Consider the following 71218-nt stretch of genomic DNA (forward strand, 5'->3'; position numbering starts at 1 on the left):
TTTACTTCTTGTTTCATTGATTTTAAATAAAAGGTCTTGTTTGACTAAACTTTGTCTCAGTGTAAATTCCTGTTAGACCCCAATCTCCTTGTATTAAATTCTGTGAAGCCTGATTCAAGACGAACTTTTATCTTCTGATCACACATATTGGCGAGCCATACCCATATTATTAATATCTATTAATTATTACTAACATTCTTAATTAATTAGAAAATTAATTAATAAATAAAACTAAATTAAGTGGATAAATTCCACTGTCCCTACTAACCCTCCCCAAATCAGGCAACACCTGTAACCACAGCTGGGAGGAACAGAGGGAAAACACCTGGAGAAGCCCTGAGAAAAGGAAGTTTGTCAGGGAGATCAGTAGCAATAAATGTGAACTGAAGGAGTGCTTTCTCCTCTGTGCCGACAGGTTTGAATTGTGTTACTGTACTATGAGATAAAGCTTTACAATATCCTGCTCTAATTTCAGGATGGGTCTATAACCATAATTAGTCTCTGTTGAACTGGGACTTTCAAAATTCCCAAGGAATTTAAGGGGTGGGGTTCATAGTTGGTCACCTGAGGGAGTGCAGTAGAGTTCAAACCAAAGTCCAGAGAGGCGAGAACAGGGATTGTGGGAAACCTCCCGGAGGCCAATCACAGCACTGTAATCGACCAGGGTGCCTACAATGGTACCATGGCACTGTAGCCCAGGGGCAGAAAGCTGTATGCCTCTCGTTGGGAATCCCTCTGATTTACCGCTTTTACAGAGGGTGAAATGACAATTTTTCCTATCCCTGCCCTGTTCCTGCTCTTTGTTATAGTTCAATATATTTTAAGTGAGAAAAATGGTAGTAAAAATATCTGCTCTCCAACACAACTTGAAGCAACATCAGAGCAACTGGGAATGAAACAATTTATTTCCAAAAGGGGAACTCGATGACTAACAATGGCTTTGAAATGGGGGAACAGTATAACCGTGATGCTCAGGGTTTGTTTAGACTAGGAAAAGTGATGGAGTTTAGGTCAGGTCAAGGAGAAAGCTAATGCCAACCCCTGCACCTGGGCATCTGTTCTACAACTATAATTGTCTTTTTACATCAAGATCATTAACTTGAGCAGCCGACGCCATGTACAGCCCTAGTGGATGGAAGGCACAGATACTTTTTGCCTCAGTGAACCTTGTTGAGATCAAACCTCCAGGAGCTGATGAACATTCCTGGCCCAAAAGGAAAGGAGTTGATAGAAAAGATCACAGGACTGACCCCAAAAAAGGGTGAGCTGCAAAAGGCAGAAGCAGGTAACTGATCTGGGGGAGCTGAGAGACCACGGTGAAGATGGTGCAAAAATCACTATGTGGGAATTAGGAAATGTGATTTTTTTTAAATGTTGCCCAGCCCTAGTCAAGGGATTTATTATAGTTCTCTCTCGTGTGAATTTTCTGATGTCTAATAAGGGTTGAGCTCCGCTTGAAGCTTTTCCCGCACTCAGAGCACGTGTAGGGCGTCTCCCCTGTGTGGATTCTCTGATGTGTGATAAGGTTTGAGCTCTGATTGAAGCTTCTCCCGCACTCAGAGCATGTGTAGGGCGTCTCCCCTGTGTGGATTCTCTGATGTGTGATAAGGTGTGAGCTCTGATTGAAGCTTTTCCCGCACTCAGAGCACGTGTAGGGCGTCTCCCCTGTGTGGATTCTCTGATGTCTGATAAGGGCAGAGTTCCACTTGAAGCTTTTCCCGCACTCATGGCACATGTAGCGTCTCTCTTCAAAGTTGATTCTGTCGCTTGTTATAAGGTCTGAGTGGCTACTAAAGTTTTCCTCTGGCCTCTGCTGGGTCTCACAGGCTTTTGTTTTTTCTGGGACTGCACAACTCCCAGAAACATTCCCTTTGGATCTTCCTGATAAAGTTCCATGTGGTTCTCCTTGCTCAGCATCTTCCTGATGGGGTTTCTCCTCCTCATTCTCACTCACCATCCCAACACCTGATGGGAGACAGAGAGAATCCAGACACTGGTCACTCCCTGTGCCAGAAAGAAAGAAAATCTCAGAGAGAGGAATGGTAAAAGGGATGAACAATCCAAAATAAGTGTGGGAGAGATCAAACCTATCAGGTGCTGATTTTCCCCAAACCCTTCCACAGAGGAGAGAGGAAGGGATCAGTTTTGGTCTGCATCTCACGAGAACACTTGGGGGAAAGCGAGATCGGGGAGGGATCTGCTGCTAGTTGTCAGTCAGGAGGGAAGCCATGAGTGACATCTGCCATAATGATTCCACATCTGCAGGGAACAATCCTGAACTTGGAGAGCTCACAGGGTCTTTGTAGGGCATCCCAAATGTTTCCTGCATTCCCACACAGTTGTTGAGTTGGTTTAACCAATTCCTCACCTGTGAAGGCAGCTCTTGGAAGCACTTCTTTCTCAGAGCCCTGGAGGTCTGGGACCCACGGCTCTTCCCCTCGTTCCAGCTGGGAGATCACATCAGGTTTGGAATTTGGAAACCCTACTGCAGGCAAAGAAAACGAGGGAGGTCAGTGGAATTTGTGGGATACTTGTCACAAAGAATAGTCCATGGTTTTAACCCCCCGCTCATTTTAAAGAAGTAACATCCCAAGGCCAGCTTCCTTGGCTCAAAGTGGCAGGAGAGTTATTATAATAAATCATATTCATTACCTTAGTGCCTAAGGACCAACTAACAGTGGGTCCCCATTGTGCTAGGCAAAGTATAAACAGAGAACAGTAGATGGCCCATGCCCTGAAGAATTTACAATCTGAATAGACAAGACAGACACAGAATGGGGGAAGGGGTAGACCCCACTGTTAGAATAGAGATATTCAGGCCTGCCTGTAAAGCCTATAGTTTAAGAACTTAGGTGTATTTTTATCTCTTAGCTACTTACAGGAGTATGAAAACAAAGAATCAAAATCACTGTCTGTATTTGTAAGGGCCTTCTCTTACTGTGACCGTCTGAGGCCTTGTTCTTAGGCTAAGGCCTTTGGCTAAGCAGCAGGGGCAGCCATAAGCTGGGAAGCGCAGGGTCACATCCTCACATCCCAAACCAGTCACACTGAAATAAGGTGCTATTGGGCTGTTAGGAAGATGATCCTGTTTGGACAGCACCCATCACCACCAGATAAAGAAACAGATCTTAAGATGGTTAAAGAAAACTTAGTTTGACAGCAGCCTGTCTGGCAAGAAATCACTTACTTATGCTTGTGGTTGTGAAACCCTCATTTCCGTATTATTCTATCTTTATGGCCACCACTTTTACATTGTTAATCAGTCTGATTCTCTAATTGTTTCTATCTGCTGTATAATTAATTTTGCTAGATGTAAGTTAATTAGGGTAGTGGGATACAATTGGTTAGAGAATTATGTTTCAGTGTGTTAGGATTGGTTAGTTACATTTCAGTACAATGATTGGTTAAGCAAAGGTGTAGCTGAGCGTATTACTATATAAACTGAGTCAAACAGGAGGGTGAACAGGAACAGGGAACAGGGACACAGGCAAGGCTCTGCGGTGTCAGAACTGGTAATGGGGACACGGGGAAAATGCTCTACGGTGTCAGAGCGGGTAAGGGGGACACGGGGTAAACGCTCTGCGGTGTCAGAACTGGTAATGGGGACACGGGGTAAACACTCTGTGGTGTCAGAGCGGGTAAGGGGGACACGGGGTAAACGCTTTGCACCATCAAAGCTGGGAACAGAGCACTGGGGAACAGACTAAGAGATAAGCCCGACTGTTGTGAAGGGCTTCGGAATATGATTGCTTGGAAATTAACCCCAATAAACATGGCATTGTCTGCGCTTCGGACTTCTGGTCTGTTGCTGCTTTCTGTCTGCGTGACAAGACCCAGGGAAGTGGGAGGGTGAAGGGAAAGCCCTGTAACAAAACTGACATGACCTGATAACCAAGAGGTGAGCCTTAGAGGACGGTTTTAATACACACTGGAACTGATCAGGGATTCCCCTGAGGACTGACAGGAAGCAATGGTAAATATGCATTTAGATCCTTTTCTTGTTTGATATCTTTTCCCAAAAGGCTGAACCTCTGGCACTGTCATGGATCCATAGGATCTCTGCAATGCCCTGGCTTTTAAACCGTCCTTGGGAGGTGCCCCTTGAGTGCACTAGACCCCCAAGGGGTCCCACTCTTCCACAAGGACAGGCCATGTAGCTTCAACACCTGAAACTGAGCCTCTGGCTTCAACAATCCTACTTCAACCTGTGAGCTCTGCCAGCAGGTCCAGCTGAACGACACTCCTGTTCAGTTTGAAAATTCTTGTGGATGCTGCTGCAATACTGACGGTCCAAAACCGCTATTAAAATGCTTCCGAGTCCTTAACTTGGCGGTGAGCTTGGTCACGTGGCATAGGAATGTGCTGTCAGCGAGGTGGCAAGTGCCGCAGTGGCAGATGAGGGCAGGGCCGTCCTTAGGATTTATGGTGCCCTAGGCGAGATTATGAAACTGGTGCCCCTGTGCCTGATCTGCTCTTAGCAACACAAATATAAGCATACAGTATTGGAAAACTTGCCACATTCACGTTATTAAAACCAGTTTAACTTAACGAAGCACACTGTAATGCTGATGCACTAGCACTAAAGAAGTGGCACTATAGAAAAAATTCTGATTTGATAGAATGATGCAAATAATATAATTTTTTTAATTTGTCTAATTTTTATTGGAAATTTCTATGAAGAGGTATTGAAACAAAGATTTGTTTTTAATTAAAAGCAATCTTTCTGGCTTTTTTGGCTGCAAAATCAGTTTAATAAGCTGGGTTTCCAAACAGTGGGACAATATAACCCTAGTTTTACTGCTAGGTAAAGCACAAAGTGACCAAAATGAAGTCAGCACAGCATCATCTCATCTAGATTAAGGTAGCACAGAAATGTTACAGAAGTCCTATTGTGCCTTATTTTGTTTGGAAAGACATTAGCAATAGCAGCACATTCACATGATAAAATACATGATAAATCACTGCCTCTAAAGTTCCATCAAAAACTGACATTTTCACAGCTCTAGCATGATCTGATGCACAGATTCTTCACAAGGAAGTGTCCCTGGCCTTTTTAACTTATATTAACTATGTATTTACTTTATGAAAGTTGGAGAAAACATTGTGAAAACGTAAAACATTGGCTGCCCAACTTCTGGGCTGGCAAAAGCTATACTGACTCACAGGAAAAAAAAAAGCAGGAGAATCTTAGTACAACATATGGTCAGTCTATACCAGGGGTCAGCAACCTTTCAGAAGTGGTGTGCCAAGTTCACTGTAATTTAAGGTTTCTCGTGCCAGTAATACACTTTAACGTTTGTAGACGGTCTCTCTCTATGTCTATATTATATAAATAAACTATTATTATCTGGGGTCCCGGACACCAGTCCTGCTCAGGCCACTGCCAGCTGAGTAAATGGAACCCCAGACCAGCAGCGGGCTGAGCGGGACTGGTGGCTGGAACCCTAGACAAGGATCCCAGGCCCTGCTCAGCCCGCTGCTGGTCTGGGGCTCTGACCACCAACTCCTGCCAGCCAGGATCCCGGCTGCCAACCCCCCTCAGCCCACTACCAGCCTGGGATTCTGCTCACCCAGGCTGGCAGAAGGCAGACAGGGGCCGGCGGCTGGGCTCCTGACTGGCAAGGGGCCGGCAGCCGGAACCCCGGAGTAGCAGCAGGCTGAGTGCTGCCGGCACCCCAGACTGGCAGCAGACTGAGCCACTCAACCCCCCCACCGGCCCTGCTCAGCCCGCCACCAGCCCACTCAGCCCGCTGCCGGCTGAATGAATGGAACCCCAGGCTGACAGTAGGTTGAGTGGTTCAGCCGGCCTGCTCAGCCCGCTGCCAGCCTGGGGTTCCTTGGGGGTCCCCAGGCCAGCAGCAGGTGCTGAGTGGGGCCGGCGGCCAGTATCCCAGCTGGCAATAGGGCAGCAGCTGGAACCCCAGAGCAGTGATGGGCTGAGCTGCTCAGACTGCCGCTGCGTACCATCAAAAATCAGCTCACCTGCCACCTTTGGCGCGTGTGCCAGGTTGCCGACCCCTGCTTTATACACTAGTAAGGAGATGAGCATATTACAGTTGTTGGAGGGCTCTTATCAGGAGTAACAGGCTATAGGAAAGTCAGTCAACATTTTTTGTTTCTCTGATGAAAACTGGTCCACTCCCTGCCTCAAACCAAACCTGTCACTAATAATTGTCAACAACTTAATTTTCTGTTTTTGGCTAAGATATTGATTTAAAAAAATATATTGAAATTGGATTCAAGATTGTTAGCAAGCATTTTTGGCAAACAAAGTTGTTAAATGACAATCTAAATGGCAACACAGCACTGCTTTCATGCTTGGCTCACCCCCCAGCCTGCTGGTCCAACAGCTTCAGTAGACCCCAAAATCCACCTCTTGGGGTGCAGAGTGGCAACAGCAGCAGCAAACCCTCAGGTCCGATCACATGCCAATGGGCACCACCGCCAGCCCAACGGACCATGGTGAAGTTAGCACAGCATCTGATCTCAGGGACGGGGCACCCATGGAGCCACAGCAGCTCATCCTGCCCTGTGCAGCTCCCCCCGGATGAGATGAATCGCTGCCAGCCCGGGGGAGACGCGCTCCCCAGCTAGGGTGACCAGATCCAGATGTCCTCATTTTAAACAGCCAGTCCTGATATTTGGGGCTTTGTCTTATATAGGCACCAATTGCCCCCACCTAGAGTGACCAGACAGCAAGTGTGAAAAATCAGGACAGGGGGTGGGGAGTAAAAGGACCCTATATAAGAAAAAGACCCCAAAATTGGGACTGTCCCTATAAAATAGGGATATATGCTCACCCTACCCCAACCCCCTGTCCTGATTTTTCACACATCTGGCTATATGGCTATCCCCAGCCCAGCCCTGTGTGACATTCTAATTCTGGCTCACTGCCGAGGAAGTGAGTTACTTTCACTTTCATTCCTCAGCAGGCACGCAGCCAGCCTCCTCCCCCCACCACCTCACCCAACCCAGCCCTGACGGAGGGGGGGAGGGAGGAGAGAGAAGGGGATGCTCCTGGGGAGGAGGGAGAAAGGAGGGGGTGCTCCATGGGGCAGGGGGGGAGAAGAATGGATGTTATGGGGGACAACAAAGGATACTGCCTGGTTCCAGAGCCTCTGAGCCTGCCTCACCTCACCTCAGCCAGAAGGAAAGAGTCACACTCACAGGTGAGCTCCTTCCCCAACCCCAACCCCTCCTTCCCAGAGACCCCAGCAGCCAATCCCCTCCCTCAGACTGTGCTGCATTCGGCTCTCTCTAGGACCCAGCAGCCTGTTTTTACATGCTCCACTGCTTCCCATCTGTCTGGCCTGGGCTCCCGGCAGAGCGGTGCCCCCAGACCTAGTGGTGCCCTAGGCGGCTGCCTATTCTGCCTATGCCTAAGGACGGCCCTGGGCGCTGGGGGGGCGGGCACGTGACTCTGCCCCGGGGAACCCGGGAGAAGCCTCGGAGCCGCCTCGGCCTCAGCGGAGCCGCAGCAGGATCCACCCCCCCCGCTGGGATGGGGGGCGGGGCCCGGCGGGGAGGACCTGGGAGTGAGGGGGGTGTCGGGCGGGGGGGACGGTCAGTGGGACGTGGGGGGGGGTTGAACTGTCTCTGGGCAGCCAGGAAATTCCCGGGAGTGGCGGGCGGGCGAAGTGGGGAGGGGTTAATTGGCTCCTGTCCCTGTTTGTGCCACTTGCCTCTCGCCCCCGATACAAATTCTCTCCAGTTCTGCCCCTTTTCTCGCTCAGTGTCTCACCCGGGCTGTAAAATCCGGGGAGATTCCCCCCCCCCACCACCAGTTTCCAGTCACCCGCCCATCCCCCACAAGTGCCCCCTTCCCTCATCCAGGGACCTGCCAGCTCCCCCCTCCCTTGAATGGTGGCAACGGGGGGGACTCATCACTTTCTGTATATGTATTGGATAGTCATATATAATCCAGTCCAACACTCCCCCTTTTCCCTCTAGCTGTTTAACAGCAATATCACCCCCCTCAGATCTTCGAGTTTTTCTCTCATGTTTATGATTATCTGCACTAACAATATTTATTATACACTATTTTTCCTCTTTTTGTACATGAGCATCTTTAGATACATTGTAATTATCTGACATTCTTTTTTCTATTGAAGCAAGCATGATCACTTACTGGTACCAATCCACAAAGAAGATATGGCTGACTAAACCCATTGTGCTTATTCGAGTACAGCATTTGTTCCAGTCCTTTTAAAATGACCCATTTCAAGGCTCAGGCTCACAAACAGACAAGAAAGAGTAAAAAATATGCATTATAGACACTATGTATTTACATTTTCTTGCTCAAATGAGCTATAAGCTACAGCCAACCCTCACTAATTCCCATTAATGACAGAAAGAGACCCAGTGTGAAAGCTCCCACATTTCAAACATTAGTACCTAAAGTTCCAAAACCCAAGGATACTGCGTCACAAAATTTTGAGTTGCTCATCCCCCCCAACACACAGATGTAGTGTCATTTTAATTATTTATTATGCTATTTCATATACTAGTATACTTATTTGTACTTTGTTGTAAAAATAATGAAGTCCTTGAGGTCTCATACTGTCATCACATCTTTGAGCAGTGGAGTAAGGCAAACATTTTTATGCATTATAAAAGCATGGAAATCACTGAAGTTCTGCTTTAATTAATACCTGGCCCATGTTCAAAAACCAAGAAAAATATTTTCTTTCCAACTGCACCTGAGGAAATCAGTAACTTTTTATTAATGCGAATGACACTCATCAATAAGAGAACTTTGCTTCTGAAGTATTTTGAGCATTACACACCAGTAACACTAAGAGAGAGGTCAGGAATCAAAGCACAGTAGCCCTGTAGGAAAAATAATTCTGGAACAGGCACCTTTTATAAGCAAGATATTTTACTTACAATTGGGCTTTAATTTGTGTGGAAAGAAATACTTTATGCAGCACAAAGGAGAATTACAAAAATGTATTACTCTTCATTGGCTCGACACACAATATCCTCCCCAAAATTCACCTCAGGAGTGTTGATTGGAACTCGTGTAGATGAATTAATTTTCTTGTTATCAATTGCTTACCTTGTGACATGTATTCTCTGCAAATCTCAAAGATTCATATAAAATACCCTAAAAATTTGCCCCACTTTCTCTCAACTTGTCTATTTCTAAGTGACTATGCCCTGAGTTTTTCCTTGTCTCTATTTATAAATTACTAAAAAAAATAAATCTCAGATTTACACCTTTTCTCAGATTCTTGACTATGGATACAAAATGTGTCCTTATGTTGTCCATTTCCTCTTTATTCATTTATCAAATATTGATGTGAAATACACTCAGATTTTACCTCATATCAACAACTGATATAAAATCCCTCTAATGTTCCACTTTCCTTTCGCTAATTTACAAAAATGGATCCAAAAATCCTCTGATTTCCACCCTTTCTTTTCATTTTCTGAACACTGATCTCAAATCTCAGGTTTTCCCTCTTTCTATGTCATCATCAAATGTCAATTAAAAATCCTCTCCGGTTTGGGGCTGTTCCCCATGTCTCTAAATCCCAGCAACTTCTTCATTGGAGGAACCTGTTGCCCTGAGTCATTCTCCATCCTGGTTGTTGCAGGGGTTAAATTGCCCAGAGATCATCTTTCCGTCTCCTTTGAGAATCATTTCTTCCTCCTTTATCTCTGTTAAAATGTTTGCCGAAGAAAGAGACCAGACACACGTTTAATACCCATCAAATTCAGAGGCCACCCCATGTTTGGGGATCAGTGTTTCCCAGCTGATAACAGGAGAGTTGGCTGAATCCTTTTCCCCAGCTGGCACGGGATGAGGAGGTCTCTCTGAGTGCAGTGTGGGTCCAGAAGTTTCCCAAATCCCATGACAAATGCTCTTCAGGAGGGGTTGCTTCCTGCAGTGCTAAGATGCAGCCACCTTGGGGTTGGATCCATGGTGGCCATTATTTGCTAGTGACAGGCCATGGAAGTTTCTTACCTTTCTTGCCCTCCAGGCCTTCCATTCGCCTGTTAAAGAAGCATCCCCCAGGGCTCCCTCTGTCTGTGTGACTGGCCAGCAGGGGGCGGTGATAACTTTCTATCCACTTATCAGACACTGTGAGGTAACCCTGTTGCTCTGGGGGCAAGGGGTGTCTGTATGAGGAGATTGCAGCTGGATATGAAGACGTATTGTGGTGGGGGAGGTGTTTGGGTGGCTGGGCAGGGGGTACCCTAGTCAGGTTGGTGGGTTCTGGAGGTTTGGGGTTTTGAGGGGTTGTTGTGATGTGCCCAGCTCTGAGGCTATGGGTCATGAAGGTGGGTATCGCTGGGGGCCTGTTGGCTGCAGAACAGGGGGAGGGGGGTGTCTCTGGGGAGGTGGGACAGGAAGTTAGAGGGAGCCTGGTGCTGTGCCAGGGGCTCTGTCTGGGCTTCCCCCGCAGACTCCTGGGATCGCTGCCGTGCCCAGTGCACAGAGTGTGTGTGGGACAATCCCCGGCGCTAGGCCAAGGGGTGCCCCTGTAAAGCATCAGGGGATCCCGCAGGGGGGGCGGAGGGGGTGCCAGGCAAAGAGCAGGGCAGATCCTGCTGGAGGGCGGGGGTGGGGGGATCCTAGGCAGGCAGTCCCTGGCTGCTGGGGGCTCTTGGTGGGGGGAACCCTTTGGGATTCCCAACCTGACAGTCATGGTCTGGTGGGGCTTCCCTGGCCGGTGGGGCTTTGAGGGGTAGCTGAGGTCCCTGGCTGGTGACTCTGGGGGCTGCGTCCCAGGGAATATCTGCTGGGCCCCTGGCTGTGGGAACTTCTACTAACCATGATCCTTCTCTCTGATCAACTTGGGCCAGAGTCCTGGCTCCAAGCACTGCCGGGCATTCCCCAGTCACAGGCCCTGTCACTGTGATAACTTTCTGTCCACTTATCAGTCACTGTTCGTGTGAAATCACAGATTTTGCTTTTCTCCTCTTTTGAAAACTGCAGGAACTTTTAGTTCCGTTTGGAAAATTTGTGCCCCCCAGTCCTTGTCCTCGATCTGGGGGATGAGGGAGGTGGGAAGGGGGCCAGCACTGCCGCACAATGGTCTCTTCCACAGCGTTCTGGACTCATTCTTTCTGAACTCTGGTTTCATTGAGACCAATGTTAATCCAGAGTCACTGTATGGAAAGACAAGGAGTGACTCCGAATCGACAGTGGGGCAAATGAGATTAGTAATTCTCCCTGTGAGGAGGGCTCTCATTAGCTGCTCTCCCCAGAGACCTAAAGGAGGGAAGCTGCTCAAACGCTCTGTCCCTCTCTGCTCAGGATACTGGGGTTCAGCTTCCTGGGTCAGACGCTGCAGCCTCCATTGTGATCGGGGAGACCAGGCTTAGCAGCTGCTGCTCCCCCAGCGGGGTTCTGTGCTGGGAAGTGACCTGGATTAAAGCTTCTTCTCTGCCTGGCCCAGGGGATGACTTTCTCCAGCTGGTCCTAGCCCCCTAGGGCAGCCCTGGGCCCTGTTAATACTAAATTCTGAACCAGACATTCCAAGTAACTGAAAGAAACAAAGGGAAAATGCTGGGGTCTGGCCTTAAAATGACTCTACACAAACAGACCCCCCCTCATTTCTTGTCCAATTAACAATTGCAGGAGCAAATCCAGCCATGGGGGAGCAAACTACCCAGGAATGGGACTTTCCTACCAGACGGGCAGGGAGAGGGGAAAAGGAGATAGAAGGAGAAAGAAAGACTGAAAGGGGCTGTGTGAGAGAAGAGTTTGGAGAGAGATTTCCAGATCTCTAATCTGCCCAGACAGATGTATTGCTGCACCCTGGGTAGAGTCACTTTCCTGTGGAAAAGATGAGAATCAGACAGAGGAAAATCCAGTTCCTGAGTCCATATCCCTCCTGCTGGGGTGTGGCTGCCGTGGGGTGAGTGTCTGAGGGGATCCCCCACAGTGACTCCTTTGGTTCTGCTTTTTTCTAGCCTTGTGTTCAGAGACTTTGTTATGGGGTGAGGGGAGGGAGAAGGGAGGTTAAAAATGTCTCTGTGGGCTTAGCCTGGCAGGAGAGGCCAGGTCTACACTGTACAAAGAGATCAAGGCTTTCTCAGCATGGCAGACTCTAGGGTGCCTGTCTGCAGGGAAAGGGCCTGGGGGAATCATGCTGTGAAATGAGTTAAAGCCTGTTCTGAAACCTTCACAACTGCCCTTCTCGCCCTGCCAGGCTGCGGAATAACGTCCATGTTTCGCTCCAGTTCATCCCGTCCTCTCATTGGACAGGGGAGAGAAATGGCTGCAGAGGAGCCAGTTCAGGTAGGTATTATCAGGGGGTTGCTGGTGGGTTCCTCCAGGGGGGGAGAGGGACAGCAAATACGTGGGAGATGGGAAGGTTTGCACAGGCTGGTTTGGAGGTTGCAGTCTGGTTTGCAGGAAATGCACAGGGTGGAGAAAGGGAGGAGGACAGGGGTGTGCTAAACCTGCTGGGAGTTATTTAATAAGTGGCCTAGATTCTAGGAACAGACCCAGGAGGTTCGGCGGTGGAAATGCTCTAGTTTGTGGAGCAGAAAATAACCCAGCTGCATGGGGCTGGGAAAACTGACCAGACTCCTAGTGCTGGAGCCCGACCTGACTAACCAGCGGCTGCTGTGAGATATGAAGGGGGCACCCACCAGTGAGGCTTAGGGGAGCTTCCCCTCCCTTCACATCCAGCTCTTCAGAATGGGGAGGTTGTTGGGCTTCCTACCAGGGAGGTGTCCCTGGACCCAGCTAGGGGCTCCATCTCCTGAATCAGTCTGTGGCTAGTAGGTGTGTGATGGATCTGCTGGGAGAGAGGAGGGGCTCTCGCTTCATCCCCTCCCCCTGGTGTTTCCTGGATGCTCTGAGCAGGGTGGGGGTGGGACTCTGACTGCAATCCACCCAGAGTTTCTGTTTGGCTCCTGTCCTCCATGTATAGGGGGGCTGTGAGTGGGGCAGCAGGTACTGAGTGTTGGACTCTCGCTCTTTCAGGGGCCAGTGACCTTCGAGGAGGTGGCTGTGTATTTCACCAGGGAACAGTGGGCTCTGCTGGACCCCGCTCAGAGAGCCCTCTACAGGGATGTCATGCAGGAGAACTATGAGAATGTGACCTCGCTGGGTAAGGGTTCCTGTCCCCTCTGTTCTTGGGAGGGGAAAATAAGAGATATGATTCACGCCAGCCCCACAATGCCACCTCTACTCTGCCCTGTTTTAGCATCACCCCAATATGCCAGTGACACACAAGCTACCAGAGACCCTCCCCTGCTGTAGAACACTTTGGGAACAGAGCACAGGAGCCGTATCGCACAGTGTCAAATACAAGTAAAATTGAGGGTTCGGTGCAGCAGAATCAGCAGAAGCTTCCTACCCCTGAACTCTCAAACCCTGAGCCTTCTCCACCCAGACCACAATAATGCTTAGGGTGTAACAAGCAGGCCCCTGGAGTCAGAGCTGCTGGTCCATGGTCACTTATCACACAGACACTCCGTGCGTCCTAGAATGCTGGCTGGGGGTACCCAGAGAAGGAAGCTCAATGGCGGATTTAGCGTTAGTGGGGCCCTGTGCTCAACTCCATTGTAGGGGTCCCTCCTTGGGACATGAGAGAATGTTCTTTTTGTTGCTTATTTCCCTCCCACCCCCATTTTTCATTCTTTTTTCCTTCCTCCTCCTCCTCCTATAAGTAATAGGAAATAAATGAAAATAAAGTGAGGTACCTTGATTGTTTTTGTCATCTAACCGATTTTTCCACAGACCACTTGAAAATCGCTGAGAGTCTTGGTGCACCACTTAATGATCTTTCCATATATTGTTTGTGCCGTTAGCTAACTATTTTAAAGCGCTTTGGATAAGAGCCCTTTATTAAAAATTAAAAATGTTGGAGTGCAGGGTCTGGCCAGGAGTTAGGGTGTGGGAGGGGGCTGAGGGTTGGGGTGTGGAGCAGCTCCTGTTTCATGCGCGCAAGGCAGGGGGGTATGGGGGGGGGCAGGAGTCTGGGTGGGCAGGAGGCTGTGTGGGAGGGGTGCAGGAGTCAGGGCTGGGGGTGCAGGGTCTGGGAGGGAGTTAGGGTGCAGGAGCAGCTGGAGATCGGGGTGCAGGTTCTGGCCAGATTTTAGGATGCAGGAGGGGGCTCAGGGTTGGGGCAGGAGGTTGGGGTGTGAAGTGCTTACCTGGGGCAGCTCACATTTGGTGTGAGGGTGCAGATAGCAATGTAGGGGTGTGTGCAGGAGCTCCCATTTGGTGCTCAGGGTGCGGTTGAGGATGTGGGGGGGGTGCAGGAGTCAGAGCATGGGGTGTGAGGGCTCGTTATGTGGGAGGGGATGCAGGAGTCAAGTCTCGGGGCTGGGAGGGTGGGCTGGCGTACTGGGGGTGCTCCCAGCCCCCTACCCTGAGTGGCTCAAGCAGGGGCTGGGGGGGTATGTGATAGGGGAGTGCTTTGTAAAGCAGTGAGCAAGTGACCAGGGAGCTTTTCAAACAGGGCTGCTAATGGGGAGTTTCGTGAGGGAGTTTGGAAGGGGAGTAGGAAGGGGCGAGGTACTCTTGCCATTCTTCAAACATTTAAGCTATAATACAAACTTCTTGATTGAAACAAAAACCCTGTTAACCTAGGTAGCTGTAAGAGAGAATGCAGGCAGAAGCCCAGCAGCAGAGTTGGGGCTATCCTGTTTATTGCTCTCAATGTACAGTCAACTTGTGGAACTCCTTACCTGAGGAGGTTGTGAAGGCTAGGACTATAACAATGTTTAAAAGGGGACTGGATAAATTCATGGTGGCTAAGTCCATAAATGGTTAGCCAGAATGGGTAAGAATGGTGTCCCTAGCCTCTGTTCGTCAGAGGATGGAGATGGATGGCAGGAGAGAGATCACTTGATCATTGCCTGTTAGATTCACTCCCTCTGGGGCACCTGGCATTGGCCACTGTCGGTAGACAGATACTGGGCTAGATGGACCTTTGGTCTGACCCGGTACGGCCGTTCTTATGTTCGTATTAATGTAGCATGTATGATTACCTGCCCTGTGGGCGGGTGGCTTACGTGTGCATTCGGTGCAAGGAGCTCCTGGCCCGCAGAGACTGCGTGGAGGCTTTGGAAGCCAGGGTGGTGGAACTGGAGACGCTAAGGGAGGCAGAGAAGTATGTTGATGAGGCTTTTCCGGGACACTTGTAGATTTCTCCCACCTCTGGTCAGACAGCCACTGTGCTGTTGAGGAGGATGAAAGGCCCAGGGAAGGAGAGCTGTCAATGGGAGCAGAGGGAAACCTTCCCATAGTTGGGACCCTCCTCCCAGATGGTGTTGGAGTAACCTCTTGCACTGCGGTTACCTCTCCGGGGAAGGAACCCCAGGCATTAAGAAAAGGCAGCTGTTAGTAATGGGAGATTTGATCATTAGAAACAAGGATAGCTGGGTTTGTGATGACTGGGAGAACCGTATGGTGACTTGCCTGCTTGGTACAAAGGTTGCTGATTTCTTGAGGCATCTAGATAGATTTATGTGTAGTGCTGGGGAGGAGCTGGAGTTGTGGTACGTGTAGGCACCAATGACATAAGGAACGGTAGGTGAGACGTCCTGGAGGCCAAATTTACTCTGCGAGGAAAGAGACTGAAATCTGGGACCTCTATGGTGGCATTCTCAGAAATGCTTCCAGTTCCATGCACAGGGCCAGGTAGGCAGGCAGAGCTTCAGAGTCTCAATGGGTGGATGAGATGATGGTGTAGAGAGGAGGCGTTTAGATTGATTAGGAACTGGGGAAACTTTGGGGATGGGGGAACCTATACAGGAAGGATGGGCTCCACCTAAACCAAAGTGGAACCAGACTGCTGGCACTTAACATTAAAAAGGTTACAGAGCAGTTTTTAAACTAAGAGATGGGGGAAAGCCAATGGCTGCAGAGGAGTTCGTGGATCGGACAGAGACTTGTTTTAGAGGAGAGTCTAGTGATAGAGATTTTCTAGTTCTAGTCAGGAAGAGAGGCTGAAAGAGGATAAAGTAGGGGCCAGATCATTCACGCACACAAGAATCTGACACATCAGAAAGGGGCAGACAAATAAACAGTGACAAGTTTTTCAAGTGCTTGTACACAAATGCTAGAAGTCTAAATAATAAGATGGGTGAATTAGAGTGCCTCGTGTTAAAGGAGGATATTGACATAATAGGCATCACAGAAACCTGGTGGAGTGAGGACAATCAATGGGACACAATCATTCCAGGGTACAAAATATATCAGAAGGACAGAGCAGGTCATAAGAACGTCCGTACCGGGTCAGACCAAAGGTCCATCTAGCCCAGTATCTGTCTGCCGATAATGGCCAATGCCAGGTGCCCCAGAGGGAGTGAACCTAACAGGCAATGATCAAGTGATCTTCCTCCTGCCATCCATCTCCATCCTCTGACGAACAGAGGCTAGGGACACCATTCTTACCCATACTAGCTAATAGCCATTTATGGACTTAGCCACCATGACTTTATCCAGTTCCCTTTTAAACATTCTTATAGTCCTAGCCTTCACAACCTCCTCAGGTAAGGAGTTCCACAAGTTGACTGTGCGCTGCGTGAAGAAGAACTTCCTTTTATTTGTTTTAAACCTGCTGCCTGTTAATGTCATATAGTGACCCCTAGTTCTTGTATTATGGGAACAAGTAAATAACTTTTCCTTATCCACTTTCTCAACATCACTCATGATTTTATAGACCTCTATCATATCCCTCCTTAGTCTCCTCTTTTCCAAGCTGAAGAGTCCTAGCTTCTTTAATCTTTCCTCGTATGGGACCCTCTCCATCCCCCTAATCATTTTAGTTGCCCTTTTCTGAACCTTTTCTAGTGCTAGAATATATTTATTGAGGTGAGTATACCAAATCTGTAAACAGTATTCGAGATGTGGGCGTACCATGGATTTATATAAGGGCAATAATATATTCTCAGTCTTATTCTCTATCTCCTTTTTAATGATTCCTAACATCCTGTTTGCTTTTTTGACCGCCTCTGCACGCTGCGTGGACATCTTCAGAGAACTATCCACGATGACTCCAAGATCTTTTTCCTGACTCGTTGTAGCTAAATTAGCCCCCATCATATTGTATGTATAGTTGGGGTTATTTTTTCCAATGTGCATTACTTTACATTTATCCACATTAAATTTCATTTGCCATTTTGTTGCCCAATTGCTTAGTTTTGTGAGATCTTTTTGAAGTTCTTCACAATCTGCTTTGGTCTTAACTATCCTGAGCAGTTTAGAGTCATCTGCAAACTTTGCCACCTCACTGTTTACCCCTTTCTCCAGATCATTTATGAATAAATTGAATAGGATTGGTCCTAAGACTGACCTTTGGGGAACACCCCTCTCCATTCTGGGAATTTACCATTAATTCCTACCCTTTGTTCCCTGTCTTTTAACCAGTTCTCAATCCATGAAAGGACCTTCCCTTTTATCCCATGACAGCTTAATTTACGTAAGAGCCTTGTCAAAGGCTTTCTGGAAATCTAAGTACACTATGTCCACTGGATTCCCCCCATACTCGGGGGGTGGGGAGGGGAGTGGCACTGTATGTTAAAGAAAATGTGAACTCAAATGAAGTAAAAATCTTAAATGAAACCACACGTTCCATAGAATCTCTATGGATAGTAATTCCATGCTCTAATAAGAATATAACAATAGGGCTCTGTTATCGACCACCTGTCAAAGACAGTGATAGTGAGGATGAAAGGCGAAGGGAGATTAGAGAGGGTATCAAAATAAAGAACTCCATAATAGTGGGAGATTTCAATTATTCCCATATTGACTGGGTACATATCACCTCAGGACAAAATGCAGAGACAAAATTTCTGGATACTTTAAATGACTGTTTCTTGGAGCAGCTGGTACAAGAACCCGTAATGGGAGAAGCAACACTCAGTTTAGTCCTGAGTGGAGCGCAGGATCTAGTCCAAGGGCTAACTATAACAGGACCGCTTGGAAATAGTGACCATAATATAACAACATTTAACATTCCTGTGGTGCGAAGAACAGCTCAACACTGGCATTTAATTTCAGGAAGGGGAATTATGCAAAAATGAGGGGGTTAGTTAAACAGAAATTAAAAGGTACAATGACTAGAGTGAAATCCCTGCAAGCTGCATGGACACTTTTCAAAAACACAATATTAGAGGCCCAACTTAAATATATACCCCAAATTAAAACACACAGCAAAAGAACTAAAAAAGAGTCACCGTGGCTTAATGACCATGTAAAAGAAGCAGTGAGAGATAAAAAGTCATCTTTTAAAAAGTGGAAGTCAAATCCTTGTGAGGTACATAGAAAGGAGCATAAACACTACCAAATTAAGTGTAAAAATGTAATAAGAAAAGCCAAAGAGGAGTTTGAAGAAGGGGCTAGCCAAAAACTCAAAAGGTAATAACAAAAGCAGGAAGCCTGCTAAACAACCAGTGGGGCCACTGGAGGATTGAGATACAAAAGGAGCCCTTAAAGACGATAAAGTCATTGCGGAGAAACTAAATGGATTCTTTGCTTCAGTCTTCATGGCTGAGGATGTTGGTGAGATTCCCAAACCTTTTGTGGGTGACAAATCTGAGGAACTGCCATAGATTGGACTGTCACTAGAGGAGGTTTTGGAACTACTTGATAAACTTTACTGTAACAAGTCACTGGAACCAGATGGTATTTTCCAAGAGTTCTAGAGGAACTAAAATGTGAAATTGGGGAACTATTAGCTATGGTTTGTAACCTGTCCTTTAAATCGGCTTCTGTACCCAATGACTGGAAGATTGCTAATGTAACGCCAATATTTAAAAAGGGCTCTAGAGGTGATCCTGGCAGTTGCAAACTGGTAAGTCTAACGTCTGTACCAGGAAAATTAGTTGAAACAATAGTAAAGGAATAAAATTGTCAGGCACATAGAAGAACAAAAATTGTTGAGCAAAAGTCAATATGGTTTCTGTAAAGGGAAATCATGTCTTACTAATCTATTAGAGTTCTCTGAAGGTGTCAACAAACATGTGGACAAGGGGGATCCGGTGGACATAGTATTCTTAGATTTCCAGAAAGCCTTTGACAAGGTCCCTCACCAAAGGCTCTTACATAAATTATGTTATCATGGGATAAGAGGGAAGATCTTTTCATGGATTGAGAACTGGTTAAAAGACAGGGAACAAAGGGTAGGAATAAATGGTAAATTTTCAGAATGGAGAGGAGTAACTAGTGGTGTTCCCCAAGGGTCAGTCCTAGGACCAATCCTATTCACCATATTCATAAATGATCTGGAGAAAGGGGTAAACAGTGAGGTGGCAATGTTTGCAGATGATACTTGTGATGATGCGGTTCTGGTGGGACCCAACTGAGAGTGACAAATCGCTTAAAACAGGGCAGTTACAGCCCAAGACTGGGGTTTTTCCACCTCTAAGGCAAACCAAACCAGCCAGACAAAGAGGGCTTTGGTTTCACCTCACTGACTAACCACAAGTCACACAAGCAATTTCCTTAGACACTGCAGTCTCCCAGTATCACCACCAGTCCCACTCGTCCTGGGGACGAATGGTTATGAAAACCAACACCCCAATAAAAGAAAAAGGTTCTCTCGATCCCAAAGAATCAAGCCCCAGACCCAGGTCAATATACACATCAGATCTTACCCACAAATCATGCTGTTGCCAATCCTTTAGAATCTAAAGGTTTATTCATAAAAGGAAAAAGATAGAGATGAGAGCTAGAATTGCTTAAATGGAATCAATTACATGCAGTAATGGCAAAGTTCTTAGTTCAGGCTTGTAGCAGTGATGGAGTAAACTGCAGGTTCAAATCAAGTCTCTGGAGTACATCCTCCTCTGGGATGGGTCAGTCAGTCCTTTGTTCAGAGCTTCAGTTTGTAGCAAAGTTCCTCCAGAGGTAAGAAGCAGGATTGAAAACAAGATGGAGATGAGGTATCAGCCTTTTATAGGCTTTTCCAGGTGTAAGAACACTTCTTTGTTCTTACTGTGGAAAATTACAGCAAAATGGAGTCTGGAGTCACATGGGCAAGTCCCTGCATACTTTGCTGAGTTACAAGGCGTATCTGCCTTCTCTCAGTGGGTCAGTTGAATAGCTGATGGTCCTTAATGGGCCATCAAGCAGGCTAGGCAGAGCTAACACCAACTTGTCTGGGATGTCTCCCAGAAGTACAGCATAAGTTGGAAATACAGACAGTATAGAGCCAATACTCATAACTTCAACTACAAAATGATACATACATATAGACACCATAATTATAACCAGCAACCCATAACCTGGTCTTGGACACCTTATATGACCCCTTTACATAAGATTTGGTGCCACTACAGGACCTTGGTTGCAACCATGTTCTATATGGTCCCAGATTATATCAATAACGTCACAATACTAAACTGCTCAAGTTAAGACCAAAGCAAACTGTGAAGAACTTCAAAAAGATCTCACAAAACTAAGTGACTGGGCAACAAAATGGCAAATGTGTATAAATGTCAAGTAATGCAGATTGGAAAAAATAACCCCAACTATACATACAATATGATGGGGGCAAAATTAGGCTAATCAGGAAAAAGATCTTTTTGTCATTGTGGATAGTTCTCTGAAGACATCCAGCAGTGTGCAGCGGAAGTCAAAAAAGTGAACAGGATGTTAGGAATTATTTAAAAAGGGATAGACAGTAATACTGAGAATATCTTCTTGTCCTTGTATAAATCAATGGAAATAACTAATTTAGACCCCATCATTTTCTATGTATATTTGGGATTATGTTTGCCAATGGGCTGCACTATGTGTTATCCTGACATCTAGTACTGCTGAGATCCTGCATTCAATAATATCCCTGCCCTTCCTGTTCCCGTTCTCCACTGAGCCCCACGCTTATGTTTCCAGCTTCCCCAGGACTCTGTCTCTGGACCCATCTGTCAGCAAGAAGCAGTGCCAGGGAGACTTTGATTTCTGGGACGTGGATTTACTTTCTGTGTGTTTTAGGAGACTCTTTGAAATTGAGTGTCTGTGACATTAAGCACAGTGCAACCTGGACTGTTAACAGCTGTGTCCCCTCAGTTCCCCAGGCTGGGGTGCCTTTTACACTGCTCTACTGTGAGAGCAGCCACTCCTGGGCAGTTCACACACAGTCTCCAGCATGTAACTCGCTCCCAGTTACACAGTATTGAGTGCTGCTAGTCAGTGACTCACAAATTACAGTACCCCACAGGAGAACTCCAGAAAATTCTCTGCTCCCAGACTTCCCCCAGAAATGTGCATCTTGCACTGTCCAGCACACTCCTGAACAATGGGAGCTCATATGAAATCTGTTGTTTCAACAGTGGAAAATGACATGCACCAGCCTTCCAAATGGAGTTTCCAACACACTTTAATCCAAACACACTGGTTAGATAAAAAAAGGAAACAAAATTATTAACTACTGAAAAAAAAGATTTGAAGTGACTACAAGTAATGAGGCATAAAAGTCAGAATTGTTTATGAAAGAAATGCAAAGATAAAACACGAACTAATGTTTAACCTAACAAGCTAAAAGGGATTTAAAACAAATGTTTCTCTCACCATGTGCTGAGACAGGCTGGTTTTCCTTTCAGCCAGGACTCCCCCTAACCTGCCCCTGCCGCTCACATTCAGTTCTTCAGGAGTTGTCATGAGCAGAGGGAAAAGGGGGAGAGAGAGAGTCTCATGCATTTTCCTCACCTCTTTTTATAATTCAGTCCTTTGTACTAGAAACCACTTCAGTTCTCAGCTGAGTCATGGTGACAGGCTGTCATAGATACGAGCTTCAAGTGTCCCTGTGATGGAATGTAAATGTCTTCTTCACACCTTCCCCCTGGTGGAGAATGGCTATTTGACCAGCTGTTTGCCTTGCTGTCTCTGAGGAATTTAGGATTAGGGTTGCAGCTTTTTCAGTAATATCATAGCGTAAAATCTCATCACTTTCCATACAATGTTGCTACACAGTTTAACAGGAGGATAGTCAGTAGATTATGTCTTTTCAAATGGTACCTCACAAGCCCTACAGTGATAAATGAAGGGGAGGGGAGGGATCTCCCTTTTATAAACAACCAGCCAGCCAGTTGGCTGTAAAATCCCTTTTGGTGCGAGTTCTCTGCTTGCTTTACCTCTAAAGGGTTAACAAGCCAACAGGGTTTTTTTTAAAAAAAAAAAAGTATTGGGCACCTGACCAAAAGAGCCAATGGAAAGGCTAGAACTTTTTTAAATGGGAAAGTAACTTTCCCTTTGTCTCTTGTTCTCCGGAGAAGGCGACACGGAGTAGCAATGCTGTGTATGGCTTGAAGCAGGTATGAAAATTCATCTTCCATACCTAGAAGAAATGATTTGGACAGGGAATATTTAGACAGACACAATCAGGTTTATTTTTTATTTTGGCTTTTGGATCTCCTCGGTGCTGTCCCAGATGCTTTTGTTTGCTTGTAAGCTTTAAGCTGAACCCCCAAGAAAGCTATTTTGGGTGCTTACAAAAAATTTCTTTTAAGATCTAGCAAAAGCCTAAGTTCCAGATGTATTGTTTCAATTTTAATAAAATTTACCTCTTTTAAGAACAGGATTGGATTTTTGGTGTCCTAAGAGGTTTGTGTGTGTTGTTTGATTAGCTGCAAAGAATTCTGTGGCACCTTATAGACTAACAGATGTTTTGCAGCATGAGCTTTCGTGTGTGAATACCCACTTCTTCAGATGCAAGTTTGATTAGCTGGTAGCCACAGCTAATTTCCTTTGTTTTCTTTCTCAGCTCTTTCCCGGAGAGGAGGTGAAAGGGCTTGAGGGTGCCCCAGAGGGAAGAATTCTCAAGTGCTCCTTCCTGGGTCCAAGGGTTTGGGGTTTTTTTGCATTTGGGTGGTGGCAGCATTTACCAAGCCAAGGTCAGAGAAAAGCTGTAACTTTGGGGCTTCAATACAAGCCTAGAGTGGCACAAATTAATTTGTAGAATCCTGTCGGGCCCCCGCTTTCTGTACTCGGAGTGACAGAGTGGGGATTCAGCCCTGACACATACTATGAACAAAATTGATCATAATTTTCTAGAAGAGTGAACATAGGGGAACAGACTAGCACAGTGTCTGTGTGTTCCCAACATACATGTGGGTATTCTAGTCCCTCACAAGCAAGGTGTTCGGCATCTTCAAACACCTGAAAAACCGGTCCTGGGAATTCACTGGTTTATTAAGTGACACTGTATGGAATTGAGAGACACTTTATATTATTATTATTTTATTATAAATACTGTGGCAAATTGCCGGTACTGTTATGCTGGGTCTCGCGCTTTCTCTTCTTTGGAGAAGGTTCAGGGCGCCACTGCTTGCCTCTGAATCGGTATTTTAATTACCCCACTGGTGTCCTTGAGTAGGGGAGTGGAGAGGGAGGGACCTGGGCCCGCCCTCTTCTCCAGGTCCCAACCCAGGAGTCCTGAGGTTAGTGGTGAACCACTTGAACTGGCGGTTCCTTCCCCTGGACTACTTCCCTCTCCTGCCCTTCAGCTTGTGGAGGGGCTTCTTGCCCTCCTTCTACACAAGCCAGGTGCCCCTTACCTAGGGTTTTTGGATTTCTCAGCCCACCGCAGCACTTCTCCAAACTTTCCTTTTGTCTCTCTTCAAAACTCTTCTCTGCTCCAACCAAACCTTCCTGCTCCAACTCCCACACTGTCTGACTGAAGCAGGGGTTTTTATCACCTGACTGACTGCTGCGGCTCTAATTGGCTTCAGGTCCTCTAGTTAATCTGTAGCAAACCTTCCTCCCCTTGCAGGGAATAAGGCTCCCTTCTAACACTCTCCTGCTGCCCTCTGGCCATGCTGTATCACAATACCAATATGATGAAATTGCAATGAATCGTGCTATATATGCCATGTAAGGAGTCAGTGAAAATGTTATGAGTTTCCAAGTATGATAATCTTGTTTCTATCTTTGTATTGTGAGTTACAGATATGTAGGGTATATCTGTATTCCAGACTTGTGGAGTGTTTCTGAGTGACACCCCCAGACATATTGGCATCAGCGCTGCCCAGCCTGTTCGATGGCCCAGCCAGGATCATCAGCCCTACAATGAACCCATGGAAAGGATTAAGGGGATACGCCTATTGAGTCAGCAAGACATGCAGGGTTATGCCTGTTGTGGCAAATTGCCGGCACTATTATGATGGGTCTCGTGCTTTCTCTTCTTGGGGGGGGGGGGGGTTCAGGGCACCATTTCTTGCCCCTGAATTGGAATATTAACTGCCCCACTAGTGTCCTTGAGGAGGGGAGTGGAGAGGGAGGGACCTGGGCCCACCCTCTACTCCAGGTCCCAGCCCAGGGGTCCTGAGGATAGTGGTGAACCACTTGAACTGATGGTTCCTTCCCCTGGGCTACTTCCCGCTCCTACCCTTCAGTTTGTGGGGGCTTCCTGCCCTCTCTCTGTACAAGCCAGGTGCCCCTTACCTAGGGTCTTGAACTTCTTAGCCCACTGCAGCACTTCTCCAAACTTTCCTCTGCTTCCCTTCAAACTGTTCTCTGCTCCAATACCAATCCTTCTGCTCCAGCTCCTTCCCTGTCTGATTGGAGCAAGGGTCTTTATCAGGTGACTGACTGCAGGTGCTCTAATTGGCTTCAGGTGCTCTAGTTCATCTATAGCAAACTTTCTTCCCTCTGCAGGGAATAAGGCTCCCTTCTAACCCTCTCCTGCTGCCCTCTGGCCACGCTGTATCACACTGTGTACTGAGAACTCCAAGGCTTTGCCATGCCATGTGCTGTGAAGCTTGTGTTTGGGACACAGGAATTAGAAGCCACTTGGCAAAAGGAATGTAAAGGGCAGCTGCATCATCTCCATTTTGTCTTCAATTCCTCTTCCTACCTCTGGAGCAACTTCTCTACAAACTGAAGGCTTGAACAAAGGACTGAATAATGTGGATGTTTACCAGAGAGCCTTTCAAGCCAGAAACTCACCAATACTGCTAAGAACCAGATGTATAGATTTCTGAATGTGTCTGACTGCTTTCCCATTTAACAACTCCCTTTTTCTTTCTTTTATAATAAACCTTTAGTTCAGATGCTTTCTTGCTTATAAACCTTTAGTTTAGATGCCAATGATTGGCTGGCATCGTAGTATTTTGAGTAAGATCCAAACCTATACTGACCTGGTAATGTGGCTGACTCTGGGGTCAGAAGAACACTTTGTTTATGTGAGCAGAGTTTTTAAATAACCTCTCACTGGGCTGGACCTAGGTGCTGATTAGGAGTCAGAGAACTGGGATGCAATAAAGGGGCCGTGTGATTTCTTTTTTCAGTTTCTCGATAACCAGTGTGGGGGATCAGAAGCACAGTTGGTGACTGGTGGTGAGTTTAACTTCTGTGTTAACCACCAGTTTGGGGAGCCTCTGCTCTCCCTTTTTCAGCCTGCCCTGGTCTTGGCATTTTCAGTGAGGACTAGCCCAGGCACACCGGGTCACACTAAATATTAAAGTTAAATTAATAGAATGTTTTTTATGACAAAGTTTTATGAAATCAACGGAACTCCTTTGTTTTCTTTCATCTGAGCAGGGTTTCCATTTTCCAAACCTGATGTGATCTCCCAGCTGGAACAAGGGGAAGAGCCATGGGTCTCAGACCTGCAGGGTTCAGAAGGAAAACAGACCATGAGTTCTCTCTGCAGAGGTGAGGAAACATTAAACCAACTCTGAGTGTGAAAATGCCTGAAGGAAACATCTGGGATGCCCTACAAAGCCCTTGAGAGGTTTCTCAGTTCATTATTGTTGCCGGCAGGGGTCATATCCTCAGGGTAACTATAGCTCATGGCTTCCCATAGATTCTAGCAGACACCAGGCAGTAGCTTCCTCCCTTCCCCCTGCGTATTTGGATGGCATTTGAAAGCCAGATTGATCCCCTCCTCTCTCCTGTTTTGGGGAAGAGTATGGGGGAGTTCAGTTTGTGATTTTTATTTGACCTCCCTCCAGCACTTAGTTTGTTTTGGCTTTTCACTTTTCATCCCTGTTTGATGTTTCTGTCTTTTTCACAGCAGGTGATGCAATGGCATGTGAGAAAGAGGAGCAGAATTCTCAGCAGAAAAATGTTCAGCAAGTGGATAAACACAGAGCATTATTGCAAAGATCAAAAAGCCATGTGTCCAGGAGTCATGAGGAGGAAAAATCCTGTGAGATTCAGCACAGACCAGAAAGAGAACAAGGAAACCAGCCGGGGATGAAAATGGGTAAACGTATTTCCTCTGAGGGAACTCAGAAGGACCTCAAGGAAACCACAACAAAGCAGGAAATCATCATTGGAAAGAGAAAAAATACATGCACAGAGTGTGGAAAAAACTTATGTGACTACTCAGCCCTTCTTGATCATCAGAGAATCCACACAGGGGAGAGGCCCTATGAATGCTGTGAGTGTGGGAAAACCTTCACTCAAAGTTCAGCCCTTTCTGTTCATCAGAGAATCCACACGGGGGAAAGGCCCTACGAATGCTGTGAGTGTGGGAAAAGCTTCACTCACAGATCAGCCCTTTCTGTTCATCAGCGAATCCACACAGGGGACAGGCCCTACAAATGCAGTGAGTGTGGGAAAACCTTCACTCAAAGAGCAGCCCTTTCTGTTCATCAGAGAATCCACACGGGGGAAAGGCCCTACGAATGCCATGAGTGTGGGAAAACCTTCAATCGCAGCTCAAACCTTTCTGAACATCAGAGAATCCACACAGGTGACAGACACAGGCCCTATGAATGCTGTGAGTGTGGGAAAACCTTCAGTCAAAGATCAGCCCTTTCTGTTCATCAGAGAATCCACACGGGGGAAAGGCCCTACGAATGCTGTGAGTGTGGGAAAAGCTTCACTCAAAGAGCAGCCCTTTCTGTTCATCAGAGAATCCACACGGGGGAAATGCCCTACAAATGCAGTGAGTGTGGGAAAACCTTCACTCAAAGAGCAGCCCTTTCTGTTCATCAGAGAATCCACACGGGGGAAAGGCCCTACGAAAGCCATGAGTGTGGGAAAACCTTCAATCGCAGCTCAAACCTTTCTGAACATCAGAGAATCCACACAGGGACAGGCCCTACAAATGCAGTGAGTGTGGGAAAACCTTCACTAGCAGCTCAGCCCTTTCTGTTCATCAGAGAATCCACACAGAGAAGAGGCCCTATGAATGCAGTGAGTGTGGGAAAACCTTCACTCAAAGAGCAGCTCTTTCTGTTCATCAGAGAATCCACACAGGGGAGAGGCCCTATGAATGCCGTGAGTGTGGGAAAAACTTCACTCAAAGATCAACCCTTTCTAGACATCCGAGAATCCACACCGGGGAGAGGGCCTGCGAATGCCGTGAGTGTGGGAAGAACTTCACTAGCAGCTCAGCCCTTTCTAAACATCAGAGAATCCACACCAGGGGAAAGGCCCTATGAATGCAGAGAATGTGGGAAAACCTTCTCTTGGCACTCAGCCCATATTCGCCATCAGAGAATCTGCAAGGGCAGTGAATACCATAAAAACCTCTAGGGCTATCAATTTTTTTTCTTTACAACTTTTCCTGATTCCCACATAATAACTTTTTAAATCTGTTTGAACTGTTTGCAGCACCGTTATCCCTCAGCTTGGCCAGATGAGTGGCCCATTTATGCCTTTTGTAGTTTGCCTTCTTTTGAGGTGGGCCCATTTGTCCTTTCTATCAACTCAATTATCCCACAAGTAACTGGAGTGTGCCCTTCCTATGAGGAACCAGGGAGCGTCACATTTATACCATTGCTGCTATTGCAAAGTTATTGTTAGAGTCGCCAGTGATACAGATTGTATCCTTGCCAGTTGTTCTCACGTTGCTCTGGGTTGTGCTGAAGAGCAGTTACATTGGGAATTTTTCATGTTATAGTTAAATAAAGAGGAGCAGGGGAAAAAAGTGTCATTTCAGCCTCTGTGACATTGGAAGGAGATGGGGTGGTTCAGAGATTCCCTCCTTCCCCATCACTCCAGAACTGTTACATTTTGGCTTCTCTGTGCAGAGTTTCTTTTCATCACATTCTATCCCTCCACTTCTCAAAATGTCATGTGAGGAAGAGTTCTCAGCTGTCTGTGCTTGGAGATGATGCTTTGATTTCTTTCCTCCTATATCAGAGTCGCTATGACTGGAGCTGAAAGTGTCAAAAACCTGGAAGGGGAATTTAAATGGATCTTAAACATAGTGTGATTATTGGGCGGTTTCATCTATTGGTAAAGCCACTTCTGGCAAGAGGACTATTTTGTCCCCCATTATGGGATGCTGGGATACTTACAATTTTGTAAATAACATAACTGACTATTGAGAGAGTGCTGAGTGAAGCTGCTTTGAATGGACCTGAGGAGAATGTGATGGGAGAATCTCTTGTCCTGATTCTAAATAATCAGATGTAACCTGCTCTGGAATTTCTCTTCATACTTTCATTGCCATGTATTCTGTCTCTCTGTGATGTGGGTTTCTCTCTTTCCTGAAGGCTGTTTGCTCACCCAATTGGATATTAGTTCAGTTCGATAGGACGTAGCTCAGATTTATTGGAGAATTGAAGACAAATGACCATTTCCTAAAGTCCTCATTTGTCACTTCAGCTTTGCTTTTTCCCCACCCCTCCATGATGACACGGAGAAAGTTCAAGTGCAGTTCTGTCAACAGTGGAGAACTCTCCAATTTACTGCACAGGCTAACAAAGAAACAGCAGTGATTTAAAATCTCCATTCGGAAATGGTGAACAACAGCAGAACCTCAACTAACTGAAGGAAGTGCATCTGATCACAATGTAGTTCAATTATTGAAGTCAGTATTTTCTCAGATGATTTGGGGAGAGAATTCCACATTAAGTGATTTTTAACTTGGCAAAATGCCCATGTATTTGGTTCCCGAAGCATTTTTGTAACCCATGCCCCACAGAAGATCTTTCCTATTCGGAATGCTCCCCTTCATGATGCAGATGTTGAGGAAAGAGAAGTGGTATTTTTGTTCAATTTATCCTTAATAGATGCTCAAAATGTGTATAAAATGAAATCGATGTTGGAAATCTAATAGCTGTAGAAAAATAGCTCTTTTTAAATAGAAATTCTAGCTCTGGTAACGAAGATTCTGATCCAGGCCTGTATCCAGTCCCTTGCCTGGACGTGTGTCACCAAATTAAAGAAAAGCTGGGCACGTTTCCGGAAGCCATTGCTTATGACACTGCTGAGATTTTGAGTGGTTTTGTAAAGGATTCTACTTCTGAGAAGTGTAAATTTACCCTAAAAAGGGCAAGGAAACAAAGGGCATCAGGAATGTATGTTTTTTCGGATGAGGCAAGAAAAGGGAGTAGCATTGTCCCCCTTGGGTAGCCCCTGTTCAATTCCAGGTCAGAAAGCAAAACTCTCCTGCAAGAATATCCAAAAAATATTGTGTTTCACTTCATAAGTACAGTTGTGTGGCAATTAAATGATGACCCTAAAATTTCATAAAAGCAAAGAACGCTGAACGAAAAAGTGTGGGAAATACGGCTGTATCTGAGAAAATGGCTTGGAATGAAGGAAGACAAAAATTGATCGGTCGAGAGAAAAGACCCTGTTTCCCCCTAGTTTGGAACTTCTCTCACAACTACTGGAATAGAAAAGCTAAACAAATGGTGTCCTATTGTTGCAAAGGAGATTGAAGTGAGGCCATTTTCCCCAGATAAAAGAAAATGGTCATGTCAGGAGTGGGATTTGAAACCACGTCTCTATGCAGAAACCAGAACACCCAAGAGAGAGGAAAAAAGAGTCTTAAAACGGGCACTTTGGACCAGTCCCCAATCCTAACGCTACAAAGAATGTGACTTATCAACCCTAGTTTTCATTAATATTTGATGACACTCTTTAGGGAGGCCAAGATGGCACATCTCTTTCAACTCCTAGAGACCTTCTCCAGCACAGCTGATTTTTAGGCACACTCACCCGGACCTAACGTTACACGTTTCCTGGAGTTCCATGAGTTCTGCGGTGTTGGAATCTCCCTGCTCACGTTTTAAGCGAATAAAAGATGGGTGCTGGCATTCTGAGACCCTCAAAATCCTGCCCTGGGGGCCAGACAGTTAAGCAACCAGCATCCACAACCTCTACCATGATAGCATCCTGTCTGGCAACAACTCACTTATCAATAGCTGGGGTCTGAAATCCTCATTTCTTTGTTGTTCTATCACTGTAGTTTCCACTTTCCTATTGCTTGTCTGTATAATCTCTGTCTGGTTCTGTGATTTTCTGTCTGCTGGATAATTAATTTGTTGGGTGTAAAGCAATTCAGGTGGTGGGGTATAACTGGTTAGATAATCATGTTACAATATGTTGGGATTGGTTAGTTACATTTCAGTATAATGATTGGTTAAGGTATAGCTAAGCAGAACTCCAGTTTTACTATATAGTCTGCAGTCAATCAGGAAGTAAGGGGGGGAATGGGAATGGGGGTAGGGGAATTGGAGTTATGTTTTGCTAAGGGGGGAATAGGAAGAGGGAATGGGAACAGGGACACAGACAAGCCTCTGTAGTGTCAGAGCTGGGAAGGGCGATACCGAGGAAGGAAATTGGAATCATTGCTTGCTGGAAGTTTACCCCAATAAACATTGAATTGTTTGTGCCTCTTGAACTGCGGGTATTGCTACTCTCAGGTCATACGAGAAGGATCAGGGAATGGGGGCGTGATGGGATAAACCCTCTAAGAAGTACGTCTTTCAGGGTGTGAAAAACCCTGGAATCAGTATAATTAATCTGCCCTAAGCCGTGGCTAGATAGTGCTAAATGAAAGAAAAGATTGTTCTGTGAATGTAGCTATTACAGGGATGGAAAACCCCTCCACTCACTGTAGCAACTGTCTACTCCACAGTGCTGTAGCAGTGTCACAGCAGCATTTTAAGTGTAGACAGCGTCAGAGTGAGACCAGGTATGGCTCTGTGGAGGCTCAGGCACACTCCTGGCTGTGCATTAGTGTAGGTGTGTCCATGGCTGAACAACAAGGGTTTCTGCCCATTTCCCTTCCAGCTGGAGCATGATTAGAGTGTGTTTGTGGTTAACAACATTGCTATAGATCAGGAGTCTCAAACTCAAATGACCCAGAGGGCCGCATGAGGACTAGTGCATTGGCCCGAGGGCCGCATCACTGACGCCCCCTTGCTGCCCCTGGCCCCACCCCCAATCCACCCCTTCCATGAGGCCCCGCCCCTGCCCTGTCTCTTCTCCACCTCCTCCCCTAAGCGCGCGGCTCCCCGCTCCTCCCCCCTCCCTCCTGGAAAGTGCTAAGCGCCACCAACAGCTGTTTGGTGGCTTGGCGGCGGGAGCCTCCGCTTTTCTCTTGGGGGCCCCTGCGGGGCCCGGGGCAAATTGCCCCCTTTTCCCCACCCTCTGGGCGGCCCTGCCCCGCCGCGGGTCTTTGGGCACTTAGGCGGCGGGTCCCGGAACGGAAGGGGCCCCCCGCCGCCGAAGACCGGGCTGCGCTTTGGCGGCGGCGGGTCCCTCTTTTCCCCACCCCGGCCGGTCCCACTTCCCACCCCGGCCCCGGCGGGTCTCGCTTGGTTCCCAGGTCTCTCCTGAGGGACGAAAGTTTCTGTGCAAAATACCAAACCTTTTAACAGAGCAGAGGGAAAGGCAACGGCCACATGATGAGGCCAATATGTACCTCAACATGATTCTTTTATGTGGGATGACTCTGAACACTGACAGATCTGCACTCTCTTGTGTTTGAAGAGATGTTGAGTTTTGCACTTGGGAACCTATAAGCCTGAAGCAATGTTATGGATAGTGACACTGCGATTGAAGGGTGATTTAAGGTTGTAAAAATTGTTAAAAACACTGAGCTTAAACGTGAACTGCCTGGTATTAAAGGCTGGTTTCCCCACATCAGTTCCATAAGCTCTGCTAGAAAGACCCTGGGTTCTCTCCTGCCTCGCTGGGAACTCGAGGGAATTGGCCCCGGCGGCCCTTGGCTCCAGGGTGATTTTTCTGGGGAGGGGGCGTGGAATTGAGTTTGCTGTTGAGACGGGAGCCAGGCCAGTTCTCAGGGAATGAGAACTCCCAGCATCTGCCCAGCCCAGCCCAGGCTGCTGCCCTGTCCCAGCCTCTGTTCCCCTGGGGGCTCTGCCTGTTTGACTCTAGAGCAGGCCGGGAGCAGCAGCTGAGGCAGAGGACACCTGGGCTGGGCAGATAGGAGGGAGTTTAGCAAGTGGAAATGGTAAAACTGCAGTGAAGTATTACCTTGGACTCGACGGCATTTCTCCATTGGTCTGTCTGCTCTGGGGCGGGGACAATGATGTGTCCTGCTGCATTTGTCATTTCAAAGGGCGGTTTAGGATTTTTATTCTCAGACACGGTGCACAAAGCAGGACTCAACCCAGGGTGCAAACGAAATGAGCCACTCACAGGTTCTGGCAGCCACAATGAGCCTTTGGTGCGAGACCTGCCCCTGTCCCAGAGGGAGGGGGGTGTCTACAAGGGGCTGGGACCACTGATCTATCAGCGCCTAACTCCCAAACTTTCAGTAACTATTATCAGTGCCTGTGAGTGTAACTTAAACCATGAGAAAAACCACACTAGGCTAGACCAAAGGCCCATCTAGCTCTGAATCTTGTCCTCTGACAGTAGCCAATACCAGGTGCCCCAAAAACCACCACTGGGAGTTGAACCCAGGATCGCCTGTTTACAAGGCCAGCTAAGCCATGGTGCCTGCCTGGGTGTAAGATATAGTGTCTGCCCACACCTGACTCCCTGCCATCTCCACCAGGCCCTGACAAGCTTTCCTTGTGTTTGGATTCTGCAAAGCAGAGGAGCAGGTGACGTTTTCCTTGCAAGCTGTGTGTGTGAGTGAATCTTTGGCCAGGTCTGCACTACAAAGTTGTTTCAGCAGAAATATATTGCTCAGGTGTGTGAAGAACACACAACGCTCCCTCGGTCGGCAGCTTGGTGTGGCTGGTGTACACACTGCAATGCCACGTCTGGCGACAAAACTGCCCTGTTTTGGTGACAAAATAAAACCACTTTGATGAGAGGCCTAGAGCTTTTTGCAGCAAACTTACAGTGACAGAGTGCCAGTGTAAATGCTGCTGGTCATTAAATCACCATAACTGACCTCCGCCAGTATCTCACAATGCCTGCCGTGAACCCACCTGCCCTGCATTCCTGCTAAAGAGGCTGGGCCCCTCCCCTTTCCTAGCTCCAGGAAGTTCTGGCAGCTGAGCCTGCTGCTCTGCTCCGGCAGCCAGGAGCAAATCACTGCCGTGCAATGCTGCTCTCCGGCACTGCAAACACAGAGCAGGGTGGTGGGAACTTCCATACATGGGGGGGCCACCGGCATCTGAACTGTGACACCCCATGACACCCCTTCCCTCGAGGAGGCTCTTACCTTCTAAACAGGGACGGCTGTTTTCTAGTAAAATCACTAAAAGGGAAGGAGAAAACTCGAAAAAGGTTCCTCCTGGCGCTCACGTCCGTGAACCCAAATACTCTCTCAGTCCTCAGAGAGAGACCTGGAGAAGGAGACTTGCTGAAGCAAAGCCACAGGGGTCTCTGAGGTTTCCCTGGCCCCTCGCCCCTGTCCTGCCTGGCTGATGTCAGCATCTCTCTGTGAGGTCACCACCTCCCCCCCACACCTTTGACCAATAGTCTGAGGTCCTGCAAAAGGCCTTTGTGATGTCACTGCCGCACCCCTCCCTTGCTGGGCTAATGTCCTGCCCCTGGCCAGGCACTTTGCAGGTTTCAACTACTCCCTGTGGATCACCCCACTCAAGGAGCGTTCGTTCTAGGCAGCAAGCGGCTAGACAGGGAAACATCAGATGCTGCTCCCAATGCTACACTCAGTTTTTCAGAAATTAGTTGACTTTATGGCCAGAAGAGACCATTAGAGCATCTAATCTGACCCCCTGCATATCACAGGCCTCCTGTAGGACACAAGAGCTACTTTTGGGGCAAACACATTCCAGAAAGGCATCTAGTCTTCATGAAATGACATCAGGAGATGGAGAATCCACCACTTTCCTTGGTAGCTTGTTCCTGTGGTGAATCATCCTCGCTGTTGAATATTTGTGCCTTAGTTGCAATATGAATTTGTCTCTTTTCACCTTCCAGCCATTGGATCTTGTTATGCCTTTCTCTGCTAGATTCAAGAGCCCTTTAATACCCAGTATTTTCTCTCCAATATGGCACTTCAACGGAAGTCACCTTCAATCTTCTTATGATAAGCTAAACAGGTTGAGCTCTTTCAGTAGCTCATTAGAAGGGATTTTTCTGCAGCCCTCAGAACATTTGGTGGCTCTTTGCTGCCCCAGCTCCAATTTCACAACATCTCTTTTTCAAACGAGGACACCAAAACTGGAGGCAGTATTCCAGTATCAGTCTCACTGATGCCGTGTCACCTCCTGTGACGTTATTGACATAATCTGTAACTGTATAGATCACCGTTGCCACCACTGTTCTATATTTGCAGCCAATATTGTAGAAAGGTGTCGTGCAAGGGGTCTATGAAGAGGTTCTGATTGGCTGATTATAAGGATGCTATCTCTAGATGTGTATCATTTTTGTAGTTCACGTTATGAACATTGGCTCTATGCTGCCTGTATTTCAATCTTGTGCTCTGCTTCTGGGGAACACCCCAGACAAGCTGGTGTCAGTTCTGCCTAGCCTGCTTGATGGCCCATTAAGGACCATCAGCTGTACAATCGCCCCATTGAGAGAAGGCAGATATGCCTTGTGACTCAGCAAGGTAGCAGGGACCTGCCTATGGAGAGAACTCTAAGGTTTTTCTATGCCACGTGCTAGACAGAGTGTCTTTGGGACAAAGAAAGCAAAGACCACATGGCAAGAGACTATAAAAGGCTGATGCCTCGTCTCCATCTTGTCTTCAATCCTGCTTCATGTCTCCGGAGGGACTTTGCTACAAGCTGAAGCTCTGTACAAAGGACTGAATGACCCATCCCAGCTGTGGATGGACTCCAGAGACTTGATTTGAACCTGCAGTTTATTCCATCACTGTTACAAGCCTGAACCAAGAACTTTGCCATTACTGTATGTGAAGGGTTCAAATCCATGTGCATTTTATATAACAACCTGATCTATGGATTGTGCCAGCTCTTTTCCAGACCCAAAATCCAGAGTATGGTCAAGGACCAGAGGCATAGCAAATAGTGACCAGCTAAGAGAAAGCTGGGTAAACAGAAAGCCTTGCTTGCTAAGATAGGCCTGGTGAGCAAATTGCCAGGTGTTGGAGCTAAGAACTAAATGATTGTGTCTTATTCAGAATTGCAGACTGAACAAAGAATCCCTATTCCTATTGTGTTTGTTTCTTCTCTAGGGAGACATTCTTCCCACAGATCCAACCTTGAGTTTATGAAAAGTTGGCACGTCAGTCTAAGACATGGCATCCTTCCACCTCCCTTCCAAGGGACCAATGCCTGCCTTAAGACACACAGAAAACAATCTTTATTGCCATATACTTTCACTCTTTCTTTGCTTTAACCCCTAGGAATGTACCTATTGGACAATCAAAGGAGTTGCTCCATTCCTATGGATCCCAGATCAGAATTCAACATATATTTTTTATACTAATAACATATGAGCAAAGTATTAATGAAATGTTAACTTGAGACCATGGGTGGAGACATTATGTAACCTGTTAACCATTGGCTACTGTGCTATCTTGTCTTGCTGCAAAACCTGTCCCAGGGTTTGGAACTGCCTACGCCGTCACTTTCCCCCGCCCATGGAAAATCTATATATTCTATTGTAATTAATTAATTAACAGTGTCTCTGAGCCTAATAAGCCCACTCCGCCAGCGTGGTGTGTAATAAAGTCATATTCTTGACCTCTACACGGTGTAGATTTATGTCCTTCACAGACACCTGCTGAATAAAGAGGAGATTCAGCATCCAGCTTGGCTGAATGTGTCTCCTCTCCCCACAGCTTGGTGATCTTTTGAGGAAATGGAGAAGACTGCCTTTGCCTGGCTGTACATCGCTTGCAAAAGAAACAGGTCTTTTTGGTGACAAGTGTTGAAAGGAGCCATTAGACAAATGTGGAGACAGGAAAAATGCCCCCCAATTGAACTGGCATCCGTGGAGGCTGAAGCCACAGCACAGAGCGCTAAACACTATATGAGAACGGGTGGTGTCAGAAGAGTCTCTACCAAAGCCTTTTCCCATCAGCAGGGGCCTCTCTGTGCACAGAACTCCTGGTAGCGTGATGGCTGCAGGCAGTGGAGAACTCCATTTTGGCATCTCTTTTGTGGTGAACATCTGCAGTGGCTATTAAAAGGTCTCTAGATAGTGATCTTTGTGAAGAGCTGGCTGAAGAACCTTCCTACTAATCAGGAGAGCCTGACTTGGTCTGCCAGTTCTTCCTTGCCGAACCTAGTGTGTCTGTTAGCTCCTTTTTTTGTATCTCTTTTCAGAAAAAGAAAAGATCTGTCAGCAGAATCCTTCTAAGTGCTTGTTCAAGACAGAGAGAGCCTTCCTTGCCGCTGAGTCTTGGTGCTATGGGGCATGCCTCACTGCAGCACCTCCTGCTGACCATCCTAGCAATTAGCTCTGGTTCACCGATGCGCCTTCATCTAGTAGCATCTGGCCACCATCTGTTCTATCATTAGGACCCATGTTGCTCTCAGGACTTCAGTGTCCTCTTATGGACACAGCCCTCTGGCTGTGCCCCACTCAGTTCTCTCCCCCCTGCTGGGTGGGTGGGGATGTCCTCTACCCAGACACTTGCCTCAGTGGCCGGCTGCAGTCCAGGGTGTAGCCACCTGTGTCAGTGGCTACTGAGGCAAAAAGTGTGAACCTCCAACCCTGCCATCTGTTTCCCTGGACCATTTCCCAACAGACCTAGAACCTTCCTCCACCTTTGTATCAGGGCCTTAGTCTGGCAGTAGTCAGCCAGGAGGTCACTCATGCACCCCTTACCCCAGCACTACTCTGATCATGGTGCCCTCCCAGCTCCTTCCTTCCTGGCAGCCAATCCTCCCTCCTCAAACTCCAAGGAGTGACTAACTCTTGCTGTGCTGAGCAGCTCTTTATATATGGGCTGCTCCAGCAAGCCTTCTCCTGATTGGCTCTCCCAATAAGCCCTTTCTTGATAGGCTGGGTTCTGCACAGCCTCTTCAAGGCTGCCTTAATCTTTCTCCTGCTTGTTTCAGGCAGACAGCCCACCACACATGGAAAGTGGCAAATGAGAAGTCTGGAGCTGAAGGAAAGGTTACCATGACTCAGAACTGAGCCAAGGTTGCTGCGACTGAAACACAGATCACTAACCATTATCTGATCACAGTGTCTGGTGGGAGAGGCACATCTTAGAAGCCCTCTGTCTACTCAGCTGTGGCTTTCTGTGCACAGAGAGCCAGACACCTCAAGGTCTGCAAATCTTGAGGGAAATGGGGAACGTCTGTACTTTCAAATTTGCAGGTGTTGACTTGAACCATCAAATGAAACAGTTGCAAATACTTTCTTCAGGCAGGCACCATGGCTTAGCTGGCTAAAGCACCTGTCTAGTAAACAGGAGATCTTGGGTTCAACTCCCAGTGGTGCTTTGCTTTGGTTTGGTGTATGGCTTTTGTCTCCTCTGCTCACATTTTCCTGTGTCTTCCTAGGAAACAGAAGATGCTTCCCTTGGTATCCAAGTCATTGCTTGCTAAGGAAAAGGCTTCTTTGGAGAGAAGCATTGGAAACAATCAAATCATAAACCTGGAGTTGATGAAAACGCTGCTATGACTGGCATTGGCATGGCGGTTGCTTCGACTGCAATTGCTGCAACACGAGAGCCTGCGCCACACATCCTTGTGATTCCCTGGAGATGTTCACACACAGATGTCATGTCACCTTCCTTTTGATTGTCACTGATGAAAAATGGAGCGGTTGGGAGAAAAGTCCCAGAGAGTCGCACCGTGGCTAAGCTGGGTGACTCACCTGCCAGGGAAAGCGGAGTTAGGGATGCAGCTCCCAGTAGTGCCTTAACAAATGTGTCTGCTCTTCCCACCTTTTGGTGAATCTTTTGCGGAAACAGAGAAGACTGCCTCTGCCTTGCAATGCAAATGCTTGCAAAAGAAACCAGTTGTTTTTTCTGACAAGTGTCAGAAGGAGGCACCTAAGAAATGTGGAGACAAGGAAAAGGTCATCGTAACTCAACATGCATCCATGGCTCTTGAGGCCAGAACGCAGAGCACTAAGCACTGTATGACCACAGCAAAATCTAAACTTTACACCTTATTACACTAGGCAGTAGTTAGGTCAAGCAATTTTCTCATCCTATTGGATGTTACCCTCCTTAATACATAGAATTCCCCCTAAAACCTGGATTACTGTCCTCAGATGACCTTCATTTTCTCAGGATTCCTGCTGCTTCCAGCATAGGTGGGGGAGGAGAAAGGCAAAAACATGATGCCACAGTCTCCTATTTTATATCCTTAGTTCAAGTGTCTAGAAGACACTTGCCCAGACGTGTCCAGGTGGGCTCTGCTGAGTCACTAGGTTGGGGAATCCTCATGGTGTGGTCTTGTGCAACTGAGTCATAGACTTGAGCAGTCCCCACAGTGTTGTGTTTGGGCATCTGTCACTGAATTGGAAATCCCTTAATTACAATTCCTCTGCTGATTCATGGCTGTTGAACACCCTCCTCGGCAGGGGTCACTAGCAAAATTATAGCCTATTTCAGTAACAACCATACAGCAAAATGCATAACTTCACACACCCTCATGCTATACATATTTGGACAGAATAACCGATTTCAGCAGATCATGACTTTTCATACGATAACTTACATGGAATGGTTGGTAGGACATATCACAGCCATATATGAATGATGACTATGTGAGCTACAGGGAGCTATTTTGAAGTACATCATGTCACAAAAGCCTCTAGAGACTGGCTTTTGGGAAGAGCTGGCTGAAGAGCCTTCTGAGTAACTGAGAGATCCAGGCTTGGCCCTGCCAGTTTGTGCTTGCGAACTAAACTTGTCCGTTGGGCTCCCTTTTTTGTGTCTCTTTCACAGAAACAGAGCAGAAGTTCTTGGCCAATCCTTGAAAGTGCTTGTTCAAGACACAGAGAGCCTCTGTGCTGGGGCAGGGGTAGGGGTGCAGGAGGTGGTCAGGGGTGGAGGTGCTTACCTCGGGCAGCACAGCTCCCAAAGTGACTGGCACACACTCCCCTCCGGCAGTGGCTCCTAGGCAGTGGGATACGGGGCCGGGTCAGCTGTGGCATTTGCACTCAGGGCTGCAGGGATATGCCGGCCACTTCCAGGAGCAATGTGGCAGGGAGGGAGGGGGCAGAGTGGGCAGGGAGCTGCCTTAGCGCTGCTGGCACATCTCCGTGTGTCACTTGGGGAGGCATCAGGTCTCTGTGGGCTGCCGGGGGAAGGGGCAGGGGCCGAGGGGGCTCAGGCCACCCCTTTGCCTCCTCTCTCCAGGCTCCCAGCCCATCTTGCCGGCCGACAGGGATTTTAGGGTGCAGCAGCGCAGGGAGCAGGAAGGGCAAACCACAGCGGCTGCCTCCCCCCCCACATGCAGGAAAATGGCTTGACCTTCTGGCCCCACAGACTAAGTTACCAGGCTTCCAGCTTGCCCCATTCGACCCAATGGGTTGATCTTGTGGCCAGAATTATTTGCAGTCGGGATTTGCCCCAACAGTGCCCCACAGGGGGCCAGGGTCAGCTCCAGCACAGGCCACACAGGAAGGCTTAATGCTTGAGCTGCAGCACATGCTGGGCAGGCTCTAGGCCGGGCTCCCCATGGCAGGAGAGAAGAAGAAGACTGGGCCCCTGGAGGGGCAGGCTGGGGCTTCCTGGATCCCATTTGCTCACAGCCAGCGCCCTGCCCCCACTCCCATGTCATCAATGGCGCCCCCAGGTCAGCCAGAATGGAGCAGCGGTTTTCACTGCTTTCACTGTCCACTTATGGCTTACAGGCAACTCCCAACCGCCCACCCTCCCGCCACAGCCCAATATGTCGGCCAGAAAGGAGCCCACTCAGCCTCGCCATTGCTGCTTTTCCTTCCCCCCAGAACCCCGCTTCTCCTGGGCTGCAAGGAGCCATCCCTGGGAAGCCAAGAGGCAGGCACAGGATTCTGCCTCCCAGCAGCCAACCGCACCTCCCCCGGCTTTGCAGAACGAATGGTGACGCTCTACTAACCCCATTTAGCCGCAATGATGTGCTTAATTTCTGCCCTGCCTTCCTCAGCTCGACTTTCCTCTTTTGCCCCATTCCTGCCTCACTTCCTCCTTTGGCAAGTCACGCAGAGGAGGCCAGCAGGATGAGCCGGCCTCCACCGGCCAACCTCCAACAGCAGAGGAGGCCAAGCCACAAGCCTCCAAAAGGTGATACGCCTAATTCCTCTAGGTTCTCCAGCCTGACGCCAAGGTGCTTTCTCCACTGCTGTCAGCACCCTCTGTCATGCAGGGGTTGGAGTTATCCCAGGGACAGGCCAATAGGAGAAGGAGGAGGCCTTCCTGAACAGCAAGGGGATCTGGCAAAAGACAGCATGTTTCTGCCTGGTTTTGAACCACAGACCTTTTGCGTGTGAGGCAAATGTGATAACCACTACGCTACAGAAACTCCAACAGCTTAGTTTAGCTGTTGCTCACCCTGGCACAGACCGATGGACAAACCTGGAGAAAGTGGTGAGAGCCCTTCAATAGGTCAGCTGGCAGAGCAGAGGACTGGAGCGGGCACTCAGGAAGTCGTCCTTACGTTACCCTTGTGACTCCAGCTTGAGGGAGAGCTTCTTTTTCTTCCCCTTGCTGACAAAGAGCAAGAGAAGAATGAAAGGTCAGGTGGGCCAACTCAGTGCAGAAGCCCATGCTGCCTTTTCTTGCTGCATAGCCTGAAATGACGGACTCGTGGCAGTTAAAGGAACTGCTGCACTTTCAGAAAACATCCCACCCGTGCACAAAGGGGGATAGAAGAGCCTGTTAGTCTAGCATGCTCCCAACTGAACTACTTCAGCAGCTGCTCGGTTTCTTTTTGGCCTATTACTTTTCTGTCTGGGATGTTGTTGTCAGTTGTGGCACAGAAAAAGGACGTCATTGCGAGCGGCCCATTGCGAGTGGCCCATGAAGACAAGATTCACTTCTGCCTTCCTTGCTCAGCTTTACTTGCTTCCTCGCCCTATTCCTGCCTTAGTTCCTGGGTTACCTGAAGGTGACGGGGGGCCAGCAGTACCAGGAGGAAGTTGGGCAGCTAGACCCTGGTGGCAAAAGTCCTGCCACCACTTGCCACCCACTCTCTTCTCCCAGCATCACTTATTGGCCACCACGGACTTGGGGCCCAGCAGCGCAACGGAAGGCAGTGGACAGAGCCACCCTCACCTTGGAGCTCCGGCTCATTAAACCACATCTTCAGTTGCTGATGGCCAATGAGAGACCGACATCGCTTGCTATTTTAGCACTTGGAAATGCCATTGGTCAGTCACTGGATCTCTGTAATGCTGTTACAGAACAAAGGAAAATAGAATCTCAGTGTGACATACTATACCTTTGGGGGAGCGGCTGTAACCCCATAATCCTCATTTTCATATCATCGTGATCTTACATATAGAGCATGACTTGTAAGGTATCAGGGAAAGGATATGATCTGCTGAAAGTCACTTCTCTACCCATGGATGTATACCATTCATGCATATGAAGTTATGAGAATTGTGCAGCGTGGTTGTCACTGTGCTGCAAGGTGGGGGAGTCAGCCAAATATTAGCTCCCTAACGGCAACAGCAAGGAAAGTAACCAACACCCGGACAGGGTGTCAAACAACCCATCGACAGCCATTGTCCAGCAAGAGAGCTACAATGCAATGACTCACCTGCATGAGGACACCCCAGGGGAATTGCTCAGACTTGCTTGGAGAGATGCAGTGATGCTCACCTGACTCTGATGGGGGGTGGGGGGGCAAAGACATGAGGGAAGAAAGGACATGATAAAAGGAGAGACATTTGCCAGGCTTTATCTCGCTCTGTCACCTACATCTACAGACACCCCCACACCAAGCAACTGAAGCGCTGATGAAAGGGGAGAGCCTGGCTGAAAAGCCACCAGCCAGCCTGTGGTGAGAAGCATCTGAGTTTGTAAGGGTACGGAAAGGGTTAAGATCAGCTTAGAATTAAAAGCATTGAGGAGTCCGGTGGCACCTTAAGGACTAACAGATTTATTTGGGCATAAGCGTTCGTGGGTAAAAAGCCCACTTCTTCAGATGCATGGAGTGAAAATTGCAGATAGAGGCATAAATATACATTGGAACATGAAGTGATGGGAGTTACCGTACAAGCGGAGAACCAGTGTTGAAGGCTAATTCAGTCAGGGTGGATGTGGTCCTCTCCCCATAATTGATGGGGAGGTGTCAATACCAAGAGAGGGAAAATTGCTTTTGTCGTGAGCCAGCTACTCCCAGTCCTTATTCAAGCTCAAATTAATGGTGTTAAGTTTGCAAATCAATTGTAACTCTGCAATTTCTCTTTGAAGTCTGTTTTTGAAGGTTTTTTGAATGGCTACTTTGAATTATTGGGTGTAAATGTGCTATTGACTATGCAAGTCCCATATGGTCTAGTGAGCTGGATTCCTAGTTTTTCACCCAGGTGGCCTGGGTTCAATTCCCAGTGTGGGAACAATGCAGAGCTTTTGCTCAGAGGGGAGGCAGGAAATGAAAGGAATGGGAAGGGATCCTGCCAGCAGGGGAGTTGGACAGTGTTGGAAGGGGACCCCAGAAGTGGGGGTGGGGCAGTTGTCTGGGGGGAGATGAGGGAATGATCCCAGCTCTGTGGGAAGTTGACATTCTGGAGAGCACAGGCCTGGCATGGGGGGTGGAAAGAGTGAGTGTGTCCCTCTAAACTCACCACCAGCAGACTAGGCAGGCTTGGAAGAATTACGTATTTGTTGGTAAATGTCAATTTCTGTGTAAACGCACAACCCAATGGCAAAATCTTTCCATCGATGATAATCAAAAACAACAGATGGGCAAAGTAAGAAACATGTTGCTTGAGAACTTATCCTATTCTAATCCTCTAGGGTTCCCTTTTGCCTTAGGCACCACCCCGTGGGCATTTCATATCCCTTCTCATTTTCACACAGACACACAATTTCCTTTGCACAGCTCCATGAACAGCAAAACCTCCCTGTGTCTATTGTCTGAGCCAGGGCATTCGATTCCACTGAAACCTTCTCTCCTGCAATGGCAATGGTCAGACAGAGGGGATGCATCCACCTTCCCCCTGGCAGTGAGATATTCACTCTCCTCTTCATGCTGCTTTTGTTATTCCATGAGCCATCAAGGATGGAATAAAAAGCTGAGTTTCTCCAGGGTGAGGAAAGAAAGGAGCAACCAATGCCCTCAAAAATCTCAGTGCCCAGAGAAAACCTGCCCCTGTTATTGGAATCACAGAGGTGCTGGCGATACAACGGGAAAAGGGACTGTCTGAATTGCCAAGGCAGGGAATGAACAATTTACAGCAACATCATTAACCACAAACACACTCTAATCATGCTCCAGCCAGTAGGGAAATGGGCAGGAATTCTTGCTGTTCAGCCATGGCCACACGTACAGAGCTGCACAGCAGTGAGTGTGCTCAGGGGCAGCTCAAGGATTTATGGCGCCCCAAGCAGGGCGGCGCGCTGCGGGGGGCGCTCTGGGGGTCGCCGGTCCCGCGTCTCCGGTGGACCTCCCACAGACGTGCTTGTGGAGGGTCTGCTGGTCCCGCGGCTTGGGTGGACCTCCCAAAGACACGCCTGCGGATGCTCCACTGAAGCTGCGGGACCAGCGGACCCTCCACAGGCACATCTGCGGGAGGTCCACCGGAGCCACCTGCCGCCCTCCCACAGGACGCCACCCCAAGCACGCGCTTGGCGCGCTGGGGTCTGGAGCCAGCCCTGAGTGTGCTGGGGAAGCTGGTCTGAGCAAACAATTGAAATGACCCTTTAGTGAGAACAGAACCAGAGTGTAGAAAGGCCCCTGTGTTAAGTGGTTGTGGCTGAGGCCTTAGGTAGCTGGGCTAGAAAACCATGGGTGTCTTTCTGTGAAGGTTTGATCCTTGCCAGCTAGGCAAGGCTGGTGTGTGGTGTCTCCATGGCTGTACTTCCAGGGTCTGCTGACAACAGTGCCACAGGGAGCCAAGCCTAGACATATTCAGAGGCTAAGGCCAGGTCAATGTTTCAAACAGTGAGTCTATGCAGCTGCAGCTCAGTAATGGAGATGCTCTGTGCCAGGGTTTCTCAAATGTCCTTTCACTGCAACCTCCTTCTGCCAAAATAACTTAACACGTAGCCCTGGAAAGAGGGACCAAGCCCCTCCACTCGGGGGGAGGGAGTGCCAAAGACTGAGCCGCAGTGGAGGGAGAGCAAAACCAAAACCTGAGCGATTCAGCCCGGGGGGGCTCAGACTTTTGGCTTCAGCCCCAGGACCCAAAAAGTCTAATGCCAGCCCTGGTGACCCCATTAAAACAGGGTCACGACCCACTTTGTGGTCCTGACCCACAGCTTGAGAACCACTGCTCCATGCTGAGGGGGGAGAGTTTTCCTGTTGGTGTAGTCAATCCACTTCCCCAGGAGGTGGCAGCTCTGTCATGGGGAGAAGCTATATCAGTGGGTGTGCAAGCTGTGGTGTTTACCACATTTAAGAAGTTTAATCAAACCCCATTTTTAAAGCCACCTGTGGTCTGGGAATGGCAAAGGAGCTCGATGATGCAGGGTCTGTCCTTCAAAGTCCTGCGGTACGTCCATACTACCCGGCAGATCGGCGGGTAGCAATCCACTTCTCAGAGTTCGATATATCGCATCTCATCTAGACGCGATAGTTCGAACTCCGAACGCGCTCCTGTCGACTCCGGAACTCCACCACCATGAACGGCGGTGGCGGAGTCGATGGGGGAGCCGCCGACTTCGATCCTGCGCCGCGAAGACGGGTAAGTAGTTCGAACTAAGATAGTTTGACTTCAGCTACGCTATTCGCGTAGCTGAAGTTGCGTACCTTATTTCGACCCCCCCACCCCAGTGTAGACCAGGCCCTGGAGATCATGATTCCATACTCCTGTTGTAATGGGAGTACAGCTCAGTGGTAGAGTGTTTGATTGCAGATCAAGTGGTCCTTTGTTCAAACCCAGGTGCCCTCTTAAAGAAAAGAAAAACATTTTCATTTTCGTTCTCCATTATGTTCAGGAGCTCCACCATCTGAGGATGCTTGAAATGAATGTGAACACTCAATATTTCACTGTCCAAATGCATAAAAACCTAGCAAATCAGTCCATCAGCTGAAATCAGTTCCAATCCTCTAAGTGTCTAGTTTATGTTTTCATCAATTAAACAAAGGTATCATTCCCTGAAGCAGAGCACAAGTTTGAAATACAAGCAGCACAGAGCCAATATTCATAATGTCAACTACAAAAAAATGATACACATCTAGAGATAGCATCATTATAATCAGCTAATCAGAACCTCTCCATAGACCCCTTACACGACCACTTCTCTGTAATATTGGCTGCAAATATAGAACAGTGGTCGCAATGGGGATCTATACAGTTACAGATTATGTCAATAACGTCAAAGGAGGTGACACAGCATCAGAGAGACTGATACTGGAATAGCCTCCAGTTTTGGTGTCCTCGTTTGAAAAAGATGTTGTGAAATTGGAGCTGGGGCAGCAAAGAGCCACTAAATGTCCTGAGGGCTGGAGAAAAATACCTTCTAGTGAGCTATTGAAAGAGCTCAACCTGTTTAGCTGATCAAAAGAAGATTGAAAGGTGACTTCATTGAAGTGTTGAAGTGCCTTAATAGACAGAAAAGATTGGGTATTAAAGGGCTCTTTAATCTAGCAGAGAAAGGCATAAGAAGACCCAATGGCTGGAAGGTGAAAAGAGACAAATTCACATTACAACTCAGGCACAAATATTCAACAGCGAGGATGATTCACCACAGGAACAAGCTACCAAGGAAAGTGATGGATTCTCCATCTCCTGATGTCATTTAATGAAGACTAGATGCCTTTCTGGAATGTGTTTGCCTCAAAAGTAGCTATTGTGTCATTCAGGAGGCCTGTGATACGTAGGGGGTCAGATTAGATGCTCTAATGGTCTCTTCTGGCCATAAAGTCGACTAATTTCTGAAAAACTGAGTGTAGCATTGGGAGCAGCGTCTGCTGTTTCCCTGTCTAGCCGGCTTGGTGCCTAGAACGAACGCTCCTGGAGTGGGGTGATCCACAGGGAGTAGCTCAAACCTCCAAAGTGCCTGGCCAGGGGCAGGACATTAGCCCAGCAAGGGAGGGGTGTGGCAGTGACATCACAAAGGCCTTTTGCAGGACCTCAGACTATTGGTCCAAGGTGGTGGGGAGGTGGTGACCTCACAGAGAGATGCTGACATCAGCCAGTCAGGACAGGGGCGAGGGGCCAGGGAGACCTCAGAGACCCCTGTGGCTTTGCTTCAGCAAGTCTCCTTCTCCAGGTCTCTCTTTGAGGACTGAGAGAGTATTCGGGTTCACAGACGTGAGCGCCAGGAGGAACCTCTTTCGAGTTTTCTCCTTCCCTTGTAGTGATTTTACTAGAAAACAGCCGTCCCTGTTTAGAAGGTAAGAGCCTCCTGGAGGTTTGAAACCTGTTCAGTCTGATCCATCTGGTGACAGGTCACTTCCCTTCTCTGTACCTCAGGCTCCTCCCCATCTGCCCAATGGGAACAGGGACAGTTCTCGAACTCTGGGCAGTCGTGAGCCTGAGTGAGATAAGGGGCGATAAAGCCCTCTGTGAAGGAGAAAGGGGAGTTTCAGGGTGTTTAGCACCAAGGAATTCTAAAGTTTGCTAAAATGTCTAGTCTGTGGAAACAAGAAATGGTCCGGTCCAAACTTTTTAACCACTGCCTTTTCTAAATCCCGTTCAGGGATGTGAGTCTCTGTCTTTTAGGTACCTGGGGTTCTTTGCCAGCAGGAGAGAAGAGGTTCCTGCCTCCATTTTTGTGGCCTTAACAAACCAGGTGTTGTGTCCCAGTTCTCCTCTGAGATCCCTGAAAAAGAACATCTTCCCATCCATGAACAAGACAGGACCCATTTTTAAAAGGGGAACAAAGAGACCCCTGGGCCTTACAGACTAGCTAGCCTCACTTCCATAGCTGGAGAGATACTGGAATATATTCTTAAACAATCAGTTTGTCAGCAGCTCCTACAGGATAATTTGATTCTTAGGACGAGTGAGCATGGATTTGTCAAGAACAAATCATCCCAAACCCAGCCTCTTTCCTTTTTTGGCAGGGTTCTGGGCCTAGTGGAGGTGGGTAAACAGCATGAATGATGATTTGGAAAATGGAGTGGAGAGTATCGTTCTAAAATTTTCAACTGACACCAAGCACTTTGCAGCACAGGACTGGAATTCAAAATGCCTTTAACAAATTGGAGACTTGGTCCTCTTGAGCCAAACCCCATGGCTGGGCCCCTCTCTCTATACTGGGCTGAAGTGAAACCCCAGAGCCAAACACTCCTCCTCCTGGGCAGTGCGCTCTGACCTTGAATGGTCAGATGCTGCTTAGCGCTGTCAGAGCAGCTTTGGCTGGGGGATTCTCCCAGCACTTTCCAATAGCGGGAAGGTACGAAATCCCCATTTGCCTGCTGGGGACGGAGCCCTAGAGGGGGGGGCAACTTGCCCAGAGTCCCCCAGGAAAAGGAAAACAACCAGCAGTGGAACCAATAGGAAACCCAGCAATGGAACCCAGGAGTCCTGGGGGTGTGCTAGGGTGACCAGATGTCCCAATTTTATAGGGACAGTCCCAATTTTGGGGTCTTTTTCTTATCTAGGATCCTATTACCCCCCACTCCCTGTCCCAATTTTTCACACTTGCTGTCTGGTCACCCTCGGGTGGGCACATGTGGGGTCCCAGCTGCTCCCTGCCCCCCTCATTGAAGCAGGTGTGCAGGGTTACTACCCTGGGAACTGCAGGGCCCCAGTGGCCTTGGGGCTGGCTGGAGGCAGGGCAGGGGCTGATTGGAGGAAGGGTTTGGCTGCAGGCAGGGCAAGGGGTGCGGGGCTGGCTGGAGACAGGGGTGTGTGGGGCAGGCTGGCTGGCTTCAGGCAGGGACGCAGGGGGGTGCATCAGGGGTCGGCAGGGCTGGAGACAGAGGAGTGCGGGACTGGCTGGCTTCAGGCAGTGGGGTGTGGCAGCAGTTGGCTGGAGACAGGGCAGGGTGTGCACAGCTGGGGGTGTGTCGGGGCTGGCTGGCTTTGGGCGGGGCCACAGGGGGTTGCAGCAACAGTTAGCTGGAGACAGGGCAGGGGGTGTGTCAGGGGCTGGCTGCAGGCAGGGCAGGGAGGACGCAGCTGGTGGGGGCAGGGCAGAGGGTGCAGGGCTGGCTGCAGGCAGGGCAGGGGGGGCGGGGCTGGCTGCAGACAGGGGCTGGCTGCAGACAGGGCCGGGGGGGCGGGGCTGGCTGGAGGCAGGGAAGGGGGGTGTAGCAGGGGTTGGCTGGAGCCAGGGCGTGTGGGGCTGGCTGGAGACAGGGGCTGGCTGCAGGCAGGGCAGGGGGTGCAGCGCTGGCTGCAGACAGAGGCTGGCTGCAGGCAGGGCATGGGGTGCGGGACTGGCTGGAGGCAGGGCAGGGGGGTGCAGCAGGGGTTGGCTGGAGCCGGGGCATGAGGGGCTGGCTGCAGGCAGGGCATGGGGTGCGGGACTGGCTGGAGGCAGGGCAGGGGGGTGCAGCAGGGGTTGGCTGGAGCCGGGGTGTGCGGGGCTGGCTGGAGACAGGGGCTGGCTGCAGGGAGGGCGGGGGGTGGAGGGCTCACTGAAAATGTACGGAGAGGTATTTTAAGGTGAAGATAACACCATGGTTACCAGTTGACTGGCACATCCTGGGTTAAAGAAAGGAAGGGACCTGGAGTTAATAGTCTGAAGTATTTGTGTTACCAACCCTGTCGCTGTCTGACCCCCCTTCAGTGCGGAGCAGGTGTGTACGTTGCTGTGTGGAGCGCACAGACTCCTGCAGAGCAGGGGCAGCTGTTTCCATGGCAGAGAGCCTGGCACTTAGGAGACTTTCTTGACTTGCTGTTTTGAAGCAATTCAGTAAAATAACGGTGGAGCTACAATGTCCGGTCCAAAATTTCAGCCTCCTGGTGCAAAAATGCTATTTTAGGATCTAAACAGGAGGCTTCCAGTGCTAGGACACCTGAGCAGAGAGCTCAGTGGGGGCGTAACAGCTGCTGACTCTGAGGGTCCTGGGCTAAATCCACTTGCAGGTGGAGGCGTTGCGATTTATTTGATCGATAATGAGGAAGGCGAAGATTTAATCCCAGGTATTTTTAGTAAATATCATGGACAGATCACTGGCAAAAACCAAAAGCTCATTGCCCATGACCCGGCCATGATTTATACCATAAATACCCCTCATTGAATCTTGGGGAGGGAGGCCCAGGGGGTCCGTGGCACCAGCTGTGGGCGCAGGGAGTCCAGGGGGCCCGTGGCACCATGTACGGGGGGAGAAGCCACGGGGACCCACTGCCACTCCAGATGCTGCCAGGTGAGGGGAGCCCCAGAGGCCAGCCCTACTCCGGCCACCTCAGGACAGGTGCCAGGAGCCACTGAGCTGTGGCTGCGCCTGCCACCCTTGGAACCACTGCTCAAGCTGCCCCCAGGCCAGCTGCTGGGGCAGCCACGGAGTCAGCCGCTGTGGCCACTGCAGAAGCCACAGAATCTATGACTTGTGCAGCCTCCGTGACACAGAGGGATCCCTAATAAAGAGACAAACCCCTCCCTGCTGTGACTGCAGTTCCTGGAAGGAAAGAGAAGAACAGAAAGTGATGAGAGAAGAAAAGAGAGAGATTCCCTGTCACCTCTCTCCCCTGCTCCCTCCCCCTTGTATTCTGTAACCCCACCTCACTGGGTTCCCTGTGCTGGTGCCATGGGGGTGACACTACAGTTCTGGGGATTTGGGGGGAGGGGAAGGGGGGCTCTTCACTTCTCAGCATTTCACACAAAATTGTCTTTGGGCTGAAATTTCTTCTGTGGGGCCTCTCAGTCAGAGCTGTACCCCACCCCCTTCAGTGGGGGTGTGTGTAAATTGCCGAGCAGGCAGAGAAGTCGCCCATAAAGGCGACTGGTTCTGACCTGAGTCACACGTCCTCTGACACAGGCTCATGTGCAGAACATGGGAGCTCTGGCTTGTCCTAAATGCTGTAGACTGCTGTAGAGTTCCTGGGAAAGGGCAGGAGAGAGGGAGCAAGAGGAGAAAGGCAGAGACATTGGAGATGAGGAATTGCGGGGAGAAGAAGGAGAGAACAGAGAGAGACAATAAATGATTGAAGCAGAACAGGTGTCCCAACTCCATCTTGCTCATCACAGGTGTTCAGAGAGACAGGTAGTTGCAGGTTTTCCAGTGTCAAGTCTGAACTTTGATTCTAACAATGTGCGTTGAAATATCAAGGGGATCTCCACATACCTGATCTCTTCCCCCCTCTCCTTTTTTGTATTAATTTTTATTTTGACGTGTTTGGCTTAACCGTGATCGTCCCTTTCCCCACCTGTATTGCAATTTGGGGGTTATGTTTATTGTGCCTCCCTTTTGTTCATGTCATTATAATTGTAACAGCAAAGGAATCTGCAGGAGCAAAAACTGACTCAAAACTTCATTTCCCCATCGTGCCGGAACATCCTACAAACAGCTCACGCAGCTGGAATCATAACACGCAAGGCCAGGGGATGGGAGATGCAGGTTTCCAAGTGTTCTGTCTTTCTCAGATGACACATTCCAGCCCCTTGTGTGCCTCCATCCTGTATGACCTGCTGGACTTTGACACATTTATTGTCTCATTCTATTGATAATGTGATTGTAACACAATGTGACTGAAATTAAACCACTTCCAGATGAGGAAACAACAGAAAAGAAAAGCCATTATTGCATTGGCTGGGAATCAAACCCAGATCAGCTGCTTGGAAAACACCTACGCACACCACTATACCATCAATGCATCTGGCAGGAGTAGCTTTCCTGCAGGTTCTGTGTGCTGGCAAAGGGGGTGACACATGACCATGGAAGTAGTGAGTAGGGTGGATGGGCTGGAAGCTGCCTGACAGCTGGGAGCAGAGTTAGGATCCCAGAGTGACTGAAAGGGGGCAATGGTGAAAACAGATCTCACTGGGAGCTGGCCCCACACCTGCCCCACCCCCAGGAGAGGGGAACTGAAGCTCAACTTCAATCACAGAAAAATCTTCTCTGAGAAGGAAGGGGACAGCTTGTTTTAAAGACCAGGTTTGTGTTTGTTCCTGCTACATACGGAGGGGCTGGGTAGTGCTGATTCCAGCCCCCAGACTCTGGGAGGATAAGGAACAAATTCAGGCTGCCAGTGACCTGCAGGAGGGAGATGATCTTTTGACAGTGACGGACGCCTCGTCCTAAAGGCCTTTGTCTACCCCCTTCCAGTGACTGTTTGGCACAGGAATGCAGCCCCCACTCCTGGGTCTCTCCTGGGGAAATAATGTTTCTGTGCAAAACACCAAAGCTTTTAACAGAAAGGAAGAAAAGGAAATGGCCACATGATGGGACTAGGCCATAAGGAATGAAACACAAGATCCTTCTCCCATGTGCATTGACTTTTAACCTTGTTTGTGGTGGTGTTGTATCCATGTTGGTCCCAGGGGTCCTCTGGGGCGCCGGGCATTGGCCACTTTCGGGAGAGTGAGCTAGATGAACTGGTCTGACTCAGTGTGGCTGTTCTTATGTTCTAACTGCTGGTTATGCAAGAGACGACCTTCCAGGCTACACAGAACTGAAGAAGGGTGCTGGGTTATCTCCACAGCTTGTCTCTTTCACCAACAGAGGTTGGTCCTCTGCAAGCTCTTACCCTCACCCACCTTGTCTCTCTTGGACTCTGAAAAGTGTTTTCTCTCCACTCCCCTTGGAGAGAAGTTAAGTTTCCCTTTGGGCAACTATCAGGCTGAAGCAATTGTATTGACTGTGACACTAGAATTGAAGATTTAAATAAATAAATGAGTCTAAACCTGAGGTTCTGGTTTTCACATTGGATTTTCTAACTCAGTTTCCAATTCTCTTCTAGAAAGGCCTCCAGGCTGCCTGCCCAGCCCAGCAAAAGTGGCAAGGAGAAAGCCCACACTGCTGCTCTTTCAGGTAGTTGAAGGCTGCTATCAAACCTCCCTCACTGCGTCAGTCCCCAGTCTGTGGCAGTGCCTGGGATTCTTCTGTCCTAAGTGCAGGACTCTGCACTTCTCCTTGTTGAACCTCCTCAGATTTCTTTTGGCCCAATCCTCCAATTTCTCTAGGGCACTCTGGACCCAAACCCTGTCCTCCAGCGCTTGGATTCTTTACATGCTTTCACAGAGCAAAGAGCACATGTTCCATGATTTCATAGGGCAGAGTTTTGTGCTATCGGGAGCTTTCCCTGTGTGAATTTGACAGGTGGATCAACATAGAGACACACTGTGACCCTTTTCAGGGTGCTGAGGACTGTGAGTCTCCTTGTTGCCACCTGCCACAAGGAAGAGGGAGTTTTGCATTTGACAGCTGGATGTTAGTGACCAAACTCACCAGGCTGCTGGAACTCAAGGACCCTCCTCTGAGCTACAGCAGCCACCTTAACCCTTGAGTTCCTTCAGTGTGTCCCCCTCTGGGGTCCAGCCCGGATCACCAGATACTCGGTGAAATCCCAGATCCTCTCTTCCCCAAGTATCCCAGGTTACTAGTTTTACTGTGGACCATTGCTACTGTATCTCACACAGCACCTGAGTACAGTTATTGAACAAGCAAAAAATTTATTTAACAATGGATAGAGATTTAAATAAACAAACGTAAGTGATGGAAACCAACTGTTACCACTAAACAAAGGCAGAAAATGATAGAATAGAAAGGCCAGCACAAAAAACAGAGAGAGGAACAATAAGATACTAAAAGGACAATGGTTGGAACTCTCCATTTCTCTCAGTCTTTGGATTGATGGGTACTAGAACTGTAGCAACAGTTGAGGAACCAGGGTAAATTAAATCTAAGGTTTGAGCTGCTAGTGAAGCATTTTCCACACTCACTGCATTCATAGGGCCTCTCTCCTCCGTAGATTGTTTGATGCCTAATAAGGTGCGAACTGCGATTGAAGGTTTTCCCGCACTCAGTGCATTCATAGGGCCTTTCCCCTGTGTGGATTCTCTGATGTACAGAAAGGGCTGAGCTGTGAGAGAAGTTTTTCCACACTCCCTGCATGTATTTTTTCTCTTTCGCCTGAGGATATCCTGCTGTGTTGTGGTTTCCATGAGGATCTTCTGAGTTCCCCAACAGGAAATAAATTTATCCACTTTCTTCCCTGGCTGGTTTCCTTGATCTGTTTTTGGTCTGTGCTGAATCTCCCAGGATTTTCCCTGCTCATGACTCCTGGACACATTCCTTTTCGATCTTTGCAATAATGCTCTGTTTTTACCCACTGGCTCAACATTTTCAGGCTGAGAATTCTGCTCCTCTTTCTCACATGCCATTGCATCACCTGCTGTGACAGAGACAGAAACCTCAAACAGGGATGGAAAGGGGAAGACCAAACAAAAACAAGTGCTGAAGACAGGTCAAATAAAAATCAGGAGCTGAACTCCCCCAAACTCTTCCCCCAAATAGGAGAGAGGAGGGGGATGAATTCAGCCTTCACATCCCATCCAAATACGCAGGGGGAAGGGAGGAAGCTACTGCCTGGTGTCTGCTAGGATCTATAGGAAGCCATGAACTATATTTACCCTGAGGATATGACCCCTGCTAGGGACAATAATGAACTGAGAGACCTCCCCAAGGGCTTTGTCGGGCATTCCAGATGTTTCCTTCAGGCACTTACAGATTCTGAGGTGGTTTAATGTTTCCTCACCTGTGCAGGGAGATCTCAGGATCTCTCTTTCCTCTGAACCCTGGAGGTCTGGGACCCATGGCTCTTCCCCTTGTTCCAGCTGGGAGATCACATCACGCTGGAAAACTAGAAACCCTGCTCAGATGAAAGAAAACAAAGGAGTTCCATTGATTTCATAAGACTTGGTCATAAAAAAAACATTCTATTCATTTAACTTCAGTGCTTAGTGTGACCTGGTGGGCCAGGGGCAGTTCTCACTGAAAATGCCAAGATCAGGGCAGGCTGAAAAAGGGAGAGCAGATGCTCCCAAAACTGCTGGTTAACACTGAAGTTAAACTCACCGACCAGTCACCAACTGTGCTTCTGATCCCCGACACGGGTAATCGAGAAGCTGAAAAGAGAAATCACGCAGCCCCCTTTATTGCATCCCTGTTCTCTGGCTCCTAATCAGCAGCTAGGTCCAATACAGTGAGAGGTTATTTAAAAACTCTGCTCACATAAACAAAGTGTTCCTCTGACCCCAAAGTTTCAGCCACATCACCAGGTCACTATAGGTTTGGATATTACCCAAAATTCCATCCTTCCAGCCAATCCTTTAACATCTAAACTAAAGGTTTAAATGAAAGAAAGACAGAAAGAAGTTAAATGGGAAAGCAGTCAGATACATTCCAAAATGGATATATCAGGTTCTTAGCAGTATTGGTGAGTTGCTGGCTTGAAAGTCCGTCTGGAACACATCCACAGATTGGATGGGTCATTCAGTCCTTTGTTCCAGGGTTCAGTTTGTAGAGAAGTTGCTCCAGAGGTAGGAAGGGGGATTGAAGACAAAATGGAGATGATGCAGCTGCCCTTTACATTCCTTTTGCCATGTGGCCTGTACTTCCTGTGTCCCAAACACAAGCTTCACAGCACATGGCATGGAAAAGCCTTGGAGTTCTCATTACACAGGCATACCCCGGCATGTCTTGCTGACTCAATAGGTGAGCCTTGGTCCTTTCCATGGGCTTATTGTACAGCTGATGACCCTGAATGGGCCATCAAACAGGCTAGGCAGTGTTGATGCCAATATGTCTGGGGGTGTCACCCAGAAACACTGCACAAGTATCGAAATACAGATATACTCTACACACCTATAACTCACAATGCAAAGGTGAGACAAACGTAGAAACAAAATTATCATACTTGGCAAATCATAACATTTTCACTGACACCTGGCATGGCATATCTAGCACGATTCATTGCAATTTTATCAGATTATATTATTATTTTATTATTAATACCAAAGTGTCTCACAATTCCATACAGTGTCACACTTGGTAAACCAGTGAATTCCCAGGACCAGTTCCCCAGGTCCTTGAAGATGCCGAACACTGTGCTTATGAGGGATTGAAATACCCACATATCTGCTGGGAACACACACACAGACACTGTGTCAGTCTATACCCCTGTGTTCACGCTTCTAGAAAATTATGATCAATTTTGTACACAGTATGGCTTGTGAGGTATCATTTGAAAATGCATAACCTGCTGAATATTATCCTCCAGTTAAAATGTGTAGTAACACTGTATGTAAAGTTATGAGATTTTACAGTATGATATTACTGAAAATGTTACAATTCTGGGGAACACCCACAGAGCAGTTCCTCAGAGACAGCAAGGCAAACAGCTGGTCAAACAGCCATTCTCCTGCAGGGGGAAGGTGTGAAGAAGACATTTACAGTCCATCACAGGGACCTCTTGAAGCTGTTGTGGAAAACGACCACATGATTGATTTTGAATCAGCTCAGCCTGAGGCTCTTCTCTTAGTTAAAAGTGTGCAGGGGGAGACAGCTATTGGAATACTGTCTCCCTGAGTTAAAAATCACACAAGCGTTTTAAAGCTTAAAACCACAAACAATGACACATATGTTGCACGTTAATTACCTTATTTGGAATATATTGCAAAATATGATGCGAGCAATGTTGGAACTAATTAAGAAAGGGATAGATACAACAGAATATATCATATATCATATTTGTAAAAACAGCAAATAAATCCATGATAGACCCACATCTTGAATACTGCATGCAGATGTTGTCGCCCCATCTCAAAAAAAGATATATTGGAATTGGAAAAGGTTCAGAAAAGGGCAACACAAATGATTAGGGGTATGGAACAGTTATGCCAGACCTAACCCCCAGTTTCACTTGAGCAAACAGGAGCTATTTGACACTGTGCGATATGGCTCCTGTGCTCTGTTCCCAAAGTGTTCTGCAGCAGGGGAGAGTCTCTGGTAGTGTGTGTGTGTTACTGGCATATTGGGGTGATGCTGAAACAGGACAGAGTGGAGGTGGCATCGTGGGGCTGGCGTGAACCTTATCTCTTCATTTCCCCTTCCAAGATCCGAGGGGACAGGAACCCCTACCCAGTGAGATCACCGTCTCATAGTTCTCCTGCATGACATCCCAGAAGAGGGCTCTCTAAGCAGGGTCCAGCAGAGCCCACTCTTCCCTGGTGAAATGCACAGCCACCTCCTCGAAGGTCACCGGCCCCTGAAAGAGCAAGAACCCAACACTCAGGATCTCTTTCCCCACTCACAGCCCCACTATTTGTGGCAGAAAGGAGCCAATCAAATGGAAGCTCTGGGTGGATCGCAGTCAATAGAGTCCCACCCCGACCCCGCTCAGCGTATCCAGCAAATACCAGGGTGAGGGGACGAAGAGAGAGCCCCTTGTCTCTCCCAGCAGATCCATCACACACCTACTAGCCACCGACTGATACAGGAGATGGAGCCCCTAGCAGGGTTCAGGGAGAGCTCCCTGGTAGGAAGCCCAACATCCTCCCCATTGTGAGGAGCAGGATATGAAGGGAGAGGCAGCTCCAATAAGCCTGACTCATGGGTTCCCCCTTCTTATCTCACAGCAGCTGCTGGTCAGTGAGCTCAGGCTCCAGCACTGGGAGTCTGATCAGTTTGATAGCTCCATGTAGGTGGGCTATTTTCTTTCTTCACAAATTAGGGCATTTCCACCTCCGAACCTCCTGGGTCTGTTCCTAGAATCTAGGGCACTTATTAAATAACTCCCAGCGGGTTTGCCACACCCTGGCCTCCTCCTTTCCCCACGCTGTGAATTTCCTGCCCCGCTCCAACCTCCAGACCAGACTGTGCAAACCTTCCCATCTCCGGTGTATTTGCTCTCCCTCTCCTCCAGCAGGAACCCACCAGCAACCCCCCGATAATCTCTACCTGAGTTGGCTCCACTGCAGCCATTTCTCTTCCCTGTCCCACGGCAGGCTGGGATGAGCTGGAGCAAAACATGGACGCCATTCTGCAGCCTGTCTGGGGGAGAAGGGCAGTTGTGGGCGTTTCAGAACCGATTTTAGTTAATTTCACATCAGAATTCCCCCAGGCCTCTTCCCTGCAGATAGACACCCTAGATCCTGCCATGCTGGGAAATGCTCAATCTGTTTATTACAATGTAGATCTGGCCCCTCCTGCCAGGCTAAGCCCACAGAGACATTTTTAATTTCCCTTCTCCCTTCCCTCACCCCATAACAAAGTCTATGAACACAAGGCTAGAAAAGAGCAGAACCAAAGGAGTCACTGTGGGGGATTCCCTCGGACACTGACCCCACGGCAGCCACACCCCAGCAGGGGGAATATGGAGTCAGGAACTGGCTTTCCCTCTGTTTGATCCTTGTTTTGTTCACTGGAAAGTGGTTCTGCCCAGGGATGCAGCAATACATGTGTCTGGGTGGACTAGAGAGCTAGAAATCTCTCCCCGCTCATTTCTACCACTGCCCCTTTCAGTCTCTCCTTCCCCTGTCCTCTCTCCCTGCCCCTCTGGCTGGGAAAGTCCCATTCCTGGGGGCTTTGCTCTCCCAGGGCTGGATTTTCTCCTGGCAATTGCTACTGGGAGGAGAAATGAGGAGGGTCTGTTTGTGCAGAGTCACTTTCTTGCCAGATCCCAGGACTTTCCCTGAGGTCTTTCAGTTACCTGGAGACTCTGGCTCAGAATTTAATATTAACAGGGCCCAGGGCTGCCCTAGGGGGCTAGGGCCAGCTGGAGAAAGTCATCCCCTGGGCCGGGCAGAGAAGCACCTTTAATTAAGGTCACTTCCCAGCACAGAACCCCTCTGTGGGAGCAGCAGCTGCTAAGCCTGGTCTCCCAGGTCACAGTGGAGGCTGCAGCATCTGACCCAGGAAGCTGAACCCCAATATCCTGAGCAGAGAGGGACAGAGCGTTTGAGCAGCTTCCCTCCTTTAGCTCTCTGGGGAGAGCAGCTAATGAGAGCCCCTACTCACAGGGAGAATTGCTAATGTCATTCAGAGTCACTCCTTGTCCATCTGGAGTCACTCCTTGTCTTTCCATACAGTGACTCTGGATTAACATTGGTCTCAATGAAACCAGAGTTCAGAAAGAATGAGTCCAGAACGCTGTGGAAGAGACCATTGTGTGGCAGTGCTGACCCCCTTCCCACCTCCCTCACCCCCCAGATCCAGGACAAGGACTGGGCAATGGACTGGACAATCTAGGACAATGGAACTGGAAGTTCCTGCAGTTTTCAAGAGGGGAGAAGAGCAAAAATCTGTGATTTTCACCTCACAGTGTTTGATAAGCGGCTAGAAAGTTATCACAGTGACTGGGCCTGGCCAGGGAATGTCGGGCAGTGCTTGGAGCCAGGATTCTGGCATAAGCTAATCAGGGAGAAGAAGCGAGGTCAGGAGCAGCCCGCAGAGCCTCAGCTCTCCCCGCCCAGATATTCCCTGGGACCCAGCCCCCAGAGTCCCTGGCCAGGGAGCTCAGATACCCCTCAGAGCCCCACTGGCCAGAGAACCCCCACCAGATCATCACTGCCAGGTTGGGAATCCCAAAGGGTTCTCCCCACCAAGAGACCCCAACAGCCAGAGACCCCCAAAAGGGACCCCCCTACTGGGAACTCAGTCCCTCACTGCCTGCCTAGGATCCCCCCTCCGCCCACCAGCAGGATCTGCCCTGCCCTTTGCCTGGCACCCCCTCCTCCCCCCTGCGGGATCCCCTGATGCTTTACAGGGGCACCCCCTGGCCTAGCGCCGGGGATTCTCCCACACACACTCTGTGCACTGGGCACGGCAGCGATCCCAGGAGTCTGCGGGGGAAGCCCAGACAGAGCCCCTGGCATAGCACCAGGCTCCTCCAACCCCTGTCCCGCCTCCCCAAGAGACGCCCACCCCGGCTGTTCTGCAGCCACCAGGCCCCCAGCGATACCCACCTCCAGGACCCACAGCCTCAGGGCTGGGCACATCACAACCACCCCCTGAAACCCCAAATCTCCAGAACCCACCAACCTCACTAGGGTGCCCCCTGCCCAGCCACCCAGAGGCCTCCCCACCACAATCCCCTTCAGCTGCTATCGCCCCCAGCCCCACCCCACCCAGCAACACTGTTACCTCACAGTGCCTGAGAAGTGGATAGAAAGTGACCACCGCCCCCTGCTGGCCAGTCACACAGGCAGAGGGAGCCCTGGGGGATGTCTCTGGAACTGGAGTATGGAAGGCCTGGAGGGACAAAATAGGTAAGAAATGTCCATGGCCTGTCACTAGCAAATAATGGCCACCCTGGATCCACCCCAGAAGTGGCTGCATCTTAGCACTGAGGGAAGCAACCCCTCACAGAGGCCATTTGCCATGGGGTTTGGGATACTTCTGGACCCACACTGCACTCAGAGTGACCTCCTCATCCCGTGCCAGCTGGAGAAAAGAAAAGGGTCCAGCCAACTCTCCTGCTACCGGCTGGGAACCACTGACCCCCAAACAGGGGGAGGCCTCTGGCTTTGATGGGTATTAAATATCTGGCTGGTCTCTTTCTTCAGCAAACATTTTAACAGAGGTAAAGGAGGGACCAAATGATTCGCAAAGGAGTCGGGAAAGATGATCTCTGGGCAATTTAACCCCCTGCGACCTCCAGGATGAAGAAGGACTCAGGGCAACAGGTTCCCTCGAAGGAAGAAGTTGCTGGGATTTAGAAACACGGGGAACAGCCGCAAACCTGAGAGGATTTTTAACTGACATTTGATAATGACATAGAAAGAGGCAAAACCTGAGCTTTGAGAGCAATGTTCAGAAATGAAAGAGTTCCCAATCTGAGAGATTTTGGATCCATTTTGCAAATTAGAGAGAGGAAAGTGGAAAATCAGAGGGATTTTATATCAGTTGTCGATAGAAGGTAAAATCTGAGTGTTTCACATCAATATTTGATAAATGAATAAAGAGGAAATGGGCAACATTTGCAAACATTTTATATCCAGGTTCAAGAAGCTGAGAAAAGGTGTAAATCTGAGATTTTCTTGGTATTTTATAATTAGAGAGACAGGGGGAAATCTCAGCGCATATTCAATTAGAAACAGACAACTAGAAAGAAGTGGGGCAAACGTTTAGGTTATTTTATATGAATCTTTGAGATTTGCACAGAAAATGTGTCACAAACTGCGTATTTGATAACATGAGAGAAAAACACCAAGCAGACAGGGGCTGAGGGGATTTTATATTGCTGTTAACGAACTAGTGGAAAAGGGGGACTGTTGGACTGGATTTTATACGACTGTCCAATACATAAACACAAAGTGATGGTTGCCCCACCCCCACCATTCCCATGGGCAGCAGGGAGCCCTTTGAGGAGCTGATTAAAAGGGAGGGGAACGGGGAGCTGAAAGGTCCCTGGATAAAGGAAGGGGGCAGCAGTGGGGGATGGGCGGGTGACTGGCAACTGATGGTTGGGGGCAACTGTGTTGGTAGTTAGGGGGCAACAACTGGGATTGGGAAACGGGAGTCTGGGCAGTCCCCACGGGGGACACGTGCGCCTCCCTTCCAGTGATGAGCTGCTAAAATCTTAACAACCGGTTCCCTATAGAAAGTTCTGATTTAAGAGATGTGCCACAGTATGGATTTTTTGTACCTATTGGGTTACCATACGTCCGTATTTTCCCGGGAGGAATTTTTAAAATTTACCACCCAGACAGCGATTTAAGAACCTAAAAGCCTGACATCTCTGGGAAAATACAGATGTATGTTAACCCGACCTACAGTTCTTTTTTACAAAGATGGGCCTGAACTAGAACTGAGCTCCGTTTCCCATGTGTGGGTCCCCGCCACTCCCTGGGGTGTGCTAGGGTGACCAGATGTCCCCATTTTATTGGGACAGTCTCAATTTTGGGGTCTTTTTCTTATCTAGGATCCTATTACCCCTCACCCTCTGTCCTGATTTTTCACACTCGCTGTCTGGTCACCCTCGGGTGTGCACATGTGGGGTCCCAGCTGCTCCCTGCCCCCCTCATTGAAGCAGGTGTGCAGGGTTAGTGCCCTGGGAACTGCAGGGCACCAGTGGCCATGGGGCTGGCTGCAGACAGGGGCGTGGGGCAGGGCTAGCTGGAGGCAGGGAGTGTGACACAGGCTGGCTGCAACAGGGGCTGGCTGTGGGCAGGTGGTGCAGACAGGCTGTGGCGGGGAAAGGGGCTGTGTCAGGGGTCGGGGGGTGGCAGAGGCTGCGGGCAGGAACTGTGGCCAGAGGCAAGGGGGTGGCAGGGGCTGTGGCAGGATGGGTGGCAGGGGCTGGCTCTGGCCAGGGGTGCAGACAGGGGCTGGCTGGAGGCGGGGGGCGGCAGAGGCTGCGGGTGGGGAGGGTGGCAGGGGCAGCTGTGGGCAGGGAGGAGCGGGGGGTTGCAGACACTCACACAAGGGAAGCAGCTGGGAGCAGGAGGTGGCTGTAGGCAGGGGCTGGGCGGTGGGTGCAATGGGGGTGGCAGGGCAGGGGTGCAGACAGGGGCTGGGGCAGGGAGGGTGGCGGGGCAGGGGTGCAGACGAGCTGGGGGCAGGGCAGGGGTGCAGACAGGGGCAGGGGTGCAGACAGGGGCAGGCAGGGGTGCAGACAGGGGCAGGCAGGGAGCAGGGGTGCAATGGGGGTGGCAGGGCAGGGGTGCAGACAGGGGCTGGGGTGACAGGGGCTGGCTGCGGCGGGGGTGCAGACAGGGGCTGGGGTGCAATGGGGGCAGGGCAGGGGTGCAATGGGGGCAGGGCAGGGGTGCAGACAGGGGCTGGGTGCAGGGGCGCAATGGGGGTGGCAGAGCAGGGGTGCAGACAGGGGCTGTGGGCAGGGGTGGCAGATCAGGGGTGCCGACAGGGGCTGGGGAAAGGCAGCGGGTGCAGGGAGGGCTGGGGGCAGGGGGTGCAATGGGGTGGCAGGGCAGGGGTGCAGGCAGGGGCTGGTTGTGGGCGGGGTGCAATGGGGTGTGGCAGGGCAGGGGTGTAATGGGTGGTGGCAGGGCAGGGAGGGTGGAAGGGCAGGGGTGCAGGCAGGGGCTGGTTGTGGGAAGGGGGTGGCAGGGCGGGGGTGCAATGGGGGTGGCAGGACAGGGGTGTAATGGGGGTGGCAGGGCAGGGAGGGTGGCGGGGTAGGGGAGCAGACAGGGGCTGGGGCAGGGCAAGGGGTGCAGGCAGGGGCTGGGGCAGGGGTGCAATGGGGGTGGCAGGGCAGGGGTGCAGACAGGGGCTGGGGTGCAATGGGGGTGGCAGGGCAGGGGTGCAGACAGGGGCTGGGGGTGCAATGGGGTGGCAGGGCAGGGGTGCAGACAGGGGCAGGGCAGGGGTGCAATGGGGGCAGGGCAGGGGTGCAGACAGGGGCTGGGGCAGGGCAGGGGTGCAATGGGGGCAGGGCAGGGGTGCAGACAGGGGCTGGGGCAGGGGTGCAGACAGGGGCAGGGCAGGGGTGCAGATAGGGGCTGGGGAGGGTGACAGGGGCTGGCTGCGGCGGAGGGGTGCAGACAGGGGCTGGGGTGCAATGGGGGCAGGGCAGGGGTGCAATGGGGCGGCAGGGCAGGGGTGCAGACAGGGGCTGGGGCAGGGCAGGGGTGCAATGGGGGTGACAGGGCAGGGGTGCAGACAGGGGCTGGGGGCAGGGCAGGGGTGCAATGGGGGCAGGGCAGGGGTTGCAGACAGGGGCTGGGGGCAGGGCAGGGGTGCAATGGGGGTGGCAGGACAGGGGTGCAATGGGGGCAGGGCAGGGGTGCAGACAGGGGCTGGGGGCAGGGCAGGGGTGCAATGGGGGTGGCAGGGCAGGGGTGCAGACAGGGGCTGGGGGCAGGGCAGGGGTGCAATGGGGGCAGGGCAGGGGTGCAATGGGGCAGGGCAGGGGGTGCAGGCAGGGGCTGGGGGAGGGTGACAGGGGCTGGCTGCGGCGGGGGGTGCAGGCAGGGGGCTCTGGGCGGGGGAGGGGCGCAGACACTCACACGGGGGGGGGGCTGGGAGCAGCAGGAGGCAGCCGGGCACCCACCAGGCAGCAGCAGGAGCCCCAGGGCCAGAGCTCCAAAGAGCAGGAGCAGCAGCAGGGCCAGGAGGCAGCTCACGTGGCTCCCGCAGCGCAGCGCCCCCCGGCGGCCGGGAGGAGGAATTGCACCTTCCCAGCCAGAGTCCATCCAAGCGACCCGGCTCCAGCTCCCCCTGCCCCCTGCCCTGCCCTGGCAGAGACCCGGCACCTCCTAGAATATCAGGGCTGGAAGGGACCTCAGGAGGTGTCTAGTCCAACCCCCTGCTCAAAGCAGGGCCAATCCCCAACTAAATCCCCAAATGGCCCCCGCAAGGAGTCAGCTCCCAGCCCTGGGTTTAGCAGGCCAGTGCTCCAACCACTGAGCCATCCCACCCCCACTCCAGGGGCAGCCATGGGCTGGGGAATGACTCAGGGCAACAATTTCCCACCTAAACAAGGACAAATCGCTGCAGATCAAACGGGTGGGAAAATGCCCCTCACTAGAGAAGATTTTAAACTGACGTTTGAGACTCATGGGGAGAACGGGGGAAATCGGGGGAGACGGGAGAGCTGATCATTGGAGAGGATGGGGGGAATCGCCCCAGATTTTATAGCCCGTGTGAGACACTGAGAGAGAAAAGGGGCAGAACTAGAGAGAATTTGTATCGGGGGCGAGAGGCAAGTGGCACAAACAGGGCCCGGATCCAATTACCCCCCTCCCCCCTTCGCCCGCCCGCCACTTCCCCGGCGTCCCACAGACCTTCCCCTCCTACAACTCCAGCTTCTCCCCTCCCTGCCTGACACCCTCCATCTCCCCCCACACCACAGGGGATCCCCCCCGCCAGGCCCCAGTCTCTGCCCCCCAAATCCCACTGGGGCTGAGGCAGCTCTGAGGCTTCTCCCAGGTTCCCTGGGGCAGAGTCACTTTCCTGCCCAGCCCCAGTGCCCCCCCCGGGGTCTCTCACTCCCCGGGGGCTCCGTGGGAGGCTGGACACCAGGGATGCAGGACGGCAGGAATGGGGGTGACAGGCCTCCTGTTCCTCAGTCTCACGGCGGGACCGAGGGGGCTCGTCACTCTCCGGCTCGGGAGCGCTGGGAAGACCCGACCATGGAGGGGCCGTCGCTGGGGGGGGGCGGCCCCGCGCAGGCGCTGAGCACGTCCTTATATCACTTCTGTGGCGGGAAAAGTGCTGAGGAGACGGAACGCTGAGGGCTGGTTTTGGCGGGAAAAACCGGTTTGGACTGGTTTGAGCCTGTGTCCTGATGGTAAACAAGTCCCCTCTCAGAGATGGAGTCCAGGGGTCAATAGTTCATATGCTCCAGATTGGATCTTATTGTAAAGCCAGTGATTTACTTCATAAACATCTTATTAACCAACTAATTAAACCTATTGAACAGTTTATACTTCTCACACCTAACAATGAGATAATAAAAGAACACAGACAAACCTTGTCAATAACGGCTAATGTCCCAACTCTGCGCTTGTTGCAGGGCTGCTGCCCAGGGACGGGAACCTCCTGGCACCCCAGCCTCCACAATCACTCAGGCTGCACTTTCTGCACGACTAGGTGCTGGCTGAGGGAGGTGTGGGAATTGGTGGCCTCTGCTGCAGGTGATGGGAATCTCAGGTATTTAAAGCCATGGCCTAGAGGAGGGAAGTGCCTAACTCCAGAGTCTGCAGCTGCCTAGGGCCAGCGCTGAGGATTTAGAGTCCCTAGTGCAGCCATTGCAAGGTTCAAGCGTGCTCAGCCCTGGCATTGCCACCCCTCCTGCGGCTAGTAGCTGCAGCTGGCTAAGGCTGGCCTCTGGGAACTGGCCCCATGGCCGTAGCCAGAGAAGCTGCAGGTGGCTCTGTGACTACTGGGGCCATTAAGCTAGAGCAGCTAAAGACACTGGAGTTCACCTCAAGGAACAGAGGTCACCAGTAGGACAGGAATGTCAGGGGGAGCAGGGAAGGAGGGAGCAGGTCAGGCTGGCAGAGGGAGCTTCCAGTTGGGTGGGAGCATGTCCAAAGTGGAAAGGAAACAAGTCTGGGGAGAGGTGGTGGTGACCAGGTAGCAGACTAGCATGTAGATGGGAGCCGAGGGAGAGAGGCTGGTGGCTTCAGATTCCCAAGGGCTAAGTCCTGACTTTGGGGAGATGGTGTTTGCAGGTGGCTGGCTCACATGGCGGGATGGGGGCTGAGGGGGGATCTGTCAGAACTGATCAGGTATCTGCTGGCTTTAGAACTGTGAGCTGAGACTAGGACCACATGCCGTGACTGGTGACATGGGGGGTACTGGAGACATGGCTAGAGAAGGTCTGAATGAGGAAGGAGATAAATCTGTGGGGAGTTTCCTTGATCACTATGAAAGTTCTGCTCACTGTGGACACTGGTAAACCCACATGAGTGTACAGCTCAATAAGAAAACCCGGGGGCTGAGGGAGCTGTGTAGGGCAATGCATATAGTCACGGAGAGGTGTGTGATCAAAATGAAAAATGTCTCTGAGGTTCAGTACTGAGTATGCTATGGCACCAATGGCACTGCCCCACCAGGCCCACACTCGGAGTCCACAGTGACTACATAGGGGCCTACAAATATGTTTGGTACCAGGACCCACGGAAGGTTAATCCGGCGCTGATTGCCTGAGCACTATTTCAGCCCCACATTTTTGGGTGGACTTCCCACAGTGGGAGCTGCAGAGCCCTCCCCCGCAACACACACACACACACACACACACACCTGCTGTTGGGAGGGGAACAGGAGAAAGAACAAAATAAGCAAGAGAAGAAGAGAAAGGAGGGAGGGAGGGATGGAGGAAAAGGTGAAACAAAAAGGACAAACCCTAATGTCCCCAGTGATTCTAAGGGACAAAATCCCAGGTGCGCAATAAAATTCTGCCTCCTTAAGCTCGTGTTTTCCATGCCTAGAATTCAACTCTCACCAGATGGATCAGACTGAACAGGTTTCACCCTCCAGGAGGCTCTTACCTTCTAAACAGGGACGGCTGTTTTCTAGTAAAATCACTGAAAGGGAAGGAGAAAACTCGAAAGAGGTTCCTCCTGGCGCTCACGTCCGTGAACCCGAATACTTTCTCAGTCCTCAGAGAGAGACCTGGAGAAGGAGACTTGCTGCAGCAAAGCCACAGGGGTCTCTGAGGTTTCCCTGGCCCCTCGCCCCTGTCCTGCTGGGCTGATGTCAGCATCTCTCTGTGAGGTCACCACCTCCCCACCACCTTTGACCAATAGGCTGAGGTCCTGCCAAAGGCCTTTGTGATGTCACTGCCACACCCCTCCCTTGCTGTGCCAATGTCCTGCCCCTGGCCAGGCACTTTGCAGGTTTGAGCTACTCCCTGGGGATCACCCCACTCAAGGAGCGTTCGTTCTAGGCAGCAAGCCGGCTAGACAGGGAAACATCAGACGCTGCTCCCAATGCTAAACTCAGTTTTTCAGAAATTAGTCAACTTTATGGCCAGAAGAGACCATTAGAGCATCTAATCTGACCCCCTGTGTATCACAGGCCTCCTGTAGGACACCATAGCTACTTTTGGGGCAAACGCAATCCAGAAAGGCATCTAGTCTTCATGAAATGACATCAAGAGATGGAGAATCCATCACTTTCCTTGGTAACTTGTTGCTGTGGTGAATCATCCTCACTGTTGAATATTTGTGCCTTTGTTGTAATATGAATTTGTCTCTTTTCACCTTCCAGCCATTGGGTCTTGTTGTGCCTTTCTCTGCTCGATTCAAGAGCCCTTTAATACCCAATCCTTTCTCTCCATTAAGGCACTTCAGCACTTCAATGAAGTCACCTTTCAATCTTCTTTTGATAAGCTAAATAGGTTGAGCTCTTTCAATAGCTCACTAGAAGGCATTTTTCTCCAGCCCTCAGAACATCTGGTGGCTCTTTGCTGCCCCAGCTCCAATTTCATTGATGCCGTGTCACCTCCTGTGACATTATTGACATAATCTGTAACTGTATAGATCACCGTTGCAACCGCTGTTCTATATTCGCAGCCAATATTGTAGAAAGGCTGTTGTGTAAGGGGTCTATGGAGCGGTTCTGACTGACTGATTATAATTATGCTATCTCTAACTGTGTATCATTTTTGTAGTTGATGTTATGAATATTGGCTCTGTGCTGCCTGTATTTCAAACTTGTGCTCTGCTTCCAGGGAACACCCCAGCCAGACAATTTGGTGTCAGTTCTGCCTAGCCTGCTTGATGTCCCATTACAGACCATCAGCTCTACAATAGACCCACTGAGAAAAGGCAGATACGCCTTGTGACTCAGCAAGCTATGCAAGGACCTGCCTATGGACAGAACTCTAAGGTTTTTCTATGCCATGTGCTTAGGGAGATGTATTTTCCATGCCCTGGTTCCTCGCTGACCCAGAGAGAACAAAGGAACACAAAAACAAAAACCTTCCCCCACAGATTTGAAAGTATTTTCTTCCCTTATTGGTCCTTTGGGTCATGTGCCAACCAGGTTATCTGAGCTTTTTAACCCTTTACAGGGTATTTTATGCTACCCGTAGCCAGTGGTGAGCTGCAGCCGGTTCGCACCGGATCGCGCGAACCGGTTGTTAAATTCAGAAGCCCCCTTTAGAACCGGTTGTTCCCGGAGGGACAACTAGTTCCAAAAGGGCTTTTAAATTTAAGAAAAGCTGTAGCAGCTCCCTGCCCTTCCCCCAGCCCCAGCTCACCTCACTCCGCCTCCTCTTCAGAAGCTTCTGGCTTCTCCTCCCCCTCCCAGGCTTCCCGCGAATCAGCTGTTTGCGCGGGAAGCCTGGGAGGGCTGAGAAGAAAGCAGCGGCTTCCTGCAGATGAGCTTGAGCTGGGGTGGGGAGCGGGGATGCCAGCGGGAGGGGAGGGCTCCAGGCGCTGCGCCGCCCGGCGAGGTCGCGGCCAGACCCTGGGGATGGGCGGCGCGGATCCTGCTTCCCAGGTCTAGCTGTGACCTCGCCGGGCAGCGCGGAGTGGCTCCTGCCCGGCCCCCAGGTCCAGCCGGGTGGCGCAGCTCCTGCCTGCCGGGTCGGGTCCAGCGGGGCGCGGCTCCTGCCTGCCCGGGTCCGGGTCCAGCCGTGGGGGCTTGGCTCCTGCCTGCCCGGATCCGGGTCCAGCTGGGCGGGCGCGCGGCTCCTGCCTGCCCGGGTCGGGTCCAGCGGGGGCGCGGCTCCTGCCTGCCCGGTCGGGTCCAGCCGGGGGCGGCTCCTGCCTGCCTGGGTCCGGGTCCAGCTGGGGCGCGGCTCCTGCCTGCCCAGGTCGGGTCCAGCCGGGGGCGTGGCTCCTGCCTGTCCGGGTCTGGGTCCAGCCGGGGCGCGGCTCCTGCCTGCCCGGCCCCGGTCCGGGTCCAGCGGGCAGGGGCGGCTCCTGCCTGCCCGGGTCCAGCGTGGGGGCGGCTACTGCCTGCCCTGCCCCGGTCCGGGTCCAGCGGGGCGGCTCCTGCCTGCCCGGCCCCGGGTCCGGGACCAGCATGGGAGGCGCGCGGCTCCTGCCTGCCCGGCCCCGGGTCCGGGTCCAGCGGGGGCGGCTCCTGCCTGCCCGGGTCCAGCGGGGGGGGGGCAGCTCCTGCCTGCCTGGCCCCTGGGTCCGGGTCCAGCCGGGCGGTGCAGCTCCTGCCTGCCCGGCCCCTGGGGCTGGCCCCGGGTCCAGGTAGGACGGTAAGGGAACAGGAGGGTGTGTTGGATAGGGGCAGGGAGTTGTGGGGGAATGGATTAGTGTCAGAGCGGTCAGAGGGCAGGGAACAGGGGATTGAACGGGCAAGCGGGGAGGCAGTCAGAAAGGAGAAGGGGTTGAATGGGGCAGTTTGGGGTAGGGATTCCTGGGACAGTCAGGGGACAGAGAGAAGGGGGGGTTGGATGGGGTAGGGGTCCCAGGGTGCCATCACGAATCAGAGAAGGGGTTGGATGGGGTGGCAAGGGGCAGTCGGAACAGGGAAGGGGGTGGATAGGGCATGGGTCCTGGGGTGGGGGCTGTCAAGGAACATGGGGGGGGTTGGATGGGGCAGGAGTCCTGGGGGGGCATGACCCCTCATGGGGTGAGGAGGAGGGAACCGGTTGTTAGCATTTTGGCAGCTCATCACTGCCCATAGCTATACATTTATGACACCCTGTAAATAGCAATCTGCAGAATCTGATTCTGAGAAAGGGCAGGGTGAAGGGAAGTGGCTTCAGCAGATTTACTGAGCATGCTCAATGCACCATAAGTAGCAAATTCCTACACACAGCAGTTTCTCACACTACACCCGAGGCAGCATGAGGCCGGGGCTCCATCGCTGTCCAGACCCCACCCAAGAGCAGATCCCCAGGGGCTGCGAGACCCTCAGCTTCTGGGACCTGTGTGTGGAGTCTTTCTTCTGCCCCCCCAGGGCTGCCCCTGGGATCCCTCTGGCCCCTGGTGCCTGCAGCCTCTGGCCACTGCTCCAGCCCCTTCCTGGCTCCTTCAAGCCCAACCCAGGCTGCACCTGCCACACTCACTGGGCCAAGGACTTTCTGAGGTGGGAACTAGCCCCATCTCTGCCAAAGCCCCTCCCCCCGGAGCTGCCCCGCCTCTAGGCTGTGCCAGAGCCCCGCCCCCAGGAGCTGCCCCACCCCGGCTCTGTGCTAGTGCCCTGCCCCTGCTCTGTGCCAGAGCCCCGCCCCCAGGAGCTGCCCCGCCCCCAGGCTGTGCCAGAGCCCCGCCCCCAGGAGCTGCCCCCCCCCGGATCTGTGCCAAAGCCCCGCCCCCAGGAGCTGCCCCGCCCAGTTTGGTTTGTTTTTTTGCCGGGGGGGGGGGTGTGTGATCCAGATGGAGTTAGAAGAAGTTGGGCTGCAGAGGCTCAGGGAGATTGAGGGGAACCCCCTGGGTGTCCCAGTGTTGGCCAGGGATTGTACAGCACCTAGCGCAATATGGGGTCCCAGAGCCGTAACTAGCTATTTTTGCACTCAAAGCAAGAATATAAAAGTGCCTCCCCCCACTGTGCCACCCAGCCCCCTTGAAACACCTCCCCAGCGCTGCCCAGCCCTGTGGAAACCATGTCCCCAGCACCGCCCGCCCCAAAGAAACAAACCCTCCTTCCCCAGCGCCGCCCCACTGAAACAGGTGTGGGCCAAAAAGGAAGGTTGGGGGAGGGGGAAGAAATGGCACCCATAGGGTGACCAGATCACAGCAGTAAAATAGGACCTGCCCCCTCCCCGCTCGTCCCCATCATCACACCCCTCTTCAACCCCTAGCTCCCCGCTGGCCTGCTGCATTCCTCCTAGTCAGTTCCCCACCCACCACTCGCCTCCTTTCACCTCCTCCCTCCCCGGCCAGAAACCCCCATCCCTGCCCCTTGAGCCCCTGCTGGCTCACTGCTCACCTCTGTGCCCACCTGCCACTTGCCCACCCGCTCACCTCCGACTCGCCCGCCCCCCAGTATAAAGCCTCATTCAAAGACCGAGGGGTCACCATATTACTGCACACAGCAGTCACTCAGTGCAGTTGTAGATAAATCTCTGCATTATGCATTTTTGTATAACTTGCCTATGACTTTGTATTGAACCTTGGTAATATGTTATAGGGGGCCCCTAAGGTAGTGTAATTAAGGTAATAGAAAAATGTCTTTTTGCTAGAAGTAGAATAAGATCTTCCCCCCACTTGGTAATCAGTCGCCCTGTGGAGTGAATGAGGTGGGACTGAGGAAGGCGTGGAAGGCAGCACCTCCAGACAGCTGCAACCCTTGGAGAGGGGCTGGGAGCCCGACCAAGGCCAATCAGATCTGGCAAGTGGGCTGGCTAGAGAAGAGCCGACACACTGACGGCCTCGGGGGTTAGGAGCAAGCACCTTCCTGTGGGAACCCCCTCTGTGCAGCACTGGGACAACCCCCAGCCCAGAGAAAAGCAGCAAAAAGGACCAACAGACACTGTCCCAGATTTTGAATCTGAGAGATTTGCCCCTCTCCATCCGCCGACTCGCAGCTGACCTCCTCACCCCCCCCCGAGTATGGACCCCCCAGGGGTCACTATATTACTGCACACAGCAGTCACTCAATGCAGTACCAAACATTAAAATACTGAAAATGGCGCCCCCCTCCATCCACCGACTCGCCGCTCGCCTCCTCACCCTGCCCCAAGTATCAGTGGCAGCAGGTTTGTAGAAGTTTTGGTCGTGCCCAGACCACTGAGAGCCCGCCCCCGAACTCTGCCCCCCACCTGCCTAAGGCTCTGCAAGGGAGTTTGGGTTGGGGGAGGAGGTCTGGGGTGCAGGCCCTGGATTGGGGCAGGGGATTGGGGTGTAGGATGGTTGAGAGGTTGTGCTCTGGGATGGAGTCAGGTGCAGGCTCTAGAATGGAGTTTGGGTGCTGGATGCAG

At 50.3% G+C, this 71218-nt stretch overlaps 1 long non-coding RNA gene and 2 other non-coding genes across 3 annotated transcripts; 2 read left to right on the top strand and 1 right to left on the bottom strand.

Annotated features, from left to right (window-relative positions):
- Positions 1-13031: 13031 nt before the first annotated feature.
- On the top strand, positions 13032-25991 carry LOC120381953. The gene is made up of 3 exons (XR_005588188.1): positions 13032-13073; positions 25457-25570; positions 25932-25991. It is a non-coding gene; the product is annotated as an uncharacterized LOC120381953 (long non-coding RNA).
- An 11354-nt stretch (positions 25992-37345) lies between these two features.
- Positions 37346-37419, top strand: TRNAT-AGU. Its single transcript has one exon. It is a non-coding gene; the product is annotated as a tRNA-Thr (tRNA).
- A 2942-nt stretch (positions 37420-40361) lies between these two features.
- Positions 40362-40434, bottom strand: TRNAV-CAC. Its single transcript has one exon. It is a non-coding gene; the product is annotated as a tRNA-Val (tRNA).
- Between the last annotated feature and the right edge of the window lie 30784 nt (positions 40435-71218).

This window comes from Mauremys reevesii, linkage group 14 (genome assembly GCF_016161935.1).
Source record: "Mauremys reevesii isolate NIE-2019 linkage group 14, ASM1616193v1, whole genome shotgun sequence".
Taxonomy (NCBI): Eukaryota; Metazoa; Chordata; order Testudines; family Geoemydidae; genus Mauremys; species Mauremys reevesii.